At 35.3% G+C, this 72,089-nt stretch overlaps 4 protein-coding genes across 4 annotated transcripts; 2 read left to right on the top strand and 2 right to left on the bottom strand.

The window, feature by feature from the left end:
* Window positions 1–7,257: 7,257 nt before the first annotated feature.
* LOC137926277 (phenoloxidase-activating factor 2-like) lies at window positions 7,258–25,734 on the top strand. Its single transcript, XM_068769873.1, has 10 exons — window positions 7,258–7,332; window positions 14,008–14,150; window positions 15,150–15,302; window positions 16,631–16,733; window positions 17,830–18,039; window positions 19,779–19,896; window positions 20,823–20,928; window positions 22,648–22,829; window positions 24,826–24,990; window positions 25,280–25,734. The coding sequence occupies exons 1-10, from the start codon at window positions 7,319–7,321 to the stop codon at window positions 25,442–25,444; spliced, it is 1,359 nt and encodes a 452-aa protein (XP_068625974.1). The 5' UTR covers window positions 7,258–7,318; the 3' UTR covers window positions 25,445–25,734.
* A 2,712-nt stretch (window positions 25,735–28,446) lies between these two features.
* Window positions 28,447–37,550, bottom strand: VhaAC45 (Vacuolar H[+] ATPase AC45 accessory subunit). Its single transcript, XM_068769902.1, has 3 exons — window positions 36,610–37,550; window positions 34,107–34,264; window positions 28,447–29,244 (listed from the first exon to the last, which is right to left on the bottom strand). The coding sequence occupies exons 1-3, from the start codon at window positions 37,427–37,429 to the stop codon at window positions 29,023–29,025; spliced, it is 1,200 nt and encodes a 399-aa protein (XP_068626003.1). The 5' UTR covers window positions 37,430–37,550; the 3' UTR covers window positions 28,447–29,022.
* A 629-nt stretch (window positions 37,551–38,179) lies between these two features.
* Window positions 38,180–44,704, top strand: LOC137926448 (uncharacterized). Its single transcript, XM_068770047.1, has 4 exons — window positions 38,180–38,828; window positions 40,675–40,833; window positions 41,145–41,293; window positions 44,405–44,704. The coding sequence occupies exons 1-4, from the start codon at window positions 38,180–38,182 to the stop codon at window positions 44,702–44,704; spliced, it is 1,257 nt and encodes a 418-aa protein (XP_068626148.1).
* Window positions 44,705–49,037: 4,333 nt separating this feature from the next.
* Window positions 49,038–71,621, bottom strand: Hsc70-5 (Heat shock protein 70 cognate 5). The gene is made up of 14 exons (XM_068769998.1): window positions 71,387–71,621; window positions 70,987–71,042; window positions 68,264–68,351; window positions 66,541–66,778; window positions 64,524–64,685; window positions 59,030–59,120; window positions 57,154–57,316; window positions 55,506–55,661; window positions 54,570–54,716; window positions 53,311–53,551; window positions 51,997–52,206; window positions 51,239–51,426; window positions 50,273–50,413; window positions 49,038–49,544 (listed from the first exon to the last, which is right to left on the bottom strand). The coding sequence occupies exons 1-14, from the start codon at window positions 71,486–71,488 to the stop codon at window positions 49,461–49,463; spliced, it is 2,067 nt and encodes a 688-aa protein (XP_068626099.1). The 5' UTR covers window positions 71,489–71,621; the 3' UTR covers window positions 49,038–49,460.
* Between the last annotated feature and the right edge of the window lie 468 nt (window positions 71,622–72,089).

Below are 72,089 nucleotides of genomic sequence, written 5' to 3'. Positions count from 1 at the left end.
TTGAAGAGTTTTATAATTTTCTCTTGCTTGACAGTTGCTCATCAGCAGCTGTCGCATTAGCAATTTGCCTCTTAAACATCAGACTTCGTTCCACAGACAGATCGATGTTTATAAAGAAATCGGAAAGCTCATTTGCCTTTATTAACCCTTAATTAGGCGCATTAAGAAAATCACCCAATTAGACCCATATGAGTGACCCTCAAATTGGGAAAGGAGTATCAAAAAGGCCGCTGCTATTTTCTTCAAGAAAATGTCATATTTTTCTCAGTATTCGCTTTGTGTTTGACAAATGTGTTGATGCCAGATATGTTTATAAGATGAAAAGATACAGCCAGTGGCCATTTTTTTATTCTCGTTCCAACATTATAATTGCTGCAAAGTTGGTCATTACAATCCACGCCACCTTCGGAACTATTGTAATAAGTAATTATTTCTGTTTTCTGAGCGCTGGCTGTTGTTTCGTCAATGGCCTAATCCTACGCCTTAATTTCGCTTTCTGAATAATGAGTTCTATCAATGACGGCATCGTTTACAGTTTCGTCTTCCGAATCCGAACCACCAACATCTTGCTCTTCGTCAAGCACTTCGTTCAGCCATTGCAATATTTGTTTGTCATTAGGCATTTCAATTCAAAAAAAAACTGAAAAAAAAGGAAATGAATAGAAAAAAAAACTCCAAAATACATAAAGAAATAATACAGTATAAAAATACACACACAAAAAGATCAATAGTAAACATTTTACTAATATAAACAGAAAAATATCACAAAAGTAAAAACTTACCTCCGCCAAAAAATGGAACGTAACTGGTCGCATGGAATCAGCTCTCTAAAGGACAGCGATGCGTGCACGCACGTTGATGTTCTGAAAGCGACTAATTTGCGTACCCTGCGGGGGGTGAGGAAGCCAGAAAGAGTGTTGTTATTACATTATTTTTTGAATTTCAAGTGGCCCTGACCTCACGCGCCTAATTAAGGGTAAAACCTTCGCTAAGATTTTTCAAATTTAATGTCACATTTCCAGCGCTTGTTGAAGTCTATTTTTCAATGGGCTGTGAAATTAAACTTTTTAACATAATTTTTTTTTATAGTGCGCTTGTCGGCATCTACAAAGGACATTGGGTCGGATACCTATTGGAATCCTATTATTATTATTATTTTATACTTATTAGATTTGCGGATAGAGACATTTTGAGCCCCGAGTATAGAAATTGAGTCGCATTTTTTTAATCAACGAATTTGTAAATGAATGAAATGAAGAAATTGTGAAAACTCGATTAAGAAGCTTTTACTACTACTACCACTTACTGTATACACGACGTAATCAAGGTCACAGGACGTGACTGGATGCGAGCAGTGCAAGGCGGGTCTGAGGCGATCCTTGGTGGAGGCCTTAAAGTGGGTGATTACGCCGGTAATGAGAGCCGTCTCATGAATAAATGAATGGAAAAAACGTATGGATTTCCTGTTCGGTTTACTTCTCAAAGAAGTTGGTTTATTTTAATTAAGATAAATAACAATCTCTCTTCCTAAAAGGGCAATTTAGATGGGACCAAAGTTTGGTTTGTGAATCGAGCGACGGCTTGGTTAGTTGGTATAATTTAACACAGCTTACCTTACTATCAGTTTGTAATTTTTATTACTTGCAAAAATATTAAAATATAAAAGCAAAATTTTTTCTACTCCAGGAATTTAGCAATATCCACCTATTTCGGTTTGACGTTAATTTGTAAAACACCTGTATATTTATTTAATTAAAACGACCAACAAAACTATGGTATTTTTTAATTAACTAATTTCTGTTCGAAAAATTTTCTATACGACAATCTTGAAAAAAGAGGAATTTTACAAAAGCTAAAAATTAATGACATCTGCGTATATTTTACCGAATTCGATAGAGTAGGTTTATGGAAATCCCTAATTGATAACAACGTGGCCTGTCTCGGGCCGAGGTCAGGAAGACAAAAAAAAATCGGGTCAAATGTCTCTACTTGGGAATGCCCATACTGTTTAAATTTAAACATTTACAATTTGTTGTCTCTCATCATTATCATTTCAGACGCAAGACGTCCACGGCTGGACATAGCCTTCTCCTTCATATTTCCAATAGAACTGCTGACCAGATTTTATCCTCATAGAGAGCGCATCACGTTACTCTTCCCGTACCTCTACCAAGATCAGGAAGAGGAGTCCCGTAGAGGCCCACATCTCTCCCAACGCAGGGTTTCCCTGCAATCCCTTCCACATCAAAAACAGCCACTATACTTGCGACATAATAAAATAAAACATTATACATCACACCGCACAATCGGCTTCCTAGTCGGGAACATCGTGGGCGATTCGAGGCTGGATTCTCCCTCAGATTGAAGAGTGTTTCACGCTGCCGTCCAAAGCCGTACACAACACAACACTTCACACCTTTTACACTTTTTCCAAGTTCACGAACCCTTCCATTCCGTGAACTCAAAGTATCGATGAAGCTAAAAAATCCCCGGGCTAACAGCAACTGCTTCTAAACTTCTAGAAACAATGCCATACCTGCCAGATTAAATAATACCACGTACTTTATATTTTTTTAATAAATATATTGTTTGTTGTATTATTACTAAACAATTATGGTGACACCAAAACAAGAATAAGACTTGGACACAAATGTTTTAATAAACCATACAGACTAAGATATTATCGTTTTAGATTTTCTGATTTAGCCATTCCGCGAATATGAGATGGTAAAACACAGAGTGCGACTAACCTAAGACTCCTTTAAAGTATCAAAGTGCGGGTGCTCCCGGGGCAGCCTCGGGCTGCTACATACTACTGTTTCACCGGGTTGAGAAGCCGCCGAGCTCTTGTTTAGGATGTAATTCGTCGAAGCATTATGTCATACGGCTTATTGCTTTAACAAAGTGCCGCTGACGTAGATTCCGTTTGTTCTGTTGAAATACACTACACCAGACATAAAAATAAACTAATGAACATAAAAATCAATATAAATTTGATACAAATAGTGATTAACATTAATGTAATTTGAGGCATAAATATAAACTTACTTTATTTGCTGTTAAGGTTCATAAAGTATCACAGCTTTCGTAGGTATAAGGTATTTTATAAGAAACTAGCAAACGACGCGATAAATTAAACTCTTTGTAAATTAAATAAAATTACTGTATAAGCTCTACCGGAATACATATTACTCTATTTCAGAGCACGTTTAGCATAACGATGTTTGTAAATGAATTGTTATAATTGTAAAGAAAAAAATACAAACCCTACTGAGTTTGTTGTTAGTCGTTCTCGTTAGATGGCGCGCAACGAACTGTCGAAAACTTAATTTTAAAGTGACTATAAATGCATTAGTAATGCCCTCATATAATAAAGCTATTTGACTTTGACTATCTTATGTCTTAGACTGAATTAAAGGAGAAGACTCACACAGAAAACGTCAGACCGTTGAGGAGGGATTGCAAAAACACGATAAACCACTGGGTCACTGTTATCGATATGTCGACAACTCCGGGAATTTCTGATCAATCTATTTACAAAGATAGCAGCTCTTATTATTATTGTATTTCCTTACACGTCAACAAACAAAGTTGTTTTATGAATAATTATAAAAACAGTAAAGTACATACAAACACTTGGACACATGAATACTTGACGGCCTGTAATGTACGTTTTCTAACAAAAAATACCAATTCAGTCTCTATCATACACCTAAACATTCTCCGTAAAATACCAGTACAGTCTCTGCCAAATGTCAGCACGATCGCCGTTAAATGACTGGACAGTATGTCCAATACCAGCATGGCCTCTGTCGAATTCCCGTTTGATCTCTGTCAAATACCAGCATGTTCTCTGTCGAATTCCCGTTTGATCTCTGTCAAATACCTAAACGGTCTCCGTCCACTACCAGCACAGTTTCCGTCAAGCACAAGCACAGTCTCTGTCAAATACCAGCATGTTCTCTGTCGAATTCCCGTTTGATCTCTGTCAAATACCAGCATGTTCTCTGTCGAATTCCCGTTTGATCTCTGTCAAATACCAGCATGTTCTCTGTCGAATTCCCGTTTGATCTCTGTCAAATACCAGCATGTTCTCTGTCGAATTCCCGTTTGATCTCTGTCAAATACCAGCATGTTCTCTGTCGAATTCCCGTTTGATCTCTGTCAAATACCAGCATGTTCTCTGTCGAATTCCCGTTTGATCTCTGTCAAATACCAGCATGTTCTCTGTCGAATTCCCGTTTGATCTCTGTCAAATACCAGCATGTTCTCTGTCGAATTCCCGTTTGATCTCTGTCAAATACCAGCATGTTCTCTGTCGAATTCCCGTTTGATCTCTGTCAAATACCAGCATGTTCTCTGTCGAATTCCCGTTTGATCTCTGTCAAATACCAGCATGTTCTCTGTCGAATTCCCGTTTGATCTCTGTCAAATACCTAAACGGCCTCCGTCCACTACCAGCACAGTTTCCGTCAAGCACAAGCACAGTCTCTGTCAAATACCAGCATGTTCTCTGTTAAATACCTGTCTGATCCCTGTCAAATAGCTAAACGGTCTGCGTTAAATACCAAAACAGTTTCCGTCAAATACCAACACAGTCTCTGCTAAATGTTAGCACGATCGTCGGTTAATGACTAGACAGTTTGTCAAATACCAGCATGGTCTCTGTCAAATTTCTGTTTGATCTCTGTCCACGGTCATACTATATACAATAACAGCACGGTCTTTAAGGGAATCTTAAGCCAGGTCACATGAAGCTTTCGCTCAAGCGATCTAAGTTCTCGGCGTCTAGTATCATCCAGTAATATCTAGCATTAAATACCCCATTACACTATGTATAATAAGAGTAAATGTATAATATAGCATATGAAGACTGTCGTTGCGACCGAAAGGTTCTCGAGTGATCACAACCACTAGACGTGGTATGGGTGGTATCACTAGGTGGTCTGACGATATAGCGACATGGAAGTCACGCATGTGGCAAGATCGGTCAGTGTGGTGATATTCAGGAGAGGTCTAAGCAGTAGGCATCTGTTAGTTGACATGATTCTGATGATTGCATGCAACAGCTTGAGGCGATGTTCCCGTGAGAGCCTTCCAACTAAGTTACGGGGACAAGGAATCAATCGTAGAAAGGATCAAGCGCTTTTTGGACTCTACTTCAAGCCAATTTGTAATTGTCAATAAAGCAACAGAGTAGTAAATACAGAAAGTGAAAAAAAAGCGTTCTGTAACTATATATGCCGAAGATACAACAGTAATTTTACATACAAAAGAGAAAAACATAGAGTATCCAAAACCAGTCAGAATTGTTAAATACTATTTTTTGATCAAATGACGTATGACGACTATATTGACTGTTATGCGCTTATCTAAGACATCCTGACCTCGAAAAATAACTCTTTCACTGTCACAGTGTAGTTTTATGCAGTAGGAAATATAATCCTTATTAAATAAAAATATTTTTTTGTTTATTTTTATTGTTACTTTCACATTTACAATTAATTCCGCGTACTTCTGAATTAAATAAAAAAAGGTTTTTTTCAACAAAAACTTGTCTAAATTACTTTTACATTGTACATTTTGGATATAATAATATTTTATAATCAATTGCCTTACTTTATTACTTATTTACCTTATAGATTACAGATGAACTTATGTGATATTGATATTCAAAAAACCCAGAAGACCCTTGGAACCCTCGATATTATTAGAGGAGCTCTTTTTGATTCTAGTTACTATCAAATTGTGTTCTATTTTAATTATGAGATACACAAATGATCGCTGTAAATGATTTAAAGTGTTTAATAACATTAATAAAATATTAAATAATAGTTTATTAAACCTTATTGCACATATTGTACATAATATATCTTTACCTACATAATGGTTGAGCTTTGGTAGCCCATCGATAGAGGACTGATACTTGCGATCGGGAATCGCAAGTTCGATTCCTTAGATACAATCTTATACAATTCGCACTTTGTTGCGCTAAATTTATAGGATTGCTACTGCTAACAAACAAGTGTCTAGAGGATGGGCAACAAACCCGCCTGCCAATCGCAGCGATAGTGGTATATACCCTAATGATATCTTTGAGAGAGGCCTATACCTTGCAGTGGGCGTCTATGGGCTTGAACAGCGACCCCATAGATACATACTGACTCATCACGATATATCTAGAACCATGTGTTTAAGAGATTTGAAAATTAGTTGAAATATTCCTTTTGCCGAGTAGAAGACAGCTAAAAACGAATTTTACGAAATTTTACCCGCAATGGATGGCGGACATTAAGTTAGCGAAGCGGGCTGGGGACAGCTGGTATATAATATAGAGTTGTTTTAACAATTTTTTTAAAAATAATAAAGCTTAAATTATTATGTGAATTATCGAAATCGAAGTATTCTTATTAACTCACTATATTTAATTTATTTAAAAAGGTAGTACATTTTAAACAGAAAACTTAAATTTCTATTTACTATTCACTACTATTTTCAATTTGTATAACACCAAAAATAACTACAAAATCTATTACATTTCCAGTCTATACTGGTGATATACAGAGTGATTGGTTTTTTTTTTATCGGCCTTGCTGGCACTGCAGGTAGAAAGCTGAGGGCGCTTATCGTAAAACCTTTGAAGGTAGTGAAGCTCGCGAGGACTCTTTAGGGAATCTTGGCACAGGCTGCTACATACTACTATTTCACCGAGAAGGCCGCTGAGTCCTTAGATTACTTTAGCAGGACCTTCATTAAATGATCAGGCACAAAGGCCTCCCACAAGGGTATCTAGGTACCTAGGCTTATCATCAATAATATTTAAAGCTTTTGTACCTATTTCCAATAATTCTGTATAAACTGCTCATTCTGAAATATGTCATATTAATTTGTTTTTCCATAGGCTATAATAACTATGGCTGTTAAAAGTCTGGAGAGAGATATATAGAAATTTGAATTTCGAAAATTTACTTTTACTACATGTAATGTAATGTTATTTATTATGTTTGAAACTATTGATTTTTGTATAAGAAACATATGTTTATTGACAGCGAATGAGCCATACATTCACTCATTTATAGATTTGAAACTTATTATTTTTTTCTAAAGTTGTTTGTTTCGCCAGTTTTATATTCAAGGTAAAGATTTAACGTGTTGGAAGCCACACGAAGTTTGTTAGTAATTCTGCTGATATCGCTGTCCCGTGGCATTATAAACTCGATCTGCGAAACTCATCGAGTAGGTTTGGGGTCAGTTGTACTTCGGACATCAAATAAGACACACGGCTTGGTTCACGTCAAGCGCAAAAGTAAACAACACCATGGGAACTATGGGGTGAGTACAATTTGCTGTAATTAATGTATTATTAACTTATATTAATTACTATTACGTCATGTTATATGGTGTTTAATAATTTATAACAAATTTTTCCTCATACGAATATGAACGTTGTGAACGATTGATTTGTTCTAAAGTGTTATTTAAATTAAATATAAAAAACATATTAAAGAAGCGTTCTTGTTTCTATTCTTAAAAATGTATATTTAATAGTAACAGTTAACTTTTGCAAATCACCTGTGAATACTTGTGCTTACCATAAGTGACATCTCTTTTCTTGATGTGAAATGAATATACGATATTTATGTTTAAGGAGGAATTTTTCCTTTCTTTCGTATTTCGAGAAGCTTCTCTATGCCTTTTTCCAAAAATTGTGAAAGATTAGCAAAATATTCATCTAGATGTGTTTTATTCCAGTCGTTTATTTGTAAGATTAAACACGAAATTGAATGAGTTTTTAAGGAAAGGAATAAAGTAATAATCTAATGTAGCAAGATCTTAGGAGTTCGGTGATTCAACCATTAGTCAGGCTATAATTAATGATAGAATTATAAAAAAAAAAACATGACATTACATTTGAATTTGGAATTTAGAATATTCATTGTTATCTAATTTTCGTTTTAATTGGTTTCAAATTTTAACTAAAATTGTAAGGTGATTAAGATTATCGCAATAATTTACGTGACAAAAAATAGGTATGGAACTAAATATAAGATATAACGACAAACAAATGTTAAATAGAATATATAAAAATAAACTTGTAGCCCATATGTTTCGTCTTCAAAAAGTTAATAAATCCTCCATATGTCTTAGTGTACACACATATAAAGTTCCACAAGATATGTCAGAAAATAGTTTACATGGTTTTAAATTAAACTTATAATATTCAAGAATTTAGTTGATCGAAATGTATGAAACTTGGTTGGTTGATTTTCATGTTTTATATTATAATGTATACATTAAAAATAGTTGAATTTCATCTAAAAACAGCAACTGTTAAGTTTCTGGCAGGCTTTTTGGCAGATCGATATTCGATGATAGCTTACTACTTATAATATAAAAAAATTGGACGGTTCAAAAGTCCATGCAAAGGCCTTTTTGAATAAAGATGTTTTGAATTATAAATGCAATTTTTGTAATTCATTTGCTTGCTATTAGTGAAATGTTTATGTACCGTCGTCATCGTTTTAGCCCATAGACTCCAATAGATATACGATAATCGCCACGCTTGGAAGGCGGGTTGGCGATCGCAGTTTGGTATTATGGTACGCAGAAGACGCTGCTGCCCATCCTCTGGAAACTTCTTTTTCAGCAGTAGCAATCTCATATAATTAACACGCAAAGTGTGAATTATCTTAAATTGCATCCTGAGAATCGAATCCCGCGACCTATGATTTCAAGTCTCACTTCTCTACGGCTGAGGTAACACTGTTCAACAGCGTATACAATTGTTATAATGAAACCTATTTAGTTTGTAAAATATTTGGCTTTCCTTGAAGTGTTCGTAGAAAAATGCGATCAAAGCTGTGAAGGAAAAGTCGGTATTAATCATATCCGAATGCAAAATATTTTGTCTGGGGAAATTAATGCAGTAGGTACAATCATCTAGCGTATTTTAACAGAAGATGCCTGCAATATATAAGAGACGAACTGACCATTTTAAAATAATATTTTTAAATGAATACATTAGTTATATTACAACTTTTTAAGTAGTATGCAAAGGCTGCAGAAAATTTTTATTTACTAACAAGTTAATTTTTAGCTGTGGTTTAATAAACCGAAAGAAGAAGTTTATGCTCAAGGCTCTCAAGAAGCTAAGCAAGTAGCGAGTTGAATACAACGTTGTCATCATCTTTAGTGATGGTTTAGTGTTAGCTGTCAAAGAGTAATTGGAATTACGGGTACATTTTTGTGAAAAAATGTCAAAACTTATCTTAAACTTCACCTTAATTAAATCTTGAACTTTGGGAAGATGATAAAGCCTTTTAACAAAACGACTTTACATAACCAAGAATGGTTATTTTAGCAGGGCAACACTGAATCATACAGCTAGATCATATTCATCATCAGAATTATATTTGTCGTCATGTCCTGATCTTAATTCGCTTGATAATGATGGACTGTATTTATGTACAATGGAGATCATTTCAAATAATCTTCGTATTATTTAAGTTTGTTACAATGATGTAGAATTTAATACCAATTATAAGAATAAATGTTTTAAATCTTAATAATTAAAAGGAAAATATATTTATAGATAAGTAAATATAATACAAATGAAGGTTCTATTTAAAATATTTCTTGAGTTTACTACACAGATACCACTCCAAGTTAAAAAAGTACATATAAAGCCACTTATCATGTTTTAAAGTTACTAGCAATAAAGTATCCCACAAATAATGTACTTTTAGTTTAAGGAACACTTTATCACTAAAAATCAAATGAATGAAATATAACACTTATCGCCATAGATCTGCGGATTGGCAGATTGAAGTTGAGGAAGTAGAGATGCTTCACAGCGCGCAGAACGAATGACCGGCAAGTGCAGCGTAGTGTCCTCAACGTGATCAGGTTCAGTTTCCAAACGGAACATCCTATTGGAAATCTATAGATATGGCCTATATCCAACTATGAACATCCTACAGCTGAAATTATAATCATGAATTAGCCTATCTACTAAAGTACATGAAGACATTAATATAAAATTTAAAGATTTTTCTGTTTTATAACATTTATACTAACTACAAGTAATTGAACCGTATGCAATGCTACTATACTGTTTGTTAATACATTAGCTGATAACGGCAATCAGTCGAGTCTAAGTCAAAACAACTAAAGATAATCTTGTACATGTGAATGGATAAATGATAGAAAATAAAACGAATGTAATAATAATAGCGATGTAGCATAAATAACAGACGTAGATCGAAGAATTGCATGCCTGGAGTGGTAGTTGACGAGACAAATTGCTCTTGCAGCTGAAAGTGATTTGAATTGAAAGGTTCTTGAGAGGCGATCATGAGCATAGGCCTCCACTACGTGTGCACACGAAATATTCAAATTTGCAAGAAGTTGCTAGATGCGGGCAGTGCAAGGTCGGTGGTCAGAACGATCATTGAGGATTTAATGGAATCAGGCGTTACCTCGCGGAAGTCCATCCTAAGTAAGAAAAGGACCAATGTTTAGCCACTTCTGCACATGCAGTGGTAGTCGTGCAACAAAGTGCACCGCCCGCCAGCCCGCTGATAAATGTGTATGCGGCAAACAATGCGAATCACACAACCGCCACCGCCAAATTACTCAACACGTGTTTCACCCCTCCACGGGGCATCCTCAGGAGCCATGTTACACCGATTAGTGCCAAACACAGAGAATAAAAGCACTATGCCTTGCAGTGGGCGTCTATCGACTGAAAAGAAAAAATAGGAAAATACATTGCATAAAGTTAGAATATAAGCTTGCTATGCCTTTCAATGTGGTATTTAAAATTAGTAACTTTTCCTCAGCAAAGTATAATGCATGTAACGTCTCCTAATTATTTAATGGAGTCAGGCGTTACCTCGCGGAAGTCCATCCACAACACAGAGTGAAGTAGACTCTGTGTTTGGCACTAATCGGTGTAACGTGGCTTCATCTTCAGAAGCCACGTTACACCGAAAACGTGAGTTCTGAAGGAGAGGAAGGTCATCCTATCTATTTTAGTGGGCGACTATTACCTGATATATGATGACGATAGTGAACACTTAAATTTGTATAAGTTGTGTTTATAAGGTATGGTAAGGGTGAGACTCTGTGTTTAGCACTAATCGGTGTAACATAACTCCTGAAGATGCCCCGTGGAGGGGTGAAACACGTGTTGAGTAATTTGGTGGTGGCAGTTGTGTGATTCGCATTGTTTGCCGCATACGCATTTATCAGCGGGCTGGCGGGCGGTGCATTTCATTGCACGACTACCACTGCGTGTGCGGAAGTGGCTGAATATTGGTCCTTTTCTAACGTCTCCTAATTATCATGAAACAAATTTAAAAAGTTTCTTCGACTGCTTAGTGGCCGCTCAATATCCTTTGCGATCTTATTATTCTTGGAAACATTTCTGGTCTTCGCCTTCAAGCTAACTTACATTTCAAAATCCCAATATTTATCATTATTTATTGTGTGTATATAACATATATAAACAATATCCTGTTATCAAAACTTGAGCAGTGGTAGCTGAGCGGCAGAGGACTGAGATTTGCGATTTTAGGTCGCGGGTTCAATTCGGGATACTATCTTATATAATTCACAATTTGTGTATTAATTATATAGGATTGTCACTGCTCACAAACAAGTTTCCAGAAGATGGACATGTTGTCAGAGGCAGTGGAGGTAAGGTGTACCGTAAATAAGTGTACAGTACCTACTGGTATTACCTAACGATTGGGCGCTTTGGGGACAGTACAGTCAGCAAATTAGGAAGAGAAAGTGATGTTCAACAACAAGTTTCCAGGGGACGGGCAGCAGCTTCTTCTGCTTACTGTAATACCACACTGCGATCGTGGACCCGCCTGCCTAGCGTGGCGATTATGATATATCCTCTCATAGATATCTTTGGTGGAAGCCTACTCCTTGCAGTGGGCGCCTATGGGCTGAAGTAACGATTAAAAATTAATTCAGTAAATTATATTTCGAAGTTTACCTTAAGTATATAATGCAATTAATATTTACCCGAAATATGCAGCTCCGATATAAATATGATATTTGTCCGGGAAAACACTAGTGAAACAGACGAAGTCAAGGAAAATAACTGCGAATTCACTAAACCATAGTTTATTCACCGAGCGGTCATTCAACTGCGATGTCCTAAATAAGACAGAATATTGTGGATATGGGTAAAACCTACAGATTTTCTGATTTAAAGAAGCCGGTATGCAGACAGATATATTTATATACGCCTCAATTAAAACAGTTATACAAAAATAAGGAAAGAAACGTAATAAACAGAAGAATGAAAATTAAGTCGTAACGCATAAATGTCGTCTTCAAATTAAAATTGAAAAAATCCTCCATGGGTGTACGCATGAATAATAAATATTCACAAGATGACGTACACCAGTGTTTTGCAACGTGTGGTGTGTTTTGCAATCCCACAGGTGGGCAATTTGATTGTTAAGGGGGTAGTTCCAAAATTGACTGCACGCGAGTTTAATCCGTTCGCTTTAAAAAAAAATAAAAAAAAAATATATATATATGTGTATATATATATATACACATATATTTATATATATATATATGTATATATATATACACACATATATATTTATATATATTTACATAGAACACGTTTTTCACCCCTCCAGTGCCAAACACAGAGTCCAGAGTACTCTGTGTTTGGCACTAATCGGTGTAACATAACTCCTGAAGATGCCCCGTGGAGGGTAATTTGGTGGTGGTGGTTGTGTGATTCGCATTGTTTGCCGCATACGCATTTATCAGCGGGTTGGCGAGCGGTGCACTTTGTTGCACGACTACCACTGCATGTGTGGAAGTGGCTAAATATTGGTCCTTTTCTTACTTTAGCGAAATGTTTGAAACTTTATCTATCGACTTAATTGCAGGGTTCGTGTTATAAGATTACATGAATATTTATTAAAAGGAGATACTGTTGAGTTTCCGGTCGTCTCTACTCAGCACATCAGCATTCTAAGCAGCTAGCTTACTATCCCTTATCTACTAAGCCGCGTCATTTTAAAATAATTGATGAATGAATCTTTGAACATATAATTATATTATTATTAATATATATTTTAAATTTTGAATTTTTAAATTTAAATTTTGAAGTACCAGATGTTATTATCTGGTCGCATTCTTTCGTTTAAAAAAAGTTAAACAGATTTCATGTTATAATTTGAATTTTTTTACTACATTAGGAAACTCATACAAATGACTGCATTTCTATTAAGAATGTCTGAGTAATAAGATACCTAAGATAACACCAAACACTCAAAAATTTTATTAATTTACAATTGTTATATACATACAAAATACAGTAAGGTAAATAAATAAATTTTTCTAATAAACCTCATATTTAGTGCACTGATAGTTTTTTTTTTATAATACTATTCCTTGATCTCTTATCTGAACTCTGAGGCACTCTAGGATAGGTTACCAGCGCGCCTTTGATCACTAACTCGCCTATTGAAAAGCGACCTTGTGGTCGAAGATGAAACCACAGACTCAGTAAGTACCTGGTCACTCTGACCTTGAAGAGACCTGGGTAATATTTCTCAGGATATAAGGTAGCCGGTAGATTGTAGAATTAAAACGCTTAGTACGCCTGCTAAAATACTCCACAGTGTAAGGAAGGTAATGAGCTGATCCAATAAAGAAACGGGGATGGTGGCTGAGAAGTTTTTTTCCGTTTATTACGGAACATAATGTATGTATAATATTAATAAGGAATCAGAGTCAAATAAAAGTGACCACGGGAAGTATTCGTCTGAGATTGTTGTGAAATTTTTTCTTCTCTGATCAGAGCGCATCATGAACCCTTGTATCTTTAAGTTGAAGGATATCTTATAGGAGAGTTCAATTGATTCTTTCCTTATCATGAACGTGATCACATGATCACCCTTAACATAAATGAAGTTATTTATAAAAGATTCTATGTGGAAAATATTTTGTTTTTATTTGCAGGTACGTGGCATGCCTGCTGGCTGCTATGCTGCTACAGCTCATTGCATCAGAATCACATGATCTGGACCCCGAAACGAAGGCCTGGCTAAATGGAATACTCTCTGAAGACAACCACGATAACAACTCGGATACTGTAGATAAATGTAAGGAGTTGAGAAAGAATAATTTGATTGATTTAAGTTTATAGGAAAACTACCTTCGTAATAATTATTCCAAAATCGAAGATCCGAAGCAGTTCTAGTTCCCAGTGGTAGTTTACAATATTATTGACAAGGAAATAATAAAAGAAATTACTTAATTTACGATATAAAGAACTTATAAATCTTTACAAATAATACTTAATAAAATTTAACTATCTTTTTATCTATTGTGTTGGGGAACGAGTTCCCTGAGATTTATTAAGGTAATTTTTTTACGAGATATTTAATTATTGCGTTTCTAATTTTTTTGGATGATCGTATTATGGTAATTGAACCCGCGACCTAAAATCGCAAGCCTCAGTCCTCAACCGCTCGGCTACCACAGCTCATTTCAGGGATATTGCACAGGATGAAACATTAAAACCGTTATAAACTCATATAATTGCCCCTAACGGTATTGCTGGTGAGGAGCCAGTATAAATATCTATTTTTAATATACTTTCTATTCACATTAACAAGGTTACTACATACAGAATGATTGCTTAAAAGTGTAAAAGCTCGTGAATGTCTCTCATTTGTCAGCAAAAGGCTTTAAATATTTTACACCTATTTCCAATCATCTTATATAAAGTGATCACTGTGAAACATGTAAAATAAATTTATTTTTTTCTATTGGAAAACGATAATAAATTTTATCAGATCAAGTCCTCAATAATAGATAGTAAACAATAAATAAATTTAATATGTAGTGATACGAAAGTTCGAAGCGCTTCTTTAAAATACATTATCATTATGTATCAATTACTTCTAAAATCATTGATGAGGTGTACCATTAAAAGACAGCAAAAAGAACTATAGGTCAACCCATTTGAACTTTAACAACTTCACCCTGTATAATACGAATAGATGTATATATATATATATATATGCGTCTTACATTCAATACATTGCGGTACATTATTGTAAATTATTAATAAAGGTTCTCCTACTCTATTCTTGCAGCTCTACTAAAGATTGACCCTAATACACAAGAATGGCTGAACTCCTTTCTAAAGCCAAACACAACCGAGGCAACCACCGACTCACCGATGGGCAGTTCTACCGCCAACGTAATGAATAAGTTCAACACTGAAACATTGGATCAGGAGTTCAAAGGTAAAAACAGAAAACCAAAATTTGTAAATAAGTTAACAGTTATCACCGTGGCATTCAACATAAGTAATTACTTATGTATATATGTTATTAGATAATTATGTGCTGCCAAAACCGCTGTACCGCGCCTTAGATATGCGAAAAGCGAGACATCAGTCTCTCGAGATCATATTTCTTGGCCTCCACCTCGATGTATTTTTCCAATATGCAGTACAGCAGCTGGTAGCCCTCTAGTGAATGCTAAATGCTCTTTGAATATGAATATATGTCAGGGGTGGACAAACTGCGGCTCGCGAGCCACATGCGGCCCTTTGAACGATTATTTTTGGCTCCGATTGATTGTCGAATTATTTCAAAATTTTAATTAATATAACCTATATCAGCTCCTGGGAAATCGAAACAAATTACTTGTGTGAATAATAATTATTATTACTATTCCACTATAAAATTAGTGAAATCCAAACATCGATATTAATTAACTAACCGGCTTAAGTATTATTAGGAGTGCTGTCATATACGCGTGCCGTTATATCTAACTTCAATACACATGTTTTGTATTTTGTTTAAATAATTTCAACAAATATGATTATTGTAAACAAAAAAACATTCTTTTATAAGCGTCAATTGCGGCTCGCAAAAAATTTCAAATTTCGTAAAATGGCTTGCACTATCAAAGCGCTTGGCCGCACCTAATAAATGTGAAACTTTAGTAAGTAATTTTTATTTTGAATACCGCGGTAATAGGTGCTTTGATTAGGAGATTGTTTCCCTTTGCTTTTCCGAAAATAACTAAGTCGACCTATATCACCATTTTTACATATTTCGAGGTCTATTTTATTCATAATTTAACATTATTTCCTCTTACTGAAAATCGTCACTTGTGTATGCCAAAAGAAGAGCGACTAGTACCAACTAATATCGTAATGAGTTTTCAATTCTTTCCGTTTTTTCTTTGCTCTTGCCTACAAATGTACCAATTTCGATATTTACAATTTTCACATTATTTTAACTCTCGTCTCTTGTGTCCGTTGAAGAAAGAATGCCAAAAAGGCTTAACTATGTGAGCATCGATATGAGCTTTCGATTCTTTTGGCTTTTTTACACTGAGCTGCCTAAAATAGGACACGATGATCTTGTGGATTGGCAGTGGATTTCGGAAAACTTTCAGATGTGCCCACTCTACTCTCTTCTCACAAATGTGTGTAGGATTTTTACCTACTGTGGTACTGTTGAAGACACATTCCTGGGAAAAGCCGAACCTCCCCCACCATTCTCGCCACTTCATCACAGTTCTATTTATGACTATATTAGTTGGCATTTGGAATATCCAGAAAATCGAGTCTGCCTGACGGAAGAAGGATTGGACGGTGTCTGCGTGGAATACTTCCAATGCGACAAGGGCCTGGTGGACAATACTACGCTTATCGACTTGAGGTGAGTTTATTAGTATTTATCTTATACTCCAGCTTATACAAAATCCTTAGCCAAAAATATACAAATACAAAAAGTCAATAAATCGTCTTAATTGCACCTAGTTTACTTTGAACAGTATATACAACTCGAACGAAGACATTTGGATCACATACTCTTTTAAAAATAAAATCCGCATTACTATAATTTCGTTCAATTATTCTATTAAAACTACATGTCAAATATTACATTATTTATTTAAGTTCAAAAACATAAATCTGGCACCAGACATCCTGTATAACTGTAAGTCCACATCTAATGCGTTCTCGTTCTATATTTTCCTTTCTCTCTAACGTCAAACGCGAGCATATACTATGTTAGCCATATACTATGTAATGGTGCGAATCGCACGCAAAGGTTGCCACCGTCACTAAGCTATGTCTTCATCAATACGTTAAGTTAAATTGAATAATGCTCGTAAAAAAATGTTGCTACTATTTAAAAAGATCAGTTAAAAAAATATCGAAAATGGAGATGAAAGATGTTACACATAAAAAATCCAAGTAGTAATAATAAACATTTTAGACGGCTATACTCTACGGAACCGCTATGAAAAGCGACAGCGTCCAATGGAAGACATGATGTAGAAAAGTCCATGAAAGACTAGAAAGAGATCTTCGTTGTCGTGACAAGAAAATGGTGGTTCATAATTCGCAAGCAAGGGTCCACAAATATCTGCTTTCGACAGTGAAGAACTAAAATGTTGTTTCACCTATAAATCTACACAGATAATATTTAAGAAACTCAGCGGCTGTTGCTTGTAAAACTTGCATATTCCATATTCATTAAAACGTGTCAGCCATGCTTGTTCAGAAGAGCAAAGTTTTGGAACAAAAATTACCACCGGTTTTTACTTATTTTTTTCGAAAACTACTTATTTGTGGTTAGAACTCTGCCGCAACGAAAATATCTATAGTTAGAAATAAACTTCATATTTTCGTCTAGTTTTGGAAATATCGTAGAACAGAACCTACATAAGACCAGTTAAATTAAAAAAAAATGTTTGAGATCCAGAAGTTAATTGTAGAATTGTTATTGATAGAGTTTCTTGGTGTTACAGAGATGGGTCGTGTCCGCACTACTTGCAGAAGTGTTGCCTGCGGTCAGAGGCACACCGGAAGCCCAAAATCGTTCCGCAGACCGAGGGCGCGGGGCAATGCGGCTGGGGTAACCCGGGCGCCGGCATCATACGCATCAACGACGAGGCGAACATCAATCGTCAAACCTACGCGGACTTCGGGGAGTTCCCCTGGATGGTCGCCTTAATCAAGTAACGCATTTATTTTTAATGACCAATTTACACTTTTGAAGGTTTTTCCCACGAACAACTAATGACTGCTATGCTAAAATTAACCAAGCCGGTGCCTACATGTAATTGATTGCCTTCTCGTCAAACATAAAACGGCTATAGTTTACTAATAAAAATCACATATGCTTCGCTAATTAGCCGAACAAAACAATTTTGTGACAGGTAATACGCGTAAATAAAATGTCGAAATTTTGCTTCTCTTTCACTCAATTTCTTTTTCACCACGTCGTTGTAATTCTAAATTTAATTTTCGAAGATAACTTTTTAAGACAGTTTGAAGAAAGATGTGATTTTTAACTCTACATGTCCTCATAATTAATGGTGATATTAATTCTTGTTAAATGAAATTATTTATTTCAATATTAAACAGTTACAATGCAAGTTAAGTTTTCTAAACAAATTGGATATTTACAAAAAATATCTTATTTTCAAATATAATATCAGCCGAATCATAGAAAATTGTTTAACATACTTAGGGTTGAAATAGATATGTATCCCTTGGCTACGTTTGATCCATTGTACATGTAATATCCGTTTTTATTTTGTATTACAAAATTAAAAAATAAAATCACTATTTTATATAAATTCCACGCTCCTCTTTTGTCATTCTTAAGATCTTTTATTCATTCTTCAGTTGTCCTCATTCTGTATCTTTCGTTTCCGTACATTCACTTCCCCTCCAGAATACTTTAACAATTCCGTTTTTTTTTTCATTTTGGCAATAGTTTTCAATTTTTATTTATTTATATATAGGTTTCATTTTGGTTTCATTATTTTAGTATCTTTTACTATTATATATTTCTGAATCACAATTTTCATTTTGGTTTTTCAGTTTGTTCGTAATATATATTTACCTCTCTTCTATTGATTTGCGTCTTATTTCTTTTTATTACTGTTCCTATTTTCCCCCTACAGTACTCCGGAAAAATCTGGCATCCTCCCTCTTGGCTAACTAGCAAGGCTATATCACCTCCGTCCTCTTCTACAACCGAAACCGGTAATCGCTTCTTTCTGCGCCAAATACGGGACAGTCAGTAACTATGTGCACCACAGTTCGTTCTGTTTTCAGGAAATGATTGTATCTATTTAAGCCCAACTTCACACTTATACTGCACAGTCGTTATGTTATGAGAATTAATACAGATATGATATGTGTACATCATGAGGGAAATGCCGGTAGAGAATACTCTACAGTCAGATTGTGCTTACCTGTAACAGCATCCTTCAATTTATAATTTGAATTTATAACAAATTACCAACTAACATGGTAAATTTATCTCTTAAATATAACTCGCAAATTCAAGATATTTAAAGCATAGGCTCTACCAAAAGGCATATTAATATATTTCACAGTATGTTCACGATAAAGATGTATGAAAATAAATTGTTCTTATTTTAAAGAAAAAAAAAATATTTATTTATTTTTGTTAGTACAATAATCAAAAAAAAATTACAAATCCCACTGAGTTTGTTGTTAGTTGCTCTCAATAGATGGCGCGCTACGAACTGGCGTAAACTTAATTTTAAGCCGACGATTATAGATGACTGTAATGATCTTATATAATAAAACTATCTTGGCTTTAGCTTATAGCTTGAAACGTTCCAAACGAAACTTGGTCTGATAAGAATCCACAACAAACTCAAACGGTACATCTGATAAGTATGTCCATATTGTAAGTAATATATTTATTTGCAATCAGAAAGGAGCAAGACGAGAACAGCTGGTCGCAGTCCAACTATCTTGGTGGGGGGTCCATCATCCATCCATCCGTGGTGATCACCGCCGCCCACAAGGTCGACCGCTACATCGCTAGAGAGGTAATACTTTGCGACGGCATTTTTAACACTAATTTCAACCTCTTCGTGTCTCTTCTTTTACTGAATATTGTCAGATAAACCTGCCTTCTTCTTACTCCTTCATCAGATTAATTGGAAAAAAAGTCTTCATCATACATTGGTAACATTTCTTCTTACATAAATTTTGATATGTGTATGTAACTAATCCGGTATGGATTAAAAAATGGATCTTTACATAAGAGATTTCCATCTATGTACTGTCTTAATTCTCTGACACCATAAGGCTTAGAAACTTGAAATTTAGTAGGAATAATTTTTATACTTAGTAGAGTTCAGTTAAGTATTTTTCCAGATTTTACGTATGTTCTATGCCCAGCTTTGGACTTCCTACTGAGCTGAAATTAGATGATGATGATGATACGTTACGAATTGGCAGTGGACAGATAACTGCTGGGACCTTCTGAAGTGAAGACCACGGTCCCACACTCACAAGGTGGATGGACGATTGTGTCGAGGTCGTCGGTAGACACAGACCACCCCATACCAGTCCTTTTGGAGATGTACAGGCATAAGCCCAGCTGTGGACGTAGTACGGCTGGAATGATGATGATACCTTATGAAGTCGCAGTAGACAGGAAAAATAGCGCGCAGATTTAGCCGCTGGGCTTTTAAAGTTCTGGAACGCTGATGACGGATTGGCTTGTCAATCCGTCATCAGCGTTCAGCGTGCAGCGAACAATGTTCATCCGAGGCCATTGGAAGACGTTGGATATAGGTTGCTACCAGCCAATCTGATGGGTTCCAATATTGGATGCTCTACGGCTGAAATCATGATACATTGCAGTTCGTAAGTTTCTGCTATTTGAATAAATGTGAAAGGGAACAGACATGCTTTTAATATTTGTTATAATATAACAATTTAATTACATAAATTGTTTGTCGAACAGATAAAATGCCGTGCCGGAGAGTGGGATACACAGACCACGAAAGAGCTTTACCAGCACCAGGAACGAGATGTCACTAAGATGATCATGCATGAGGAGTTTTACCACAGTAAGTAACAAGCTTACAATGCTATTGCATGCCTAGGAACGGCAAAAATTCTTTTCACGTGATGCTTTGAAATCAAAAAAAAAATTTTGAATTTCGAAGGAAGTTCGAACATTTGACATTTGGCTTTTACCTGTTTTACGCGTCGCAATTAAATTTATTTAAATATACATTATTAAAATATATTGAATAACTTGACATACCATCATAGCGGTGTATTCTTATATTTTCTTGTAAGTTTATATATATGTCAAGGATAATAAAACACAGTAAAAGTTCTTCATTCACGGGTTATATGTTCCATTTATACGCCGCGAATACAGAAAACGTGAATACGGAATGGCAGTTTATATGGGATTATAGGCGATATGTTTCTAGGTGACAAAATAAGTAAAACTACTATATCTATAAACATCTATTGTTTTGCAGTTTTTGCAAATTTTGATTAATTATGTTAAAGCTTAAACAATCGTTTGAAGATTTTTGTAATTTCCTCTTGCTTGGTAGTTTTGAAAGCTCCATCAATTCAGACTGACACGCAGCAGCAGCATTAGCAATTGCCTTTTTAAAAACATGATTTCGTTCCACAGACGGATCCTTGTTCATAAAAAGATCGCAAAGCTAATTTGCCGTTTTAAAACCTTCACTAAGTTTTTCCAATTTAAAAGTCACGTGCTTGTACAGTGCTTGTTGAAACCTCCTTTGAATTTAATGCTCATGCTTTTTGTATGATTTTTCTTTCTTCCTTTATGTTCTTTATCTCTTCCTCTCTGCCGGGAGCTGTAACATACTAACTATAAAATCAGAAACAAAAGCAAATTTTGTGTACTTAAGTTTCCACTACACATTATATGTAGCAAATCTCTCAAATATATATCAAAGAACAACTCTAATCTTAGGAGTTAATACAATGTTAATTATTTCTTAAAAGATTTTGAAACATGTGATCGCTTCCTCGAGATATCAATGTTTTTAAACAAGTAATTATGTTGTTTATTTGTTGCATTTAGGAGTATTTAACATGAGCGAAGTTGAACCTTACTAATAAAGCTAAAAGTTGACTGTCAGTTGGCGTCCGGCGTTGTTTACGGGATTAAAAAGCGTTCTAATCATATTTGGTTTGCTAAATCCTTATTGGCACGTATAAAAAAATTCTAGATATTTCGATGTACGCAGTTTGCTTATTGGTCAATTCATAAAAGGAACGAGTTTTCTTGAACTTGATTCGTTTATTTTAAAAACAGTACGACTAACGCGGGGAGGATACATTTGAAATGCAATACTGAGAGAACTTTTGGTGGTGGTGTAAAAGTTCTTATTTTTAAAGGCCCCTTCTATCTCTACAATTTTTAATTATTTATTTCACATCCCTCTTTTTATTTCTTTACTCCTCTTTCAGTCTACTTGAGATCATTCTTTCGTTCTTCTAACATACTTCACATGTTCTTACATACTCATCCATTTTCAATTTCCTCCTTTCCATCACCTTTCATCCTTCACCCCACTTCTCAAATATCACAGGTTGAAAGGTTCAGCGGGTGATAAAAGGAAGGAAATTCTGCGAATACCTGCAAAACAATAGGAAGTAGACAAAAAGTATGATCCCTCTAAATGCGACTTCTTCCCCCACGCTTTATACAATAGAATGCATCTTTTTTAGCAGCCAATCCACGTAGGTTAATCCTAACAATATGTTGTATGAAGAATTTTAATTTTCTCCAGCTCCCACCTACAACGACATTGCGCTGCTGGTGCTGAAGACGCCTTTCACTCTTGAGAACGCCCCGCACATCGGCGTGGCGTGCCTTGCGCCGCAGCTGCCGGCACCAGGCACCCAATGCTACAGCATGGGCTGGGGCAGAGAGTTCCAGCACAAGAACAAGAACGCTGTTATACTGAAGAAGGTTCGAAACTGTTATCTATCACCTCATTCATCATTTCAGCTGTTCCTACTGCAGGATGGGACTTCCTCATAGATTCCTTGTAAGACCTGTTTGGAAGAAGCTTGCATCCAGCTTTTGAACGTTAACAAAGTGATTTGTTCACCTTGTGAATGGGCGTAATGTTCCTGCCTATCCGTGGTCTTCACTCCAGAGCCTTAAAACCCCAGTAATTATCTGTATGCTATATAGTCTGCCCACTGCTGCTTCAATTTTCCAATCAGCTTAGCTATATCTACAGCATCATTATTTCAACCATCGTAACTCAACTGCTGGGTATATGACTGCTTCCAGGGTTTTAACATTAACAAGGTTGTTCACCTTGTGAGAGGGTGTAATACAATGTGCCTTCACGTCTATGCAGTAGCGTACCTAGGGGGGGGCGGTGGGTGCGGTCCGCACCGGGCGGCACTTACCTAGGGGCGGCATTTTTTATATTTATTTATAGTTGAAAAAACCAACTTATTCATTTCATATTTATTTTCTTTCTTGAATAATAAATGATTATTATGATTATTAGAAGAAGAAAATAGTAAAACGAGATCAGATGCTGAAATATTACTCAATTCGATGCAATATTTTTCTTTTCTATGTGACCTTCATTTATGGGTACCCGTCCTTTTGGAAATTAAGGACGCTTAAAAATATCTGCAAGTAAATGGGTAAAATGTCCACAAATGCCATATAAAACTAAATTCTTTGCAAACACATTTCATGGAACAAAGAGACACGCTAGTACAAAACGCTGTTGTAGCAGCAAAATAATTTGTGAAGAGTTGCGAGATATCGACTGAGCGTCGAGTTAGAAAGAGAAAAAATATGAGTGGGGAAATTCGACGTGGAGAAGTGGGGCTATCCTTAGAAGAAGAAGTACGAAGAGAAATGTTTTCATCAATGGACAGAATTATAAAGTAAATAAAAGAACGCTTCGATCAGTTGCATGGCCTTGTAAGAAAATATTCGTGTATATTGTAATGTCAAATAAATGACTTGATTGACATTGATAAAGAACAGTTCCATATTGAAAGAAAAAGGATCCAGGTTTTTATGGCTGTACCTACACTAAAAAAAAGAAATAATATAAAACATAGACTTCGTAATCGAGTTCTAATTTTATTTTAATCTGATTAATATAAAGGTTAATTCAACACTCTGTCGTGTGGTTATCGCATTAACAACACGTCAACGAACTGCACGCGCGACTTTATCTCGATCGGTGAAATTCTCCTTACAAATAGTGAAGGTTCACCATGACTACGAAAATAAAAATGGGATATATACGTACGATTATTGTAATTAAAGTTATACTATCAACATAATTTCTGATCTTGGACAGCCATAGGATATAAGCTTCCTCCATACTTTTAGAATAAGACATATGTAACAATCTTGACAAGATCATCTGCCGATCCTGAATGAATATGCTACATTGCGCTTTCTAGTCCGCGGTGTACATTATAAAACCTTAGTTCTGCGCGCAATGTAACCTGCCCATTGCCACTTTACTCGCAAATCCGCTTGGCTTTGTATGTTACTTACTTTCGTATGGATCTCTCCATCCTGATTGGTTCTCATAGAGAAATAAAGCTTACCCCTCTCCATGGCTCGTTCAGCAACTGTGCCATTGTCATTTCAGCCCATACACGCCCACTGCAAGGCATATCCCCCTCCCCCCGTCCCCAAAGTTATCTATGGGGGATATACCATATTGAAGGCAACAGGCAAGAACTTCTTGCGGTACAAAATCTGAAAGGACAAATAGTAAACAATAATTTGATATTATATGTAGTAAGTGGGATTTTATAAACGCTCTTTCTCACTTTATGAAATCATTGATTTTTGTATAAAATGTACCATAAATTAGTTGACAGCAAATAAGCTGTACATTTATCTTTTCAAATCTTTTACATGTATAATGAATCACTCTGTGTAATACATTGACAGGAATTTATGTTTCCAGGTGAAACTGCCTTTCATTGACTCTGCGACATGCTCGGCGGCGCTCAAGAGGACCAGACTCGGGCCCAGATACGATCTCCACGCTTCCCACATGTGCGCTGGAGGAGTAGTGGGCGTGGACACCTGCAGAGGAGACGGAGGATCATCGCTAGTCTGTCCCATCATGGTCAGCAAAATTTATTTATTTGTTGTTACAAAAAAATTTTACACTAACAGCGTTACGTATGTTTTAATATATTAATAAGGTACATGTGTTTCAATTCACCTTAGGACGCCAGATCTTAAAGTTGAAGAATGCGATTATAAAGGGAGATAAATCTGATTCCAATGTGTTTAAAATTAAAACTCTTTTTGTCATTCTTTTAATATCAAGTGATCAATGTAAAAGTCCTTTAGAAAACTGTGCTTTAGTCCGTTTAAGGTAAAAAAATATAAATAATCACTTTTTTTTACAGCACGGACCCGATTCGGACCGTTTTGCGGTATACGGCATGGTAGTCTTCGGTGTTGGTTGCGGAACTGCAGCACCTGGTGTCTACGCCAACGTCCCTCATCTGTACTCCTGGGTGGATGAGAAGATGAACAAAGAAGGCTTCGGAACTACATCTTACAAATACTAGATAAACAACTGCGAGTGACCATAGACAACATAAATTAATTTATTTAAATACCTTTGATTGGTCGAATTAAAAAAAAAATAGTTCATTAATTTAATTTCTATATCTAATCAGTTCAATGTTTGTGGCGGCAGACGCCTACTGCGAGGAATAATGGGCACAAAGAACGCCTCAATGGGAGCCAACCCACGCCTTGTCTCAGCGTGGTTTTCGTATTTTAGTTTATATCCAAATTGGATCCCTTCTCAGTGTTCTCTTGACGTACACTAATGTTCCTATGCGGAAAAAGACATGTATAAATGAACAAATAAACAAAAAGAACCTTTGTTTCTATTGACACAAACCACATTTCTCTATGTTCGTTTAAAAAGAAAAAGCAGGTAAAAGATCGTTACAAAAATACTGGCTTTATATGCAAGACGAACTTTAAGGTCGTTGAAAAACGGATGCAGGCTGCTTCTAGTCGATGTGGGAGGGCTATACCCAGCTGTGGGCCGCTCCTACGGCCGGAATTCCCGTTATTACGTTATGAGTACATTTAATAATTTTACTAAAGTACACCTATCCCCCGATTTACACGGTAGATACGTTCCTGAGAAAAACGTGTAAATCGAAAATTAAAAATTTTCAAGTCAAAACCGTGTAAATCGAAAAGCTTGCAGAAAATGCATAATTTTGCTTTTTAACAGTTGTGATTTTTTCAATATTTTTAGGTGCACAGAAATAAAAATAAAATGCATTGAGAAGTTAAAATATTTAATATATTACGGAAACACTGTTTTTTTTATTTAATTACAATACACTAAACAGAAGAACAAAAAATATAACCAAAAGTGTTTTATTATCCTTTACCACTGTCAGAAATTACTTTCATTCTTTTTTTCTGAATCGAAGGTTCGAATTCACTTTCATCACTCGAAGTTATTTGTGCTGATTCAATGTTTGAAGCAGAAATATTTACACTATGACAGATGGTAATAAAATCGGTTATTAACAATTGCTTCGAATTTTTTGTAAAATCTTTGTAAACTTCTTCATATTGAGCCAAGTCTCGGGATTCTCCGTGAAATGTGTACACAGCACACGTGTTCAATCACAGTATAGCATTTAGTAGAGTGCGATAAAAACAAAAAAAAAACTTATTAGGAAAACCGTGTAAAAGCGAAAAAGTGTAAAACGAGTACCGTGTAAATCAGGGGATGGGTGTAATCGACAAAGCCCAGAAGATTGGCAAGTCAGCCATAAGGTAAGCAGATGACCATGTTAAGATCTTATCGAAAATATGTGGGAAGCTAGCATCTAGCTGTGTACGTGCTGAAATAATGATAATATTTTTTTTTCTATAGGACTATCACTGGCCAGTAATTTTTACAAAAGGTGTTCCAATTTTAAAAAACAAAATAAAACTTGAAATAATTCATAAGCTTTATTGTTCTGTATATCAACATGCTCTATTCAATTACGTCTCAAAACACCCTCACTCTACAGGAACAATGGTGTATAAAATGAAAATAAATACAAAGGCTTTCATAACTTTAATACGCATCCAAACAAATAAAATATAATATTGCAAGAGAAAATATAAACCAACATTATTTACATGGAACGATTGATAAATATGTTTTACAAAATTGATTATTTCTTAACCTAAAACGTCACACGGGACTAAAGGATGTTTCTTTTTAACAAATAATACTTGTACAAACAAATCAATGTTTTATTCTCGATTTTAATATATGTATTTGTAATGTTGACCTCCTTTTGACGCTCTTATTTGAAACTTTACTGTAACAAGTTAACAAGGAAAACCTGCGCGCTTGTGCACGATACGCCGAAGGTTGGCATATTACTGCGCTAAGCTATGGACTTCTTCATAATAAATCATTACAAGAAAACTATTGTCCTTGTATACTATTCATATAAAATCAAAAAGGTTGAGTTTTACCGGCTCGCCCCAGGACAGGCACGGCGTATAAGACGCAATAGTTATTCTGCCATTTATAAAAACTTTCGACAAATTAACAGTTTTCATAGCGAATGTACAACAGATAAAAATCTCATCAAAGTGTTTTGTAATTAAAATATCACAAAATACGAATTTGAGAGTAGATTTGACTTTTCAAATAGTTTCTATTATTAATTCGTAAATAGATAAAACAGCTTCCGTAATTTTACAGCCCGTAATATTGTAAATAGCGTAAAAATAAACTTTTATTTAAACAAAATGACAGTTTAATATACATTTATCATCTGTAGCATAGATAATAAATTATAAATAGGTGTTTTAGAACGCAAAAGGAGTACAACTTACATGTGTAGTTTTTTTTTTTTTAAATTGTGTGACGCAAATAAGCAGAGTTCACTACAGAGGAAATCTTAAATACTATATTTTTGAACAGTTAGTGGCCTCAACACCTCCGACATTGGAATGAATCGTTGGCACTAGCATGGAGGGATTTCGTAACCTCGGCGACGGCTATTAACAACAATTAAAAACTATTTTATTTACGCATTAGATTAATATGAAGCTCGTTTTAGTTACCGACGCGTCAGACTTGTTTGAATACGGACTTCGTTTAAGGCCATTCGTTTGTAAAGCGTTCCTACCTGGTCTGTCGAGCGGTGCTAATTGAAACTTGAGATTACGTGGACAGCTATACATACGTCCAAAACTTATCTTGTGCGGATGTGTGGTAGTGACGTCACGACATTTGATTTCTGAAATGGCGGGAAATTTGACAGTGACGTCAAATTTATCGCCATCACAAACACCGCTTCACTTTACTTTTTAAACACGCGAATTTACAACTATAATACACATTTGACAGCTACGTAATAATGACAGCCATGTTTTTTTTTTAATATTGGCTATAATGGCGCGAATTTTGACATTGACGTCAAATTACCCGCCATTACGTAGACAATTGAAATTAGACAGTGACGTAATACTGACAGATGTATTTTTTAAGTTTTGTCTATAATGGCGGAAAAGTTGACAGATATATTTTTTAAATTATGTAAATAATTTTTTTCACGTTATCCATAGTAATCTCAAATTTCAACATCACCATTCCCCTGTGATACCTATGCAGAACTAACATACTATATACTCCTACTGTATTTATATGAAGACAAATAGGCACATTGTCGGTTTCTATATACTTTATATACTTTTTATTTTTATTCAATTACAATTAAAAGCTTTCTATACAACTTTAGACAATAAATATATTTTAACTTTCGTTAGTAAAATCAGCGAGAAAACCAGGAGATAAACTTTGCGAATAAATTATTCTTACATTAGTTTTGTTTGTGGTCGTAACTATGAAATACAGAATTCAAAATCAAGTTATATAATGTATACTTTCTATACGATTGATTCAACGCAAGTCTACAATTTTAACAACTATAGATTTTTGAGCTATGATTTACTTATCTGTCAGATTTGACATCCACCACGTGACCCGTCGATGTGACCAGTTAAATTATTATAATTGACACATGAAATCATTTTTTTTTCAAGATAATAAATTATTATTTGGGTAATTTCTGTGCTATGGTCACACCGTCCGTATTCAGACCTATTCGGCCGCATTTATAGTGATGGTCTTTCCTTTGGGATCGTCGAAGCGGTCCATCGTGCGAATGTCAAGCATCATCATGATGCCGTAGAAGGTGATTGCCAGCAGCACGAACACGACCATCAGACCCGACCAGATCGGCACGGAGAAGAATCCGACGCAGTTGAACGAGTCACCGAAGACCAGATCTGACTCATTGGTTGGTTTGAAGAACGGTTGTACCTGTAATTGATAAAACCGCATTTACTCTCAAATCAATTTCACCCTATTTCGTGTACATTTTAACAGAAAAGAAAACAATCGAACAGCTCTTTTTACAGAAAATTTATCTAACTTAATCCTTTTTTCAAAATGTCTCTGTTTTAAAGTCATCACAACCAGCCAGATACAAACAATACCAACCAAAGAAATTTTACAACTTTATACATACAATTTGCGAAAAGATTTGTTCCCCGATATATCATATAACACAATAGCTATCCCAGCAGAGATTGCCCTATAAGAAGTCGCAGTCCAATAGAAATAGACAAACAAATAAAACTATACATCTAACAGAATCAGGTTATAGAAACTAAGAAAGGGACTAACATATAGCTACTTCCGCTATGTAGCAGTAGTCATGCAATGAAGTGCACCGCCCGCCAGCCCGCTGATAAATGCGCGTGCGGCAAACAATGCGAAACAACTACCACTGTTAATCTATTCTACACGTGTTACACCCCTCCACGGGGCAGCCTCACGAGATATTATATCACTATCACACGGAAACATTGTCAGCATGTTTTTCAGAGCAACAAAGAAACAAAATAAACAAGGTGTACAAATTGATTGTACAAAAATACACTATCAAATCTGAAGACTGCTTCACAGGGTGACCATATAAATGCTTTCTGCTGAGGAATGTATAGCTTTTAAAAATAAATTGTTTTTATAAATAATAACGTAATGATAATGTATTAAGTAAAAGCGTATTTGAAATTCGAATAACTTTTAAAATTTATTGTTGTTTAATATCTGCCCCTGCAGATTGTACAGCTAGATGACATTGGCCTATCGCATTCCAATAGAAAAAAAGATGTACGCAAAACTTCGAATCAAAAATGAGGATATCAATAATTTATCGAAAATAATCGACATATAACGGATTGGCAAATGAGCTGGTAGTCGACATAGCGAGAATGGATAAGAAACAAGATGGGGAGATAACCTTGAAAGAGTCGACCGGAAACACTGAAGATCTATGTAATTTGTATTAGTTTTCATTAATTCTTCTTCATATTTACTGAATTTTATTTTTGAGTATTTCATTTGGACGAAATTTTGAAATTGATATATTCTTTGTAACAATAGGAAAAAGTATAAAAGTCTGAGATATCAGTTTATTTTGGAAACGAGGTCTCCTGTATAAAATATTCGATATACCCAAAGATTGAGGAACCAAGGCTACTGACGTAGATCTAAGAACTGCTCGTCTGAAGCACCAATGAGCTGGACTCATCGCTCGTGTAAAGGCTGTTAGGAATGGAAGGTTCTCGAGTAGCGACGACGACACGGCAGACGCGGTGTGGTTAAACTTGCTGCTAGGGGGACCATCGACATAATCAAGGTTGAGGGAAATCTCTGGATACCGGCTGCGCAAGACCTGTCATCGTGGAAGTTTTTGTGGGAGGCCTAAGGCGTGGAGTGGGTGTCTATCAACTGATATGGTGATAATGAAAGGCAGAGGATTGGTTAGATAAAAAAAATATAAAACGCGTCTTTTATGTAATATCTTCTATAGACCTCAAAACAATTCTGCCACCACTTTGGATGATAAATATGTCATCTAGAAATGATGCTTGAAAAAATTCAGCAGGATCGTTTTTTTGAATTTCAAATGAATTAAGAATTAAAAATTTTGTCAACTATTTTAATCTTGAGCCGAAGACATAATTTACAAGGTTTGTTATATTCTGTGTAATAATTTATAATAACTTTTACTATGGAAACGTTCGTTGATATTTTTTTAAATCTCGCAATTAAAGTTTTCTGAACATTATCCGAAATCTTTTGTAAAAGTATATACATTGAGAAATTTATTAATGGGAAAAAAAATTTAATTAAAAAATTCGGAATTAAATTTAAAATTTGCTAATCTTGTCCTATTTTTATTTTTGGATCAGATTAAAATAAAGGCTCATTTAACATCATGTCGTGTGGCCACCGCATTAATAACCACGTCAACGAACTGCACACGCGACTTTATCTCGATTGAAGAAATGCTCCTTACAAATTGTGTAGGTTGACCATGATTTTGGAAATAAAAATGGGACTACAATATATTATTTTAATATCAACTGTATTATTTCGTTATCACTGAATGCCTAGAACGACAACTGCTGGATATATATCTCTCCCAAAGCTTTCCAATAAGACCTGCAAGAAGCGGCCTTCATCCACCTTCTTCCTACGGCTTAAACAAGGTCGTCTGTCCACGTTACGCTGACACTGGTCTCGAACCGTCATGGTCTTTACACTGCCACAAGTCCAATCAGCTGAACTACATTGGCATCTTTCGTTCGTCTACGGATCTTTTTATTCCTACACTAACAGTATAATCATTCAAAGTATATTATAATATTACTAGCTAAAGAGTTTCTATGGCACTAAATTTCCGCTGCCCACCACTTCCACATGGTCTTATTGGTCAGTAAATGTGCCACGTCTGAAATCATGATAATAATGAAAGTCTTTTTAACTTTAGTAACCCTAAGGTGGGGTGTACCTTGGATAGACGTACTCCTGAATCATCCTGATAGAATAGAAAGGTTAAAAGACCAACTGTTGAGTTTCTAGCCGGTTCTTTTTAGCGGATCAGCATTTCGAGCCGTTTGCAGCTTACTGCTTATAATGTTAAAATAATTGACGATTCATAAGTGCATGTAAATAAATACTTGAATAAAGATATTTTGTATTTGAATAATCGCAGCGCAAAAACGCGTGTAATTTTTTTTTATTACCACATAAGACCACCAAGGAGGTTTTAATGGATGATGCAATGTAACGGTGCTTCGCCGAAGGCCGAATATACCCCTACCCTTCCCCCTAAACCAGAAAGATATCGATATATTGAATAGTTAAGACACTTGAATAGCTAAATTGATCTCAATTTATATTATATTGCACTGAAGTATGAAAAAAATGTCTTTGTCGTTTGATATTTTCTATATTTGTCTCTAGGTACACCTAATAATATTTTTATTTCCTCTGGTAACTTTCTTTATATGTCACTATTAATTTTATCTATATCAAATTGCCGTTTAGATTGTAAATTGTATATTATAGATTTATTACATTTAAATATAGAAAAAGTGTTATAGAGCTTATGCAATTCCAAAAAATTTTTTATTTTTTTGGGATATCCTAGATTATAGGGAAACAAGGTCACCCTAGTAAGGTACATTGGCGCCAGACTAAGGATCGATCGCTTCTACAAGGCGCCAGCCGGTCTGTCTCCACTGCGTCCATTCCCATCGGATCTCACGAAATGTGTTTGTTATCTTTGAAGATTTGTACAACTCCAACAAATTTAAGTATAAATAAAAAAAATCTAATTTGGAAGTATGGTGGTTGGAAAGATCCTTCGTATTTCATAAGAAATAAAAAGAAACAATTTTTCAAAGTTTATGTATATTTAACTACAGTGCAATAGTGGTCAAGTTCCTTGACAGTCCGAGTCATAATCAAATATTTAAAATTTTGCAGTCGCAATTAAATACCTATAAAAATAAATATAAACGTATTTCAAAAAAATTTAATGTTTTTTGAACTAGTAAATTAAAACACATTCTTTTACTTCTCTATAAAATTCTAATAATTGTAATTGGTGACAGGACTTTTGAGTAATTTTTTCAGATGCTGGATAATTAATACAGATCGGTGTCCACCCTACACTACCCCAGTCATAATACTAAACGGGTGTAACAACATAATCTGAGATCGCGGCTCGCACGACGACCTTCCAATCCCGAGGCGAGGTTCCCGAGGGAGCTCTCGAGCTCTGCCTCTTATGAAGGAGGTTTAGGCTAAAGACGTCCTACCTTTTAAAACGTGCGGCCACTGCAAATCCCATTTAGGCAGTAGTGTAATTCAGATAAATCATATTAAATGTTATTTCAGGAAAATAGAATATATTTCATAACGCCACCTTTTTGCCTTTGGTATTCCCATCCAGGGGCGGCTTAACCTATAGTGCAATGTGTGCAATACACATGGAGCGCTGCCGCCTCGAAGGAGACAGATAAGAGCATCGTCTTGAAATCTATCGCGATTCTTCGCTTAGTTTCGCAACAGAGATGTGCTACAGGCATAAAAACAATAAGTGTTATTCTGCCGCCATAAGAAGAAAGGCCGTAACTAATACCACACTGTAAGCTATACCTATATACTTACAAACTGGCTTGTTGGAATATGAAAAAACTTTCTTGTTACGACGGCAAAGTTGATAGTTATAGCCGAGGGGGGGGGGGGGGTCACACGGGCGCTACACGAGCTAGAGCCGCCCCTGCCCCCATCGCCGCCATGAAAGGTTGTTGCGACCAACAAAGAGCAATACCGCATCAAATAAGAATCTATACTCTAAGCACTGAATCTTATCAAACGAAATGTTTCATTATTGTGATAGTAATAATGCTATACAGGATGATTTCTTATAGATGTGCGAGCTTTATAGGTGAAAGCAAAGCTTGTCATAAAAAATTATAGCTTTTATACCTATTTACAATCACGCTGTATAAAGAGATCACTCTAATTACTTAATTAATTTATTTTTTCTATATTCATGCGAGAGGCCAGTATCTTCTGGCAGTACGTAGGGACAGATAATAAACAATAATTAATTTGAATACATAATAACCCGAATATTCAAAACGCTTTTTTTACTATGTCATCATTACATTTACACATTAATTACAGCAAATTAGCTATATTTTTATTTTGAAAGTTTTACTCCTACAACCAATTATTCTGTGTAATCATTCTACTAAGAAGTTTCTCAACGCGGTTTCAAATATAAAATGGCTGGGTACAGATTTTCAATTTCTCACCTTCATGTCGCGGAAGGTCACGGAGTACGGCACAGTCTCGTTGACTCTGGAGAAGGTGACATTCTGGGCACACCGGTATGAGAATCCATCAATAGCATAAACTTCAATTTCCGGATACAGTGTCTCGGTCACGCTCGTTCTGGTGTAGACCACAGTATCTGAAAATACAATAGAATATTAATATTGGAATTGATTCAACATCATAATCATATCAGCCAATAGACGTCCAGTTTTCGCGCTTCTGGTCACCATACGAGAATATTTCCACCTCAACAGCCAGCGGTTGCACCAGAGATGTGTCCGTCCCAATGGCACTTTAGACGAGCAATTTTTTGAGCAATGTCGGTGACCTTGAGCCTTTTTACAAGGCAGCCTTAAGCAACTACTTCTCATATCCATAAGTTATCACTGACAACACAATGATCAAAGACCTTCATATTCAGGCATTACTGTATTTTGTATGAGATGTTTGTGAGCTTCCCAAATGCTGCCTATTCGGGAATAATGTTGATATCTTTAATCTTTCTCCTCTGATGATCCAGATATATATGTCTACAACTTCCAGCATAGCAACAACAACTACATAAGTTGTTATGACAAAGTCTAGAGTAATATCTTGACAGTTCAAAGTTTGTTAGGAAGGCTAGGTAAGAACATATGTAAAAAAAAATTAAAATGAAATTTTATTGTTATTATTGTGCTTATATAAAGTAGTACTTCCACTAGATACTGTCTTTCTAAAATGAAAAATATTTTTTTTATTGCAATCATAATCAGATTTTGATTACAAGTCATAAACTTAACATATTTGTTTTCCTTTAATGCAAATTTGTTTCACAAAAATATATACTTAAATTATTATGTTTTATAAAGTTTTGAGTTTTTATATTTTGCAATATAAACATATATGAATAAATTAAATTTACAACCTTTTTGCTGCGCTATCAATTTTCATGTAACAATTTTATTATTTAGTAATGTATATTATTACTTTAATCTGTGGTGATGACGATTGACAGATGTCAATGAAAACAATCGTTTTAAAATTGAAGGTTAAAAAATACGATTTTATATCATATAAAAATAAGAAAAAATTGGAAAACTATATTTGAAATAATAATCTTTTGAGTGTTCCTGTATTTAATATTCTAAAGGTCTATAAGATATCTAACACGTTCTTTTTCTTAACATTAAATCTTTAATTAAATGTATGTTATCTAATAAATATTATTAGAGCATTCAAGTATTTTTAATTGGTTAAATGTATACAACTTGGTTTGTTCTCACATTGATATGTTTGATATTATAACATGTCCAAAATTGTTTAAACTCATTTAACAGCAACTGTTCAGTTTCCGGCTTATCATGGCAGATCAACATTCTGAGCCAGTGGTAGCTTTACTACTTACAATGTTAAACTAATTTAAAATTCAAAAGTGTATATAAATGCTTACTAAAATAAATACTTGAATATTTTAATTGATATTTTGAATTTGCATTTATTTTAGTCTTTTAATCAGACATTGCACAGGCTATGTTAGTCCAGTGTTAGCCCAATATTTGTGATTATTTTATTTTCTATATGTCTGTTTGCCAGTATGTCCTCTCCTAACCTTTTCCATTCTTTTCTACCCTGTCACTCTATGGTCATTGTTACTTAAAAGCTAACAACAAAACTTGGTATTGCAAAACATTGTTAATGGATCAGATCACTTAAAGTCAGGTGAACTTTATCAGTGATCATCACTAGCCTTCCTATATAACATTACCGGCAAAAATCAACATGTCGGCCATATGATTACCACAGCTGAACATAAGGCCACCCCCCTAAATAGCAAATCTATGAAACTTCAAATTCAACTTAGAATATTTAATAACACAGCTTTAAATGTCTGCCTGTCTGTCTTATTACCCAGCCTACTTATCAATTAAAATGGCAATGAGTCATTCTAGCTTATATTTTATAGTGATCAACAGAAATGTGATACAATGATGTGCATTTCAAAATAGTTGACATTCAGTCTTAATTGGTGTTTAAAGATTTCTCCCACCAAGGCAGTGCTTTAAAAAATGGCTAATATTTTGAGGTAAAACTTCTATAGCATGATAGTAAGTTAAAATCTTTATATAACTTTGAGTTTATGTCATTTATCCCGGCGCTAAGGCTGGCGATGGTGATCCAAAGTGGTAGTAATGTGCTGTCGAGCACCCTTGAATCAGAATTATAAACGGGTATTAACTTCAAATTACAGTACAAGCGGAGGTAACCTCATTGGGGCCCATGTGCCAAGTCATTCCATGGATTGTCCGCCGAAGTGATCTAAAAGTTCAACAACCTACTAATCCCGTGAAATTCTTGCAGCCTGGGCTTCCCAAGGATTCCTGTGCTTCACTATGTTAAGGGTTTATTGTAAACATCCTCAGCGCACTGGACCCTCGCACCCCAGATATCTACAAATGTCATTTAGTCAGTAGTACAAGACCAGTAAAAAAAGTTACTTACCGAATTTCCAATAACCACCATTCATAACGAAATTGAGCTGTAAATTATCACCACCAAAGTTCATGGTGGTGGACATCGTCATTAATGTTTCGTTGAACTCAGTGGAATGGTTCTCCAAGTTATCCAGCCAAGTTGTCTTGTTCCCTTCCATCAGAAGCAGCTCAGCGACGTACAGTCGAAGGCCATTAAGCTTGTAGTCTTTGTTGCCTGAACTCGCCTGGCGCCGGACACGAACTGTCTCTGGGATCGTCCATGAGGGTTGGTGTGCTGTGTACACTGCAACAACCTGGTCGTACCGATTGTGGAGCTTCGTAAACATGTCCTCCATGAAATCGTTGTGGCGGCGGAGCAGTTCAGCTCTAGTGTCCTTTTCGTTAGCATCTTTTAGGTGGATAAATAGGAACTTGCTGCTACCTGGCCTAATTTCGGCCGACAGTCCATTCTCAGTCAACTTGACGTGATCTTTTTTGTCAGAGTCCGCAAACTTGTTCAGCGCATCAAGTGCTTTCCATACGGAGGGTAAATATAAAGATTCACCGAGGTTCGCACGTAAATACGGGAACGCTGTATCACCGTCGGAAGTTTTAAGTGAAAAATCTTCAACGGACAAAGTTTCCTCAATGAATACGACTGTGAAAATATCGTCTTTTACCTCGTCTTTAAGTGTGTCGACGAATTCCTTTTCGGTTACCCCTGTTAGTGGATTAGATTTCAATGATGTCTTCGCCAAATCTCCCCAAAGGAACACTGGTACGTAAAACGCATGACTCTGGACCGCACAGAACACTAAAAGAGGAAACACTAGTCGGCCGAAAGCCATATTTAATGAATATTCAACTACAACTAGTGGACGTATACGGACTAAAAGTAAAGTTTTAGCCCGAAATTTGTCATAAAACGATTCGAGGTGGTGGATGACGACTGACCATCGGTCATGTGAAAAGTGATCATATGATTAGTTTGACGCTTAGTCTATGGTTGGATTAATGTTGCCAGAACTCAATGGCAGCAAAGTAGGTAGAAAAAATTACATTGTTGCGAAATGTTGACAAATAGTAGCCTATATCAATTTTGTCTATCAAAAATAAAGCAAATAATAATCAAAAATTAATCAGAAATATAACAAAATTGCTGTAAAAGATTATAATAAAATAATGATTCGCGGTTATTTTATGACAGCCGCAAATTTTGTGGTGTTCTTAATGTACTGTTTATTAAAATTGCGAATACATAAAAGTCCATATTTTAATATAATCGGATTATTCACTAACAAGATTGTTTAAATAAAATAACGCTAAACATCAAAGAATTCAGTACTTAAATTATAAAGAATTTAAACTGTTTGTACTAATTGATTTAATTAATCCCCGTATTAAAATACAAACAGTTCTAAGAATATTAAAAAAATATTCTTATTAAAGTTAAAAGAAACGAGAGAAAACTATTTAAATAAACTACATGTCAATTATTAAAAGAAAAAATTAGAACGTCAAATGCAATTTTCAATTGTAATAAATATCTAAATACATAAAATATTACAATGCTGCATTTGTATAGTCTAACAATAATAATGTTATTAAGCTTCTGCAAAGGAGATACGGGTTTGCCGGTGTTTCTAATAGACCACGATAAGGTATTAAGTCACATAAAGACAGAACCTAATCCGTTTTCTAAACTAAACGAAGATTTTTTCGTCGACATTGTCGAAGAAGCAATTAAAAATAGTAAAGTTGTCATCAACTTTGTCGAAGAATCTTTTTGCGCCGAAGACATCAGCGCAAAAGACAATAAAGGTTCTTCTTTTCGTCATTTACGCCATGAAATGTTACAGGATCGAGTAAGATATCTCCCATCCGTTAAAGATCCTTATAGAACGTTACGAAAGATGTTCGAGTTCCACAATCTGAATGTGTATTACATATTCAATCCGCATGAAAACTTAAAAATATATGAAGCACGCTACGGACACTATTACATATATTTCCCTAACAGATATAACGAAACTAGAATACAATCGTTTCGAAGACATGATCTTATTATAAAAGAAGTATATCATTCCATACGAAAAATTACCGTTGGCGTAGTGCTTGCATTTTACACTGGAAAATATAATCCAGTGGTGGTCAAAAACTTAGAACCCTTGCCAAGGAAAAGGAAACTTATCACTTTGGACCGAGGAGTCATGGTGGAGAGCAGCGAAGCTTTGTTTCGGTTCGTCGGTTAGTGTTACCATTTATCGTTTTTTGTTTTTTTGCCTAATATTCCGAAAGCAAATATAAACGACATTTCTACAAACCAATATTTTTAAACTCTTTATACAATTTTCTTCTGATTAGTAAATCATTGAGAAATCCTTAAAAATTTGTAGATCATGGAATAGCATGCTGCTTCAGACCGATCCTGTTGTCCTATATTCATGCGGGATGACGATCTCCAGGAGTAGGCGTGCTACAGCTGAAATGATGATGATTACAAAAAGAAAAAAAAAACTTTTTTGTTCTTTTTATTGTGACACGCACATGATTTTTAATATCTTTTTACTGCATCGAATTTTAACAACTAACATATTTAAGAATTAGTAGCCAGAGAGAAATTAAGTTATCATAAAACAGTTTTATTTAAATTAAAAAAAATATATAGACGCAATAAGAAAACTAATGATTCACGTTTTTATTTACCCTTTAGGTTTTTTTTTCTTAAGGAAATCATACATAGCCTTTAGCCTGAGAAAGGATTGTGTGTTTTTTTTGTTGGTTTGTTGGAATATTTTTAACAAAAATGGTTAAAAATTGGACATAATAAAATACAATGCATGGCATTCATTACGTCGGTGCTATTTATAGACAACGTCGTTCTGAATTCGAAACGATTTTTCTAACATTTGCATTCTAAATATTTGAATAAAGATACAAAGAGGTAATTATTTCTTCGAGGAGGTTGCTACAGTACCTCGATTCAATAACATGTTTAGTTGTACACGCAAACGGCGTAGAGAAAACAAAAATAGATAAAGTTATATCCAATCGCTACCGGCCAAACTACAGAAACTCTTTCACACTCTACCGTAGTTCCGTAGCCTAGCCTTATACCTCGACATAAAGTAGAGCTAGACTTCACTACCCTCCGTAATTGCAAAATATTTTCCCGTAATCTAGAGGCAATTATAATTGCTACATAACCTACGAAACTCTTACCAAAATCATGGCTATAAGCAGAGCCAGATTCACGTATTTACCGCCCCCGTTCATAACTATTTAGAAATAATTTTTATTTTTACTCGATTTAAACCACACAGCTTATAAACATAAAACAAAACATGTTTCTTTTTTCAAAATTAATAGCTTAGAATTCATTTTTCGGTTTAAATAGAAATTCTGCATAAAACGCTTTTGATTTTTTTGCGAAATTTTATCTGGACTTTAAAGTTTAACGCTTTGGGCCTTGTACATGCTCAAATCCGTCCCTGGCTGTAGGAGTGTAATGTATCCTCCATTGACCAGGTCTTCAGCTGCAGTAGCTCTGATGTTCTCTCTCTTTCACTCTCAGCAGCCTACTGAGAGTCTGCTGACTTTGTCGTTTTGTTACCCGCGCGTTGAACAGTGAAACCTCTCCTCCTGTTTTTGCCGTTAGAGCCGATATATTGACGGACTATGTACATCACATGTTTTTCGACGCTTATGGGGGGCGCCAGAGGTGGCGACAATTCGCACATACCTTCCTTAATAAGGAATAATAAAAGAATTGGAGTACGAGAGAATGACTGTTCAGGCTATTGAAATTTTGTTCGTACGATGTTGGCATCGTGCAATCTATTATGCTTTGCTGAAACTACTCGGTGAATCGATTTTGCAGATTGCCGCGTGCAGTTGATCGCTTCCACAATGATTTTTAAAGATTTTAATGGCGAATATTAATGATGGCCGAATGAGGTTGACATGTCCAAATTAAAATTAAGGATTATAAAAAAAAACATTACTCTTGTTTCGTGCTGTGGTGTTCCATTTACAAAAATCAGGACTTGGTAGATGTTAATTATATTTAATATATGCCTACGTTTTTCCGCAGGAGTATTTTCTTCTAGTCCATACCGTCAGGACAGGTTCAGTCAAATCCCAATAGTGGCGGGGGAGCGGCTAAGGAGACGTCATCTCACCACAAAGGTTGCATACACGGATTTTGAATTTGAATTTAATTTTTCCTTCGAGAAAGATGGATGGACAATTGGTTAGTATATTTTATTTATTTTTAACAACTGTTTATGATTTTAGAATAAGCCAAATATACATCGTCGTTGAAATTATTGAAGAATATTTTCTAGGTGACATTTTAGATAACAAACTAAACTTTGTGTGGTAAAATAAAAAGGTAAAAAGGCGACCCTCAAGGTCAACAAGGACTTTGATAAGATCCTGAAGTCGTCTAAAAGTCTTATGGCTAAAAAGATGATGAGACTGGAGCAGACATTCGGAATGCCTCAAACAAAAGTATTTCCCTTTTAGTTAGAGTTAACAATGAGTAGTAAAATTCATTTACAGACGACGTGACCTTGCTGGAGGGTGGAGAAGAAGTTGGCAGGTCGTCTATGGGCGTGGGCGCACCCTGGGAGTACTCGTACGTGTGCAGCGAGCCGCTGGTCGTCATCAACATGCGTGACGGAAGCGCTGTCACAATTTCACATTACCAGGTGAAAAATATCTTGTTTTTCTTGGTGTTGATATTTTCTCCGTCTATTGCAATGCTTGGTGACTTGTGGATTTTGAGCTAAGATCCGAAAAAATAAATTTAATCAAAACATAAAATTAAACATATTTTTCGAATTTTGCTAAGCACTTTCGGAAAGTCAAGACATTGATACAATGTACATTTTAATATATATTCATACACAGACTACCGGCAGGTTTGGAATGTTGGTTCCATCGCGAAGATCCAAGAAACTCGATAGTTACGCTTTTAAAGATAATTTTCCTGTTACAAAATGTTTCCTGTTACATATGTCCCGTAAAAACCAGCATGATACTAATCCCGGGCATGTTTATCTCCTATGTAATGTTTAATACAATATTATTAGGGGCAGCTTAACCTATAGTCCAAGGTGTGAAATGCACACGGGCACTGCTGTCTTGGCGGGCGCAGCGGCGCTCCCTGAGACAGCTAAGAGTATCGTCTTGGAATCTATCGCGGTTCTACGCTTAGTTTCGCAACAGAGATGTGCTACAGGCATAAAACAATAAGTGTTATTCTGCCGTCATAAGAAAGGCCGTAACTAATACCATACTGTAAGCTATACCTACTTATAAAATAGCTTGTTGGAATATGAACAAAACTTTATAGTTACAGCCGCGGGGAAGGGGGAGTCAGACCTGGGGGGCGCCAGGGTTTCATTGCACACAGGTGCTACACGAGCTGAAGCCGCCCCTGAATATTATACCTTATTAATCAATTTTAATTTAACATAAGCTCTGAATTGTTTAGGGGATAAATTGGAAATTAATTCAGGGATTTTATAATAGAACTATATGTAAACATAAAATAAATATACCATGTTTCTTTACCTTACTTCCAACAGAATGAGTGGTCATAATGATTGGATGATCACTTTATACAAGTGATCCGAAATGGGCGTAAAATCTTTAAAGGTTTTTGCTAACAATGGATCTATTTATTCATTCGTTTAAAACTTTTACACCTATAACTAATCACTCTGTACATATTTGTTATACAGGATGTATATCGCTGGTTATGTATATTATTAAATGAATCTTATTTTAGCATTCAAGAGTTTATATCGATTGAAGTGTTGGACTTGCTTTGTTCACTTATCTCACTTTCTGATGGACGCCCACTGTAAGGTACATGCCTCCCCCAAAGATATCTATGGGAGGATTTATCCTAATCACTATGTTTGGTAGGCGGGTTGGCGATTGTAGTGTTGCTGAGATAGCTTGTGAGCTATGGCAATCCTATATAACTAACGCACTAAATGTGAATGATATAAGATTGTATCCCGGGAATCGAACTCGCGACCTACTACCGCTGGCTTACCAAACATTTGCAAGGTTAATATCAGAGGAACCGGAAAGTAATGTCGCTTAAGTTAAATTCACACGACTACATTTTTAACAAGTTTTTATTTCTAATCAACAAAATATTCACCTTCGTTATCAATAACCTTTTGCCATCTAGTATACAAATATTCAATTCCGGAGCGGTAAAAATCAATAGGTTTTTCAGTTAAATATGTTGACAGAAATGACATTACTTTTCGGTCCCCCATATTACGAGGGTGAATCAAAAAGTTCTTAGAAGTGCATATATATGAAACCTTTTTGGATCAAGTTCGATATTCAAATTAAAGAGTGTCTATCACACTATATTTATGCATACTGTCACTTGTTTTTGTCAGTTCGTTCGCATGTAATAAATTTTTTTGTGCAACGAGTTGCTAAAAAGTCAAAATTATGGATAAAAGTGAGTTACGTGTGGTGATAAAATATCTCAGTTTGAAAAAAATGTCTACGAAGGAATTTTTTTAAGACATTCAGCAGACATTAGGGGGTGATGCTGTACCCTATTCTACGGTTGCGGACTGGGTGGCTGAATTTAAAAGAGGTAGATCAAGCTGTAAAGATGACCCGCGTTCTGGGCGGCCTTCAACCTCCCTTACAGAAGAAAATGTCAAAAAGGTTGAGAATCTGGTTTTGGAAGGCAGAAGAATGACTATAAAACATATAGCTGAGATCCTAAAGATATCTTTTAGTAGTGTTCAATCCATTTTAATTGATTCACTGGGGTTCAAAAAAGTGTCTGCAAGATGGGTGCCACGAATGTTAACCGACGAAAACAAAAAGCGACGTTTGGAAATTTCCAAGCGTAATCTCGAAATGTTCCAGCGTGATTCGGATAATTTTTGCCGTCGTCTTGTCACCATGGATGAAACGTGGGTCCACCATTTTGATCCTGAAACTAAAAGACAAAGCATGTCTTGGAAACGACCATCCTCTCCATCCATTAAGAAATTTCGAGTTGCTCCTACCGCTGGCAAAGTTATGGCCTCTGTGTTCTGGGATAGTGAAGGAATCCTTTTTATTGATTACATGCCAAAAGGCCAGACGATTACTGGACCCTATTATGCAAATTTAATCCCGAAAGTGCGTGAAGCGATTAAAGAAAAACGTCGTGGAAAACTGTCGTTGGGCGTGTTGTTCCTTCAAGATAACGCTCCTGCTCATCGATCGGAAGTTGCGCTCAACGCAATCCGCTGTGCTGGCTTCAATCTCCTTGACCACCCACTATATTCTCTGGACTTAGCCCCAAGTGATTTTCACTTATTTCCAAAATTAAAAGAGGAAATTCGTGGAACAAAATTTCACGATAATGACGCGGTTATAGCTGCCGTAGAGGACTTTTTCGAGAGTCAAGAAAATAATTTTTTTACACAAGGAATAAGGAAGTTAGAAATTAAGAAAAGTTAAATGCATTGCATTGGAGGGAGATTATGTAGAAAAATAAAATATTATTATTTAAATCTTTGCATTTTTTAATATTGATTCCAAGAATTTTTTGATTCACCCTCGTATAATGTTCAAAAAAAATAATTTAAAAAGAGAAACTGTTGAGTTTCTTGTCGGCTCTTCGCAACAGATCATTCCGAGCCTGTGGTAGTTTACTACTTATAATGTTAAAATAATCAACAATTCAAAACGGTATGAAAATTTCTTTTTAAATAACTTTAAAGTGGATACATAAAATGGCATTGGTTTACGTATATAAAAGCGATAAATAAATTAATGTTCAGATCCAACCGTTCCGTCGAATTGGACGTACGTACGAGGAGCCATGGGCGCTGGACGTGATGATGGACGAACCCCTGGACGAGCCTCTGAACGATACAAACACATCGAGTCACAGCTTCGGGGCTTCGGTTCACTGCGGGCCATACTTCAACTCGGTCATCCTCGGCACCCTATTTGTCAGCTCCATCTGCTTTGGGATCCTTGTGGTCGCGGTGAGCGCAGTATACAACTGCCACTCCAACGATAGGTATGATGACGCCCAGGGTAAGCAACTGGTGATCGCAACCGAAGCTGGTAATTAATACATTGCGTCTCCATAGTTTTACTGCATATTTTCGTTCTGCTAAAACGTTCAATGTACACCGTCTGATGAGATAGTTAAGGTTAACTATTAGTTGTTAGTAATTTCGAAATGAAGGTATATTTTACGTTTAAAGGTCAAAGACGGAAGACGCTGAATGCAGGTGGCTTCCATCTGGTCTTATTTGAAATGGAAGGTCTATCTAGCAGCGCAAAACACAGCTTCTATCTGATGATAGAGTTTATATATCCACTTCGCTCTTTCTTGTACACCTTCCTCTGAGATTTTGTAGTTTTATATTTCTTTCAACCACCAAGGCTGATTCTCTAGATATCGATTTTTAACAAACATGTCAAGGTACTGTATCCTATAGACGATGGACTCTATTCTCTTTTTAATTTGTCCGAACTATGAGCAGAAAGTTTTTCCAGAGTTTCTTGCTTGCGTAAAACACTATGCAAGTCTTAACTCGTCTAATACATTAGTTTTTATTAGAAGCCTCCACATAACACAAGCTAAAACCATTTTACATTAAGCTTAAGTTTATTTTATTTACAAGAAAATGTACGCTAGGTTTGTTTGAAATAAATTAATGCTAAGATTTTAATGTTTTTTTATTTCATAATATATCATATTGTTATATCAACTTTACTAGGACAGCCAGTCAAAAGTAAGTTGACGAGGATGTCTGCACTATAACTACAAGATGACAATCCCTAATTATTATAAAAGATGTACCTGGAGTTTCTTCCATCACTTCTCCGAGCCTTAACGCTTCCCCTGTCATGTTTTTTTTGCGGCCCCCGTTATTGGGGACCTCTTGTTCGACCCCTATTTGAGGGAACACGGATTTATAATTCTTTGTTTTCTATACTCTACTTCATGTTATCTTTCTCTCTACAATTCCATCTATCTTTCTCTTCCATTCCGTACCACGAATCCGTCCTCAAACAGTGCAGTTATGTCTATTACTATTTTATCACAGATTATTGTTTTTTGCTTTACTTCTACAGTTATGTATCAGTTTATTTTTATTACTAAAGTAATTTTTATTTTATTTGAATTACAATATTTTTATTGCTTATCTACATTTTATTCCGACTTATTGCATATATTGCCACTGTCTTGCAAAATTTGAGGAATCCCACTGTGATGTTAGGCAAACAATATAACAGTTTATTATTCTAGATATTTATATCGCTCGGTTTTCGAGCGGCGACCATGGGCGGTAGACGCGGTGTGGACAGGCTTCCCGCTAGGTGGATCAAGGATCATGTGATTTGCCGAATGGAAGCAGCGCATGACCGGACATCGTGGCGATTTTTAGGGGCCTATGCAGTGGGGTGGGTCTACCAGCTGAATAAAAAGAATCCGGTAAAGCTGTAATATGTATCGGATCAAGTCAGGGCTCCACAGGGAGCCCTTGAGTTTAGTTAGTTATAAAGGTTTAGGCTAAGCGCCCTGTCGCCTTGGTCTTGCGGAATGTACTTCTGGCACAAATCACCATTCTGCTGTTAATTTATTTTTCCTTAGTACATGTACATTTGTTTAGTTCAGACCCTTCCGCTTCGTGAACTAATATCAGACGAACCTGTAAAAGCCCTAGGGCTAGACTAGCAGCATTAACATCTTCGAAACGATACATTTCTATTTCATAATCATTGTGTCCACAGCTGGACATAGGCTTTACTCATAACAGAAGAATTAGAAGCGACCTGCACTAGTCATCAGACGATCTTGACAAGTTTCAAGTAGTTAGTATTAGTTAACTATTTATTTACGTTAAATTGCATTTATTATTATTCATGTATTTAATTCGTGTAGGTAAATGCTACCAGAACAACTGCACCGTAATTATGAGTTGATAATGAAAATGATAGATGTTTAGGGACTAATAATCTTTCGCTAATGCACTGAACAATTTTGCATTCGCTAATCTACCGTACAGTTGTAACAATAGCCGCTATTTTATGCTTAATAAGGGTATCATTTATTTAATCCACTTATACATTTACACAAATTTTTCACATTTTCATTTTAAAGTATTTTAAAATGCAGTGTACATGTATGGTTAATCTATCAAAAAAGCAGTGTCCAACGAACATAATATCCAGAGAAGAGCGCTTTAAAATAAAAGCAGAACATAAGCCTGATTCTATTCTAGAAGCAACTCCTACTCGGACACGGACACATGAGCAACAATATAGAATCCTTGGGGATATGGGGGTGTCTTCTTCCATATCGGACTTATTTTTATGTTGAATATTATCGAAGCGTATAGTAACAATAGAACTAATTGTTTGCGGGGAAAGACACATGTTTGTATTTAAAGATTGAAATAATATGCGTTGGTTGCATAGCGGAAGAAGACGATAGTAGGTCGTAGATTCGATTCCCGGTGATACAATTTTATATAATAAACACTTTGTGTATTAATTATAAAGGATTATAACTGTTCACAGAAAGGCAGTTATGGTCCTTCTCTTCTTTTGACCTAAGTCTTCACTCTAGAACTTTCAGGCCCCAACAGTCATCTATTTTGCGCGCTATGTGCTTGTATTGACAAGTGACGCGCGAACAATAAGCTGCTACGCTAGTAGCTACATAAATTATCGAGCAATTGCTAACGAAGGTAACACATACAACCTTAAGTCATCCCGTCCAAACGGTTGAAAAATAAAACGACAGACAATTGTTGAAATAATATATTTCTACTAATCTATTCCGGGCACACGATCGCCGCATCCCGTCGAAAGAACATACACACACAGACAAGCATACACGCGGCCAAACAAACCTAACCCTAATCTATATCGCTACGCTTTCACACGAAGTGTACTTTCTTTAACAAAAATTATCTATACTGCCACTCATTTTGTACTGTATTGCTTGATAGCTTCACAAGTTAGTTTATGGTCATGTCTCACCTGGAAATAACAGGGCTTAAGATAAACAATTTAAGGTGATATAGAAAAAATACAAATATTCTCATACAAGACAATTCTAGTTTTGTTAATATCACTTCTATAACAATAGAACTGAACCATACTGTTTATCAATGTTTTACTATCCATATAGTACAATATTAAAAACACCAAAATGGTACATTAAGGAATCAAATTCACCATTATGGTATTTAAATTTTGTTTTCCATTGCTTCCTTTAATGTGGAAATCTCCAAGACGGTAGTTTGATCTATAACTTTTATTTTTCATAATATTTGAAATACAAGGATAAAAGTTGGATCATTAACATATTATAAAATGGTTTATCCAACTTTAGTTCAAAAGCAACCCATAAAAATTCTCGGATGAGAACTAATTAAGTTAATATTTTCATTGAAATATCAATATCAAAGACACACCGTGTTTAACGTAATCATGATAAGTATGGAACAAAGCAAAATCCATCTTAATTTAACATTTGAATGTCACAAATAGCATCTTTAACATTAGCAACATACAAATAATTTTTCGTTAAAAAACGCACACACTTTCCATTTATACAAAAGTGGAATTTAAACCACATAACAAAATCAACAAAAAAATTCTTGAAATACATCTTAGGGTGCCCCCGCGGTGGCTTGTCTGTTACATGTATATTCATTTATTTGTAAATGCATTGGATGCTAACTTTTCGCCATAGCTCTTAAAGACTTCTGTTATCAAAACTTAATATGAAAATATTAATGTATAAATGACAAATAACTTTCAGATTATCAAGGATTTTTATTGCATAAATCATTTGCCGCGGGCTGAAAGCCAGGGGAGGCACCCATTCAGGCATTCACAACTCCATATTAAAAATATATTACATTACACATCATAGTTTGCAACTAAATAGTCCAATTAACATAAACACCTGGACAACCTTTACCATCTATCCATTTTATCTACTTCCAAATATAATCTGAACAACAATATATATATAGTCATTCGTGTTGAATAATTAAACAATACTTGCGGACCAGCCTGTACATCTACATCATCCCATTTTTAATAACTAAAATCACCTGCTTATAGGTTTGACAGATTGTGTGACATCTGTGGCTGTACGGCCATAGATCCCTATGCCTTTGACATGGTTGAATTAAAAAAAAAACAGTATGTCATCTTCTAACATTTGGTATCAAAGTAATACACATTTCAATGGCTTCTGAACATTGTGTCTCTTATGGTTGTGACAATCAACTAAATAATAATGGAGATATAATTAATTTTTAATGTAATCTGTTTTTTGAAGAGAGGATCCTCAATCCGTTTAATTCATTTACTTAAGATGCTGCCAAGTTCTTTGTTTACTATAAGGAAGGTAAGACCCCTCAAGATTAAATCGCAACTTGGGAAGCAATTTGTTTTGACAGAATAATAAATAATCAATTTTGTGACTGCCATATGACTTCTTAAGTTATAGAAGGTATAAGGGCTAGACAACACTCAACTACTCATTGTCAGTCTTCTCTTCTTCTTTCAGAAAACAGAGAAGCTTCCATAGGCTTGCACTACCATTAGTGGAAACTAACATGATCAACAGAAAACTTGAAGAGATGTGACATTGTAAGATTTTTTTATGATAACACTCATAAGGAAATTAAAAATAAAATATTTAATTTGTTATCCTATTTTTCTTTCTGGCAAGAATATAGATTGGTTATAATGTGATGTGCGCTCAATCATTGGGTAATTGTCACAACCATTTAAGAGGTTGCCTTCTATTTACAATGCGAGGAATAATATACACCTCCCTCCTAGTTGTGCTTAGTTCTTCTTTTCTTCTTTCTTATCTTCTTGCGGTTGCTCGGTCTGCTGTTGTTGTTGCTGGCCTTCGCGTTCTGCCGCCATCTGATGGTTAAAATTATTGGCATAATATAACAATTCAGATCAATACCAGAATTAGACAGACTGGTTTTAATACAAAAAATCTCAAATCTCTGATACTTGTATACTTCAACAGTTTACACTAATACGGGACAGGATGTTCAATAAATCCATTACAAAAAAATCATTAATCAATAAGTTGTGTGAAGCTTTAATCGTCCAATAGACCAATTGTGGTGTTACTGGATGATAACAGGCTTCTATTTTTATAGCACGTTTGCTTGACCAACCGCACGAGAACCAGTGCGGTTAGCTCAAAAACGTGCAACTAGAAACTATTTCTATTCAATAAAAAAGTTTTAGGTATGTTGACACCACATTATGAGGTGAATGTTATTTTGTTAGGGAAAATTAGGTAATAGGAACATTAGCCTCCTAATGGTGTCCCACCACTTTGGAGAGCACGGTACCCATGGTCCACAATATGGCTAATGACCGGCCCCAAAGTATAGGTTCCTCACCCCTTACTGGGAACTTGGTTTACAGTAATCTTATCTTAAAACTGGTAATTCTATACAAAGGATCTATGAAAATACATTACATGTTGGCACCATTATAGTTTTAAGTTGGTTGATAGCATTCCAGGGGAGTTAAACCTGTTTATAGTTTCCATCAAATTAGGCTCTTGGCGTTTTGTTGGATGACATGTGAATATTATTATATAAAACATTAAAAAGAGAGTATCAACTAACCTTTTTGTATGCCTGTTCAAAGAGTTTCAAGCTGGCTTGCTGCAACTGTCCAGTAGCTGTACGGATCTCCTCAGGGTCTACAGAGTCCTTCTTGGCCAACAAGTCACGGAGCTTGGCAATTTCTTCACGAAGTTTATCACACTGAGGAATGATTGTTAGTGTTAGTGATTTACAAATTAAACAAATTATTATAACATGATAGCTGCATGAAAGACTACAGCAATAGTGGTTGTTTTCACATACTGTCACATATTTAATAAATTATTGATGAAATTAAAAGAAACATTAAGTATTCCGGATTGTGTAAACGATAATTTTGAGTATAAAAACCATCATGATCCTATACAAATTTTTTAAGTTATCAAATGATTTCATGTTTCATTTTCTTTTCAAAAATTTGATTCAACCCTTTGCAATACTCTTACATGCCGCTCTTGACTTAATAGCCTATTAAGAAAACTACTATCATGGTAAAAAATTACTAATATTTTTCTACTTTTAAAGAATTCCATATATTTATTACTTAATGTTTTACGTTATATATGATATTTATTGCGACAAAAATGATTGATTTCAATTTTATCACAAAGTTGGCTATTATTTGGTTACAACTGTATATACATATACATACAAGTAACAGTACATACTGTATGCTGTATACTTAATATAAATGCTTCCAAGCATTAATCAAACACATATCACACACACTAAAGATACACACTTTATACTCATTGTCAATACAATACATTATGCTCTTTATACTTTTTGTTTATATTTTATGTTTACTCTTGTAATTTTTTATTTGATTTGATATTGAGTGTGTACTTCGTAATTGGCATAATGTATTTATTAATATTTATATTTTGTTACGTATTAACCAATAAGATGTGAAGGACCTTAGAATAAAAATAAAAAATATTAAAAATTAAACTATACAATGATAGAAGTGTGTAAAAGTGAGAATACCTCATCCTGTGGCAGCTGTGCTTTGTATTCGTCCATCTTGGTCTCCGTGTCGTGCAGGACTCCCTCCGCCTGGTTGGAGACCTCCACGCGTTCCCTCCTCTGCTTATCAGCTGCTGCGAACTGCTCGGCGGCCTTCACCATGTTCTCGATCTCGTCCTTGGACAAACCACCCGATGACTGGATCACAACTGTTGATAAAAGTTTCAGATTCGTAATAATTTATTCCACAGATAAACTGGTAACCAAAGAAGTGAGGTTTTGATTTATTAGATAATAAAAAGTAGCCCATTATTTGATAAAAAAAAACTTTAATATAAATGATTGACGTCATTCAGTAATCTTTAGTGTCATAGAGATTTCGATATTTTTATTACGCCTAATTTGGTAAAAAAAGTATTTATATATATTTATTTTAAACACTCACGAATAAGCAATGCAACTCACTCAAAAAAATAACAAGGAATAAATCGTCAATTTGTATGTTTGTAGTGGTACATGAGCCAGAGGTAGAACAGCCAAATATTTATAACTTGCTTGGATTAAGGACAGCCAAATTAAATTTCTGGAATAGAATTGATAATGCAGTGTCAATTTAAATTAGGGAATTAAGCATGAAGGCGCCTTAAAATTACTAATTGGCGACCTAAGCGACCTAAGCACCTGGCCATACCTCACCTATCTTCATAGAGTGGTCACATTTGGGAGGTTGAGTTTGTATTTAAGTCTCCAGAGGGAAAGGAATATAGAAGTGAACTTACTCTGCTGTTCCTTGCCGGTGCCCTTGTCCCTCGCGGAGACGTGGACGATGCCGTTGGCATCGATGTCGAAGGTGACCTCGATCTGCGGCACTCCTCGTGGCGCGGGAGGAATGCCCACCAGCGAGAACTGACCCAGGAGTTTGTTGTCCGACGCCATCTCTCTCTCTCCCTGGTGCACTTTGATCTCCACTTGCGTTTGTCCGTCGGCCGCTGTGTAAGAATATCATTAGTTAAACACTGAATGCGGCAGGAATGTGGAGTCGATAGGAATCTGAATATAACAGTACCATAAGCGACCCATTTTCTTTGTGTACAAACAAGTGTACACCAAGACCCTTTGATGTCCTCATTCATGGGCTACATCAGGTGTGGCTAATCCAATACAAAGAATATCGATTTGCATCATCATACCAGTCGATAGAAACCTGTAAAGCATAGGCCTCTTCTAATGATCGCCACAAAGACCTGTCTCGAGCTGCCCGCATTCAGCGATTTTCCGCGACCTTCACAGATGATCTTCAGTGATGGGTCTACCAACAACGTCATATCTACCAGCTTGTGATTGCTAATCAAGAGCCTCGCGTGCCTTTACTATTTTGTTAGTAAACATTCTGTGGGTGGCTTACGTATTGCAGTGGAAATGTTACAGCTGAAATAATGATGATGAACCCAGTCAGATTAGCGTCTTGATATCGTGTAGGACAACGTTTCGTAACGCGTCGGCAGAGGCCGCAGCGGTTCGTGCGACAGTCCGTTCACTCTCGCACTTTGCTTTACCACACGACTACAAAGTCGTTCGGCTTAGATATGTGCGTAGTTTGTAGCATAGTTAATATTATTGGAGAATACATTATAGTGATGTATTCTCCAATAATATTAACTGTAACATGTGAACAACAAATTTGGTGTCTTCATTGTCAAAAATCAAAATCATGTCTTTATTTACATGGGATAATCACAATCATTCTTAATTGTCTTAAAATTAAGTTTACATTAGTTCGTAAAGCGTCACCTAGGGGAGTATGTTAATTTATTTTTAAAAAATAGAACAAATTATTTCTAAGCAGCTTTTATCGTGAACATACTCTGAAATAGAGTAATTTGCTTTTTCAGATCCAGTGCTTAATAAATTTCTTGCATTTACTAAAAGATATATTCACCGCGTCGACCTATGAACCAAATTAGTAAATATTTCTATAGAAAATGCATACGGTTTTATAAAGGTATCTAAACAATGGTTCAGGAAGCTTCAATTGTTAGATAAAAAAGATTGTCAAAGAAGTTTAGTCAATCATATATTTGTAACTGACATACCGGTTGAGAAGACTTGGCTCTTCTTTGTGGGAATGGTTGTGTTTCTGGTGATGAGCTTGGTGAACACGCCGCCGAGGGTCTCGATACCGAGGGATAGCGGTGTCACGTCGAGGAGGAGGATGTCGGTCACGTCGCCGGCCAGGACTCCACCCTGCACTGCGGCCCCGACGGCGACCGCTTCGTCTGGATTGACAGCACGAGATGGAGCACGCCCGAAGATATCTTGCACTGTTTGTTGCACCTGTAGAAATAGCGTATATTATTTATAATATATATATTTCGGAACTTCCAGAAAGCTGCCCATCCGACTTGGATTTGGCATTCGGATCTCTTTTTCAAAGTTGTAAGTTCTTTTGTGAAATAATATAAATTAAAAATGTCTGTAAGATTATAACCCGAAAATGCATAAGCAGAATCAGGGAATATGTCTTCATGTTTCTCTGGCACCGGTCTATTTAGACGGCCTAGACAGTCATTGGGACTGACATCAGCTTGTGCAATGGTGCAGGTTGGTTTCAAAAGTTGCGTTTCCTGATTATTAGATTCAACTTTTGAAATTTAAAACCATAAACTACGCAAAGACATCGTGTACTGTTTGTTGTATTTGAAAATAACCTTTGTTTAAACAAATCCTGGGAATATTGCTAATGTATTTGGATATGCATACGGTTTTCGTAAACATTTTATAATTGTTGAAGCAACTTAACATGTAAAATAAAGATATCAGGTGTTTCAAAATCTTAAAATAGGGTGTCAAAAGTTTGTATATATGAATGTTTTGTACACATTAACTACCCATTATCTATTACTACCTTTTCCATACAATGGTTGTCTGTAAGAGATTGCCTCGTGTGATACGACCGCCCTGTGCTCTTTTGTTTATTATTATGAAACTATATAAATGTATCCTAAGATGTACAATAAAGAATATTAAATAAAATAAACTAAATGTCCAACAGACTATTTCAAGGCATAGGGCCTATCTCAAAGATCAACTTGATGACCGATCTTGAGTTGCCCAAATCCAGCGATATCCCGCAATCTTGACTACATCGTTGGTAGTGGAGGGCATACTCTACACCCTCAATACCCTTGAAGTAGTGGTGGTTGCTGTACTGGAGAACCTTTTGGCCGTAATGACTAACAGCTGCACCACCAATGTGCCCATAGCTACTTCAGATGGGCATTTACATGTTATGCCAAGTTTATCAAAGGTAAAATGATTTATATACAAAATCAGAATTTGATGCATAACTGACCTTAGGCATTCTGGTCATTCCACCGACGAGCAGAACCTCGCCAATATCAGATCTCTGCACCTCGGCATCCTGGAGGGCCCGCTGGCACGGCGCCACAGTGCGTTTGATGAGATCACCGACTAAGGACTCCAGCTTGGATCTTGTCATCTGAAAATTTATTTTAAATTATTTACATATGCGTCATTTGTGTCTAATAAAAAGGCACAGGTTGTCCGCAAATTGACATAAAGTTCAAACTATGAATACATTAACCACATTAAATTACAGTAGGATAATCCAGCATTATAGAACACCCTGTTACAAAAACATTCTTAATATTTTATGTTTGTGACGCTAATATTAAGAACTATCCAGTGTAAAAGTAATATAAAAAAATAATTGAAAAATGAATCTACTGTATTTCAATAATTTTGCAGAATGCGAAAGAAATATAGTTTGTCCAGGGGACTATTATGAATAAATGAATCTTAATAATTTGTAAATTTTCAAGTGCAAAAAAATTAAAATCATAAAAAAAATGGTAACAGGCACATGATATAATAAATAAACTAGCAAAACCTAAATTTCGCCTTCAAAAAGTTAACAAATCGTTCATTGGTCTGAGTACATGCAAATGTATAGTTCCAAGAGATATCTTAGAGCATTCATTTTTTGGTTTTAAATTTAAATAAAATTTGTTGAATTTGCCGCAGGTTATATACAAGTAAAGTATTTGTTACAACATTTCTTTGACCCATCTCTGCACATTGACTAGAGACAGGTGGTTTTGTATTGTATCAGTATAGCACTTGTAATTTTCATACAAAACATATATTATATATATCTTGAAAATATAAACAAGTGCATATAAACAGCTAAGCGTAATGGACTTCAAAGAAGGTCTATGACCAATCTGTATATATAATATGAAAAGCCCTTTTCTGCAGCTAATATTACCTTGAGGTTCATATGTTTAGGTCCAGATGAGTCCATTGTCAGGTAAGGCAAGTTGATGTCTGTCTGGAGGGAACCAGAGAGTTCTATCTTTGCCTTTTCAGCGGCTTCCTTCAGTCTCTGCATTGCCATAGCGTCCTTGCGGATGTCCAGGCCTTGCTGAAAAGGTAATCACAATATTAATTTTTAAATACTAATTAAAAAAATATAAAATGATAATAATACGCTTTATTTGCTAACCAAGCTCTAGGAGAGGGCTTAGAGAGGCATATATATATCCTTCTCTAAGCCCTCATAGTTTTATATATATATATATACATATATATATATATATATATATATATAAAACTATAAGGATATATAAGCCTGTAATAGTAACGTCGTAACTTTTCAACGGGCATGATGTTTTTTAAATTAAAAAAAAAATTGTTGTACTATTAAAATATAAAATTGTCAAAGGTTAAAAAATGTAGCGCGGTCTCTGGAAAGCCAGCGGTATGTACCGTGGCCAGCTGGTACCGCGCGTCCCTCTCGCACCGCTGCAAAAGCGCAAACGCGTGAGCGAGAGCGCTGATCGACGGTGCGATGGATGTCAACTAAGATAGAGATGACTTACTCAAGGCTATGCAAAACCAAGAAAAACCTTCTCATCATTAACCAAGTGTGATATTTGTATTCTTATATATACAATAATCCATATTACAAATATAATTTTATAATGCGTTTTCATTTTTTCGTAGGTAATGTTTTAAGTGGACCCCCCCCCACCAAACTGCTATATTTGCACACTATCAAATTTAGTGATTTTTTTTGCAATGTTACTTTTATGTATGCAAACTTTTATTTATTTAAAATTATCCGTTTTCAATTTTTATTTAAGATTTCCTAAATTCACTGTTATACTAACACATTCCGTGGCACGGCAATTTTAGACGATTTTCCATTCAGGTCGCGTGGGGCGTTTATCATCCACACTTTAAATATTAAAGTCGTTTAAGATGTATGCTTTACACTTTTTCAATCCTTTAAGCTCTAATTAGCGGGAAAAAGTAATAAATTTCAATGTGCATTGCGTACGCGCATGCACGATGTGAAGTTATCTATATTCGACCCTACAATTCATTTGTTTAAGAATTCTTTGATTTTCAATGAGAACTGCAAATGGACTGAACGGAAAGAGCAGCGGGGGTCGTACACATGCATTTTTGCGACATTTTTCCCTAATTTTCTATTTAGATCTCAAAACTGAAATCTATTGCTCGTATAATGCAATTCTCACGAATCTAACTTACCTACTAATCTACTGTTATAGGAGAGATAACCATAGTGCATGAATGCACAGACCGCGGCCCGCCGGTCGAATACTGGTGGCCCGCCGACAACAAAAATAATGCTCTTCTCGTACATTCGAAAAATATTGAATTCTAATTATTATCAATTATGTCTTTAACTACCTATACTTCTGGCGGCCCTCCCGCCATCAGTTCATGATTTGCCCGAGTGGCCTCAAGTCTTTATAAGTCTGTGCAACCATGCCATAGTGTATATACATATGTCCCATAAATCAACGACAAAACTTTTCGTGTGATAAATCAGGTGGTAGTGGCTAATACCAGTGCTTTGATCTAACCAGAAAAAAGGTGCTACTTACGTCGCGTTTGAACTCGTCGACGAGGAAGTTGACGATGACGTTGTCAAAGTCTTCACCGCCGAGCAGTGTGTCGCCGTTGGTGGACTTCACCTCGAACACTCCCTTCTGGATCTCCAGCACCGAGATATCGAATGTACCGCCACCCAAGTCGTATACCGCTATACTATGAAAACAATCGCACAATTATTATGATAAGTATTTTATAAATTTTAATCTAAAGTTATTAGTTCTGCGTTGCGAACGTAAAAAACGTAAATTTAAGCTGACGTTTCTAATGATCTCATGTAATAAAGTTAATTTGACTTTCACTCTAACCATAAATTTTAAAAGGCTACATGCGGTTCTTACAACCGTTTTTATTATTATTAAAATTATAAAATAAATGTAGCGCGGTCTCTGGAAAGCCTGCGGTATGGACCGTGGCCAGCTGGTGCCGCGCGTCTCTCTCGCACCGCTGCAAAAGCGCAAACGCATGAGCGAGAGCGCTGATCGACGGTGCGATTTGATATACATTACCCAGTAAAATATTAACATAACCATCAATGTATAATGTGGTCAAATGCGCCCGTCTACTTTTCAGCCCATAGACGCCCATTGCGAGGTATAGGCCTGCCATAAGACATCTATGGGGGATATACCATAATCACCACGCTTGACAGGTGTAATATGGTTAGTGAGCAGTGGCAATCCTATATAACTAAAGAGTTGGCGTCTTATTAAAAGACGTTTGTAACACTTTATCAATTTATTTAACACACGAACAAATTTTTATTAGCGCTTGAGTGCGAGCAAAAAGGACGTGCATTCGTCGTAGGACTCTGGGGCGCAATGTGCTCCGCGACCGAGTGAAAGCGGGCAATAGAACAAAGGCGCAAAATAAATAAAAGAAACAAAAGTAACAAAAGGTCTGCGCCCGCGTCACCGGTGCGTGCATGTGCCCGCTGCACTAATTCGGCACACTAAGTTCGCCCGTCGGCTACGCTCGCCCACAAAATCTTACACCTATTATTCCTTCAGACATCACATCAGTATATATACGACTCCCACATAACTAATGCACAAAGTGTGAATTATATAAGATTGTATTCCGGAAATCGAACCCGCGACTCACGATTGTCCCTGTCCTCTAGCGCCAAGCCACCACTGGTCTGCCTCAAGTTAAAAATTGATCCTTTTACTGTGTGTGTGAATTTTAAAGTGATAATAAAACTTGAAAATTGAATTACACTAATGTGTTAAGTATATTGTGGAAGCGATCACAAAAAACCCGTCTGTCTATTGTGGACCCTCGTGGCTTTTAATTGAACGACGCTATTATAGGAAAACTCAATTTGATTCAAGTATCAAATTGTGGCAATCTCCTCGGGCTTTTTCCTCGAAACATACACAAGTTACAATTGTATATGGTACAAATTGTAATATATATATTGTTGTTACAATTCTGACAACCCAAAAATTTTTTTACACAGGTAACATCGATATTAGTCCAAATATTGTCATTTTTCTTCGCATCGGTCAATTTGTGTTTGTGCAGCACCCGAAAACTTTTGAAAATTTTAAGAAAAATCGAACTTAAGTAAGCTTGGTGTTAAATAATAATAGTTATATTGTCATGTTACTGTGCATTTAACTGTGAATTTAATCTACAATCTACTAAAATGCACAAAATACAGTTCGTGTAACAAAAAATGGTTTTAAACTAATATTTGTGTCCGCGGTCGTCGTAGGTCAAGATGCCCATAGAAAGTAAAGTTGCCACAGTTAACGGTACCTACTTATAATCAGTTTCATAACTCAAGATCGGGCGAAATGGTTGGATGCGGGAGTCTCAAGACCATATATAACATGATGATAAATAATGACATTATTTTCTTACATTTTGTCATCAGATTTGTCCATTCCGTAGGCCAGTGCCGCAGCTGTGGGCTCGTTAATCACACGCAACACGTTAAGCCCAGCGATTTGACCTAGAAGAACAAAGGTAACACATTAATATCTATGAAACATTCTTATGCTTCTCTATGATATTTTTCTGAGTGAATATGCTACTAAATATAGTGAAATAGCTGATTAGCTATATTAGTTAGATTTAACATAGTTATAACCAGGCCAGGTGTACTCTCACATCTTGACATTAAAAAATACAGCAAAAACTCTTCCGTTTTCACAATTCACGGATTACAAAAAAAGCGATCCAATTCCTGTATTCGCGGCTAAAAATGTCTTTATTCGCGTATCTAATAAGTACAAACATAATAACAAAAGGATTCCAATAGCTATCCAAACCAATATCCTTTGTAAATGCCGTCAAAAGGACTGATAAATTTTTTTTTATGATAAAATGTTAAATTCACAAGCACTGGAAACGTGACATTTATTTTGAAAAATCTTAGTGAAGGTTTAAGAATGGCAAAAGAGCTTTGCGATTTATTTATGAATATTGATCCGTTTGTGGAATGAAATGTTATGTTTAAGAGGCTAATTGCCAATGCGACAGCTGCGTATCAGTCTGAATTGAAGGAGCTTTTAAAAACTGGCACGCAAGAGAAAATAACAACAAATCATTGTTTAAGCCTTAAGATAATGTTCAAAAACATCAATTAAATTTATTTTTTATACACAAGTTTTTTTTTTAATTTGTCACCCAAAAACGTATCGCCTATAATTCCATATAAATACACCATTCCGTATTCACGGCTTCTACATTTGCGGCATATTATATATATATGTATGTATATATATATATTCATGCACTATCCCCCGCGAATAAAGAGCTTTAACTGTATTGACTTTTATTTCGAATTCATAATTTTTTTTGCCAATTTTTTTTTATTTTCGAAATATATTTATGTCCCTTCAAAAAAGCCCTGGTTATAACCATTAAAATAAATACAGACTAAAAATGTGCAGTTTGAATGCTACAAGGCACAAACATACGATATGCAATAATATGAACAAAAATATAAAAACATGCACAATCACGACAAATATTCACATCTACAAATTCCGTAGTGCAAAAAACAATCTATGGGACCCAACGTCCCACGGGGGGGGGGGATTTGAGAGTAGACTCGAAAAGAGTTAAACCTTTTCGCTTTAATATAAAAAAAATGATTTACATAGGGGCATAAGAATTCTGGAAAGGCTCAGATAAATGGGGCATGCTATATCAGAGGTTGAAAAATAACTGCTCGTATAAATATAGCAGGGGTGGCTAAACTGCGGCACGCAAGCCAAATGCTGCTCTTTGAACGATTATTTTCGGCTCCGATTGATTGTCGAATTATTTCAATATTTAAATTCATATAACCTACAGCTCCTGGGAAATCGAAACAAATTACCGGCGTGTATAATTATTATTATTATTCCACCATGCAATTAGTGAAATCTAAACACCGATCATAATTACCGAGCGAAATCCAAACACTGATTATAATTAACTAACCGGCGTCTCAAGTATTATTAGGAGTGCTGTCATATACGTGTGCCGTTATATCTAACTTCAATATACATATTTTGTACTTTTTACAAATAATTTCAATATATACTATTTTTTAAAGAAATACATTCTTCTGCGTGTTTTAAATGAATATAAAATTCAAATTTCGAACAATAGCTCGCATTATCAAAGAACTTGCCACCCTTATATACTATTTGGTATTTCATCAGCCCGGCGTAATTAAAAAAATCCAAGTAATATCAATTGCATTAAATTTATGACAAATATATAGGGAACGTCTGTCTGAGGGCATGAGCGATATTTTTTGATTTCATTGAAAACAAAGTACATTTTCCATTAACACATTCCATGCCATGTGGCTTATACGACCCCCGCTGCACTTTCTGTTCAGTCCATTTGCAGTTCTCATTGAAAAACAGAGAATTCTTAAAAAAATGAATTGTCGGGTCGAATATAAATAACTTCACATCACGTATGCGTGTGAGTAATGCAAATTAAAATTTATAACTTTTTTCCGCTATTTATAGTTCTGTAGTATTTAAAAAGTGTAAATTATACGACTTAAACGACCTTTTTTTTAAACGGTTTTATTTAGTTTGACCCGTACGGAATTTGTTAATTTGTTTGGGTCTGTCAGATTGATCTGAAATTCGGTACACACATTTAATTTAGATGACAATACAATATAATAAAATCAATAACATTCATTATAAATCTAAGATCGCCGCCTATACAAAATGGCGGATTACATATTTTTCCTTAACCCCTCAATATGGGTATCAAATGAAAGGGCTACACTAGTAAAACACGATGATTATGTCAAAATTTAAAATTCAAGATGGACGCCGTTCCCATATGCGGACTAGGTACATACTTTTCCAGAACCACCACAATATGGGTATCAAAAAACCGTTTAACTTAAAAGTTTTTTAAATGTATAAACACTACGAGGCCTGAATGGGTAATCTTCAAAAATTGCCGTGGCAAGGTATGTTTCAACGAATTTGTACGGTAGATCAACAGATTCGAAAAGAAGTTGTCTTTGAGTAACACTTTATTCCATCTACTCAGTTGCGGGCCAAGCCGGATTGACGTTCAGCCGAGTATGTGGTGATATGCTACTTGCAACACGGCTGTTATTAAATCAACTGTTATTCAATGTGTAATATAATTTAGTCAAACAAATCACACACTGCCATGCACACGCCGAGACAAAAAGGCAAAAGATATTGGCATTAATACTGTAAGCAAGCATTAAAATTAAAATAAATTTCGATTAATTTTATTATTTTTTCTTAAACGTGGCATATCATGGCGCGATGCCTCAAGTATTCTCTACAATCTCATATCAATTTTAAATTAAAACATTCTAATTTATATCTTATTATAACAACATAAAGTAAAGTGGGCAGGTCGATATCATATTATTACTCGGTGATAGTAGTGTAGTGAGATATAGAAGGTCCATGCCATGCAATGGTCGGTTTGAATGTCTTTACATAAAAGTTGAATCATCTGCCATTTCAAACGCAGTGGTATCACTTCAATACAATAAAACTACACCTATCCCCCGATTTACACGGTAGATAAGTTCCAGAGAAAAACGTGTAAATCGAAAAACTTGCAGAAAATGCATAATTTTGCTATTTAAAACAGTTGTGATTTTTTCAATATTTTTTGGTGTACACAGAAATAGAAATAAAATGCATTGACAAGATAAAATATTTAATATATTAGGTAAACACTGTTTTTTTTTATTTAATTACAATACATTAAACAGAAGAACAAAATTCAAAAGCATAGGTGTTTTATTATCCTTTATCACTGTCAGAAATTACTCTCATTCTTTTTTTCGGAATCGAAGGTTCGAATTCACTCTCATCACTCGAAGTTATTTGTGCCGATTCGATGTTTGAAGCAGAAATATTTACATTATGAGAGATGGTAATAAAATCGGTTATTAAAATAATAAAAAAAAACTTATTTAGAAAACCGTGTAAAAGCGAAAACGTGTAAAACAAGTACCGTGTAAAACGGGGGATAGGTGTACATACAAACTAAAATACAAGCTAATACAAAACTAAAAACGGGTGCAAAACAGATAAAAAAATGTAGCACTTCATAGGGACAGGCATCGGTATGTGACCGAGCTGCCCCGTGCGGTGCGTCTATTTCGCACCGTCATAGAAACACGCTCGCGAACCACGCCGACCGGCTGATCTCAAGTGCTTCATATTCAAAATATGAAGATAACTTTGTCTGATCACCAGGTCCTTTGTTAATCAATAATCTAAGAAATACATTTCTACCAGGAGCGCTACAGCCCCTTGATTTTTTTAGATAACAATGATGCGTCCCTCGGTCAAAAATAAAAGGCGTTATAAGGGGGGCAGGGCCCCCCCTGAGTTTCAAATTAACGGTAATGAGTCTTTCGGTCAAAAATAAACAGCATTAAAAGGTGGGCAATACAGCCCCTTGAGTTTCAAAGTAACGGTAATGAGTCCCTCGGTCGAAAATAAAAGGCGTTATAAGGGGGGCAGTACCGCCCCTTGACTTTCAAAGTAACGGTATTGAGTCCCTCGGTCGAAAATAAAAGGCGTTATAAGGGGGGGCAGGGCCCTGAGTTTCAAAGTAACGGTAATGAGTCTCTCGGTCGAAATTAAACGGCGTTATAAGGGGGGCAGTACCGCCCCATTGATTTTCAAAGTAACGGTAATGTGTCCATCGGTAAAATAATTATAAAGGCGGCAGTAACGGCACCAATAGTCACATGAGGTTCGTTATTATCTCTCTTGTCAGAAAAAAAACCTTGAAGATTCTAAAATTATAATTTCATTACTATGAAAATAATTTAAGTATCTGTTAAATATAAAGATTTGATTCAGTTTAGACGGACAAGTCTATGCAAGTTGGTATAGATCATTAGATCACAAACGGACTAGATTTGGTATAATTAACTTTAAATATATAGTCCGATTGTCTTAAAGTACGCCAGTCTAGTCAAGTCAAGCTAATCTAAGCTGGCCTATATACTACAAATGATTGTTCATGAGTCCGTTTCCATGTCAAGTTTACATAATACACAAGATTAAATTTGATAAATTTTAAATCAAAAACTGGAAGGTGCCCCACCCACTGCCACTTCAGTCAGTGGCCTTAGTTCTTCTATGGATTGTCTCCTTTATGATTCGACCTTCAACCATAGCCCTATGTAATATTTTCTGGATGACCTTGAGCTTTAATATGGGGCCCTTCGTAGGCGGCTATGTCTAGGTTCCGTATGATCACTGGCAACACACATTGGTCAAAGACCAGCGTGTCCACTGGATAGGTTATATTTTACCAGTTTACTTATTTCTTAAATAGTCAACTTGCACATATTTTTCATATTGGCATGCACAGAATCTGAAAGTTCTGAGCAGGATGGAAATGGCACTTAACCTAAACCTAGGTAGCAAAGCTCAATGGCTCCCCCAGGACACTTCATATTACCGGATTAAACCAGTTCACATTGTATTATGATCGCATGTACTACATGTAATTTTACTGCATATACTTTCTTAACTTTCTTTAGGATAAAATTATTAAAATGGCACAAAATCTAAATAAAGTTCTTCCAAAATTATATTAATGTAATACTCAAGTTAATTTAAACTAAACATATAATGACAATATACCCCGATGAATAAAGTAACAGACAAGCATAAAGCCACAGAATGGATCCAATGGCTGCTGGAGCCTGAGGTACTGGTGTGGAGCCCATGAACTAACAAAAGCAGCATAGGAAATCCCACTCATAAGACATGTAGATAAACTTGTTAAGGTAGTACGAAGACACTGAATTCATGCCCCTTCCAACCGGTATTGTAAATCAATGGTGAAAAAGCCTGTGTTTGAAATGATAACTTACCAGCATCCTTGGTGGCCTGTCTCTGAGAATCGTTGAAGTAAGCTGGCACCGTAACCACTGCATTCTTCACTGAAGTATTGAGGTAGGCCTCTGCAGTTTCCTTCATCTTCATCAGCACAAATGCACCGATCTGACTTGGTGAGTAAACTTTTCCATCGCTGCCTGTTAAAAGATGTTAACATGTCATAATACTTGTTATATATTATCATATTAATCAACTAAGAAGAAACATTATAATTCGAGTGACATTTACATCTTGCAAGAATAGAGCATAAAAATCTGTTATTTTTAAATGGCTTATTAAAATAACAGACCTTAACTTTTATAACACGTTTTGTTATCATTGTGTTAGCTCCTTTACGCCCACTATAAGGCATATGACTCCACCCCGAATGATATTTATGCTTGGCAAGCAAGCTGGCAATCGCTTTATGGTATTATGATATGCATAGGACACCTATGCCACTCTCTGGAAACTTGTTTATGGGCAGTGGCCATTTCATATAATTAATGCACAGAGTGTGAATTATATAGTAATATTATATCTAGGGCTTCAACCCAAGAATCGCAAGTTTCATACCTCTACATATTTATTTATTTAATATATTTATATTATAATAAGTATCGTGTCATTATTAATAATACCTTATCTAAACCAAGAGAAGAATGATAGAAGAGACTAATTTGATACAAACTAGAACCCACTTCAAGCTTTCTGTGATTGCATCACAACATACAGGGAGGGGGGGGGGGGTTCCAAACAGGCCCAGTCTTGATTAATATGCCTAGATTTCTAAATAACGTTACAAATATATTTATTTCTGTAATGTTATTTGCTGCCCTACCATTAGAATGGTAGGGCTAGTTTTATAACTAGAATTAGATTATGATCTAATTGAAGCTAATAATTAGAAATGTTGCATAAAACAACATGAAAATTGTAATACATTTTTTTAGTATGTACTTTATTCTGTTTACAACACCTGTTGTGCATGCATATATATATATATATATATATATATATATATATATATATATATATATATATAAGTGTGTACATATTTAATTATTGCTATGTATCATATTTATTTAATTAATGTAACTCAACCATGGTCCAATGCTAAACGGGACAGTTTGCACTCACACACAGAACATAATGGAACAAATCTGTTTGTAACAATTATAAAATTCCATGTTTTGTTTTTGTGTGTACTTTCATAAGCTTAATTACTGTGATCAGTTTGTACAATAAATATATATTAATAATTTTTCTTAAAAATCCTGTCACAATGGTGAAAGATCTTTAGTGTTAAAGCATGCAAATTAATTGTTTCACTACTGTATTAAGGATATTGTGAAGGTGACCACAAAATATAAATTTATATTTTTCGTAATCTAAGTTGATAGACGCCTGATTTCAAATTTGTCCCTTCTAGCATATGACTTGTGATAGACAAGTGGTTCATATAAATTAACCTTAACGGATTAGGTTGAATACATCACATGTTAAACTACCAGGACATTTATGTATGTGTATGAAAACTTTAAAATGTAGCGCGGTCTCTGGAAAGCCTGCGGTATGGACCGAGGCCAGCTGGTGCCGCGCGTCTCTCTCGCACCGCTGCAAAAGCGCATACGCATGAGCGAGAGCGCTGATCGACGGTGCTATTGCTATGACAGTGGATTAATTGCTCAAAACATTGTTAATGCATTTCAACTGTTTCATTAAATATTACACAAAACAAAATTAATAAAATTATCTTTATAAACACAAATATTGAAATGTGAATTTTTCCTGTATGAATTTGTGCGTATAAATTTACAATAAAATTTTTGATTTATCACCTCTGAAACGGTTTTTGATGCGTTGATAACTCCTGGTTTTGTCCTACTGACATAATCTTATATATCACAACGCCATACATACTGGTTAGGAATGGCTGATATATTATATATCAAAGCACTTAATACAATGTTTTTATTGGTTAATTTGGTTTAAACTTCATTTAAAGCTTACCTTGAACCCATGCATCTCCATTTGAAGCCCTGACAACTTTGTATGAGAGATTCTTCATGTCCTTCTGGACCTCGGGGTCGTCGAACCGACGCCCGATCAGTCTTTTGGTTGCGTAGAATGTGTTACCACTGTTGGTGACCGCTTGTCGCTTGGCAGGCATCCCAACCAACCGTTCACCATCCTTGCTGAAGGCCACGTGGGATGGTGTTGTTCGGGAACCTTCACTGTTTTCCACCACCTAATAACAAAAATGTGATTATCTCAGTGTTCCAAAACAGCAATCTAGGGAGGCCGCTCATGGATTTGCCTTTGCCCTGAATTTATAACAGGTTTAGACAACTGGAGACATTTTAGGATTTTTATTATCTTAATATGAAAAACAATATGGTCCATCATGATATTGTGGTATTGTCTTCTAACCAGATATTCCTATTTTCATAGACTATATTAAAAATATACCAAAACCACGGTGAAAAAGAACAAAGATATTTTTAGGGGTAGGGGAAGGAAGTACTTTGTGGATGGGCTATACCGTACCCTATGAGGAAAGGACAAAGTTGGACTGCCTCGATGGTTGTCCTCGATACCTTTGGAAGTACCATGTAAGGGGCTTCTTAGATTCTCTATACAGTAATGAATTCCCAGTACTTCTTGAAAACCCGGTCTTTTATAGATATTTTGTAAAGATGTTAATCTCAGACATGTCTTATTCGATTTTTGCATCTAGCCCCATTTTATATATATATATATATATTGTGGCCTCAACGTGGACAGAAATTTTGCACGGAGTTTAGGTTGATACTGATCGTTTATTACGAAAGTCTGAACGTGATGGATGCGGGTGCAGTGATGTCTCATCCACTCCTATAGCGCGCCCGCTCGCACTTGACTGCGCTTGGGGACTCATACCGGTGAGTTCGTCACCTCATCTCACCGGGTACGCCGTGCTAGGCTAGCTTACGACCATTGCTACCAGTTAGCATGCTTTCGTGGGTAGCTCCTACACTATTATCAAATTGAATTCTTTAAAATAAGAAGCCAAGAGTAAGTTCCAAATACAAATCTAGTTATAAATATATCTGTACATATCTATTTAAATATGTGTATATATAAATGTAGCGCGGTCTCTGGAAAGCCAGCGGTACAGACCGTGGCCAGCTGGTGCCGCGCGTTCCTCTCGCACCGCTGCAAAAGCGCAAACGCATGAGCGAGAGCGCTGATCGACGGTGCGATTTTATATTCATTGCTACATCACTATTTACCTGGTGAAATATTAACATGACCGTCAATGTGTAATGTGGTCAAGTTCGCACGTCGTCATTTAAGACCATAGACGCCCACTGCAAGGCATAGACATCCCAAAAAATATCTATAGGGTACCATAATCACCACGCTTGGCAGGTGTTCGTAGAGTAATATGGTTTGTGAGCACCGGGAATCCTATATAATTTTTGCACAAAGTGTGAATCCTATATAGATTATATCCCGCAAATTGAACCCATGAATTATGATCGCAAGGCTCACTCCTCTTCCGCTAGACTACCACTGATCTGTGGTAAGTACCACAAACTACTGATGGTTATATCTCAACCTTCAAACTACCTGGAATAGCATGCCTTTAGAGTAAATCCACCCTTGGTTACATAATTGTGTAAACAACAAAATTATTTTAAACAAAAAAAGTACACCCAAAATATTTTTTAGCTAATTTATTAATGCTTACCTTGGGTGTCTTTCCTTCCATGACAGCAACGCAGGAGTTGGTGGTGCCCAAGTCGATACCAATGACGGCACCTCGTACTCCCTCCGACCTATGACACATTAAAATATTTTTTTTCTGAAATACTGTGCATCTAATAAGAAATTATATGTAGATAATCTCAAATCTCTTTCCCCTTTAGGACATTCCATATGTAAATGTTACTTGTGATTAAAAATTCAATTAGATATGTCTGTTATACAAATTAATAGTTTTTACTTAACACACTTATTAAATCAGCTATTAATATTTATTTATTTATTTCAAATACACACCAACAGAAATAAATAATATTTAAATGTTTGCCATATTTATGCTAGTATATACCTGGAGCTAGTACATACTTGTAAATAACTGAATAAAACAAGATATTAAGCTTCTCTCTTAATAATAATGAAACAAAATAGGAACAATCTATTGTATGTTAAATTATTTATAGACAGGATTATACACAGTTGTTTCAGTGATATTTATGTATAAAAAGTAAATGAAATGGTTATGAAATATTTTTAAATGTTCCCTAGAAGCACCTCTACATTCTTCAACTAATGTAGAAGATGTTACTACATTCAATTCAAATCATCTTTAATGAAGTAGACATAGACAGAGTAGAGAAGTAGAATGAAGTAGACACATGCTTTAGCTATCACCCGCTTGGAACACTAATCTGCAGAGAACCGGTCAGAAATCAACAGTTGCTATTTTAAATTCAACAATTCTTAACATGTTCATTATAATTTCAACCATGTAAATAAGTCTTTAAACCAAGTTCCACATACTTCGTCCAACTAAAAACTCTTGAATGTTATAAGATTCATTTAAAAATATACTTAAAATTTAGGTTTTAAATTAAGAAATGGAAATCCTAAGATACATTGTGGAACTTTACATTTGCACACACCCTGACACATGAAGGATTTGTTAACTTTTAAAAAGCAAAAATTAGGTGTTAAGAGTTTTTAATTTTTTTATCAAGTCACACTGTTTAATATTAGGGGGACCGGAAAGTAATCTCGTTTCCGTTGACATATTTTACAGAAAAACTGATTGAATTTTACCACTCCGGCATTGAAAATTTGTATACTAAATGGCAATGGTTAAAAATGTAGTTGTGTGAATTTAACTTAAGAAAGAGACCTTACTTTCTGGTCACTCTAACCTAATGTATTATAAATAACTTAACGTAAGTTTTATGAGAATAAATTCTAAAAACCCTTCCAACTACATTTGTAATCACTAGATTTATAATAATGTAGATTGTTTTATATATTTGCAGTATGAAACTACAGATAAATAATAATCCAATCAATGATATAGCACCGCCGCAAAGGTATACAGTACACAGGCACTATTACCGCTCAAGGGTGCTACAATTTGTTTTTGATATGCAATGTTTCTATTGATGTGCTCCAAGCAAGGAGGGTTTTGCATCATCAGAACTGAGTTTGAAGAATGAAGGAACCAGAAACTTAAACTATATTTGCCCAATCTCAATATTTGATGAAGTTCACATGCAGGTAGACTATATAAATGATTGTGTATATATAAGTGAACAATATAAAACAGTAACAAGAATTATTCGACAATTAGAGATGAGATATGGGTCCTACCTACAATTGCCCTAGCTCTACACAGAAGTGAAAGCGAACATCTATCTCCAGAAGAGAAGCAGTAAAAATTCTCTCACTGATAACTTATATTCCTTAACTTATAAGTAAATATGAATAAGAGCCATATATCATTTACTTTTTCTCAGAGCAAATGTACTTTAATTCTTCTATTTAAGAATATAAATTCTTGATTCTGTAGATATATTATGCTGGTATATTATGCTTTATATATACAGTATCATCAGTTAAACACCGACTGCAAGACTTAGACTTCCCCCAAAGATCAAGATTACTTTCATCCAGCAATTTGTATAGCTGGTGTCTCAAAAATTAAAAAATCTGCAGATATCAGTATATAGGACAGGTTGGGGCTAACCCCACAAAATCAATTATATTTTTTTCTGACACAGTCAGTTCAAAGATCAAGTTGAAAGTAGTAATAATTATGAGTATATAGTTTGGAAAAAACAGCAATTTACTTTTAGAAATTGGTCATTTTAGTATAAATTTTTCTGTCTATCCTTTGCAGAAGGGATAATAATGACAAAATAAAAACAAATTAATGATCATAGATTTATGACTATAAAAAACATCACTGTGTGTAATCAAATAGTGTACTTTTTATAATGGCAATAATTAAAAATATTTTATCTAAATTATATATCAATACTGATGATTGATTTAAAACCATATAAGTTTTATTCAATGTAGTTGGGAAAGATTCAATATTTAGCAGAGAACACCTAGAAATACACTAATAACTTATCAAAATGTACTTAAAAAGCAAAATCTCATTTTAAGTCTCCAAAGAGTTTTAATTTACTATTTCTCAAGTTGATTCTTATAAATGAAAAATTTGTTCACCCCAACTCAAAAATATTATAATAGAACATGTAATAAATGTTAATATTATGCAATACAATTGAGGCGCAAATGTAAATTAAGATCATCAATATATCTGTTCTATTATCGTTTTGAATTACTACTTCCATTAATAAGATTTAATCAATTTTGTACATTTGTTAGGTTATGTTGAAACTGGAAAGGTGATGAAATTTTTGAAATAAATCTACTTACTTATGCCTGTATTGTACCGCATGGCGTTGGTAAATTGGAACAGTGGGTGATGCAACCTGTAATAATAGTTTTATTCAAATCAAATCAATTATTTTAACAAAGACTTGATGCCCATGTGCATAGCGACACCGGTGTGAAAAGTTAATTATTTGTTCCCGATTACTGATAATATTATTGTTAAAATTGAAATCAAGGACTTCAATTGTAATTTAACTTAAAAAAATATTTTTATTTTACGGAAATTTACACCCATGTGCCATTACGACACCGGTTAGAAAAAATTTAGTAATTTGTTCCCGAGAGTTATAAATACGATTATTATATGAGAATTTAAAGTGTTAAGATTTTTATTAATAAACAACAGATTTTCATTTGTTTGTAAAATTTAATGGATACTTACACTTTTGAGAATCGTGGAAAAGTTCCTTTGCGAATAAAAATCTGTAGATATGCCGGAACACTCTAGGGCCTTTCGGCCCATCACCCGCGTGGCGGACAACATTATTAATACAATTTATATTTATCCTAAGAATTTAAAATCTTTTTATTTCTAAACCTCTTTCTTTTGTGGATGACGCAACTGTACGAAGGAAAGATTTTATTTCTTCTAACAGCGACGGCGGTGAGAAATTGTTACCACATGCAAAATTATAGACTATGTCAAATTGTTAAGTAGAATGTTCTCGTTTTATAACGAAACGGGAAGTATGTTCTCGACGTAACGTCTTTTGTACGATGCCTTTTCGTTGGTTCATATAACAACTTGTCTAAATACAAACCAATCAGAGTAAAGAATTTGGTTTTCTTTAAAACTCTATGGAAAATATCGCTAATGAAAACAAAAATCTAGTTACGTAATAGTAAACCATAGAGCATTATGTATTACCATAACACAAGACGGTGTAAGTTAATATACAAATTATTATTTTTAAATTAAAAGTTATAGTAAAGGACTGAAAAAATTTCCTACTTTTATTTATCTTTGTCACTTTTTCTGAAGGTATTACTAGAAATTTATTTCAAACGGTAGATTGTTGGAAAAAATCGTCTCTATTGTGAAAGATTAATATTAAAATAATTGATGTGCAGAAACGTCGGAAATT

The sequence above is a fragment of the Battus philenor genome, unplaced genomic scaffold, assembly GCF_028537555.1.
Source record: "Battus philenor isolate CCGP_79_NKW_IND1 unplaced genomic scaffold, ilBatPhil1.0.hap1 SCAF_29, whole genome shotgun sequence".
Classification (NCBI taxonomy): Eukaryota; Metazoa; Arthropoda; class Insecta; order Lepidoptera; family Papilionidae; genus Battus; species Battus philenor.
The sequence above is the reverse complement of the archived record's forward strand: the minus strand, read 5'-3'. Positions and strand labels throughout refer to the sequence as shown.

Coding starts and splice junctions, on each gene's coding strand:
- LOC137926277 (XM_068769873.1), top strand. Junction 14,151..15,149: donor CTCGGATACTGTAGATAAAT/GTAAGGAGTTGA, acceptor CTATTCTTGCAG/CTCTACTAAAGATTGACCCT. Junction 15,303..16,630: donor ATTGGATCAGGAGTTCAAAG/GTAAAAACAGAA, acceptor TGGAATATCCAG/AAAATCGAGTCTGCCTGACG.
- VhaAC45 (XM_068769902.1), bottom strand. CDS start 37,429: ATGGCTTTCGGCCGACTAGTGTTTCCTCTTTTAGTGTTCTGTGCGGTC. Junction 34,265..36,609: donor TGGTGGTTATTGGAAATTCG/GTAAGTAACTTT, acceptor TTGTATTTTCAG/ATACTGTGGTCTACACCAGA. Junction 29,245..34,106: donor TGACCTTCCGCGACATGAAG/GTGAGAAATTGA, acceptor TATCAATTACAG/GTACAACCGTTCTTCAAACC.
- LOC137926448 (XM_068770047.1), top strand. CDS start 38,180: ATGTTATTAAGCTTCTGCAAAGGAGATACGGGTTTGCCGGTGTTTCTA. Junction 40,834..41,144: donor GAAAGATGGATGGACAATTG/GTTAGTATATTT, acceptor ATTCATTTACAG/ACGACGTGACCTTGCTGGAG. Junction 41,294..44,404: donor TCACAATTTCACATTACCAG/GTGAAAAATATC, acceptor ATTAATGTTCAG/ATCCAACCGTTCCGTCGAAT.
- Hsc70-5 (XM_068769998.1), bottom strand. CDS start 71,488: ATGTTGTCCGCCACGCGGGTGATGGGCCGAAAGGCCCTAGAGTGTTCC. Junction 68,352..70,986: donor GCGGTACAATACAGGCATAA/GTAAGTAGATTT, acceptor AATGTGTCATAG/GTCGGAGGGAGTACGAGGTG. Junction 59,121..64,523: donor ACAGGCCACCAAGGATGCTG/GTAAGTTATCAT, acceptor TTGTTCTTCTAG/GTCAAATCGCTGGGCTTAAC.